The following is a 60,948-nucleotide window of genomic DNA, read 5'->3' as shown; positions in this document are numbered from 1 at the left end:
GCCCCACTTTTCCTTACTGAAAATTTCGCCCCGAAGGAAAGGGATTCTGGCCCCAAGATGGGGGGGGGGGGGGGAGGAGGACTCTTTCACTAGTTCCAGGCTTTTTTCTTTTTCTTCACATCCGCACCGCCCCCCTCCCCCTTTCTCTTTTTTTGAGACAGGGTTTCATGTGTATCACAGGCCAGCCTAGAACTCTCTTTGTAGACCAGGCTGAGAACGAAATCTCAAGGACCCTCCTGCCTCTCCCGTGCTAGGCCGGGATAAAAGGCTCGGCCCACAGGTCCGTCTGTGCCCCACCCACGTGACTGGTGACCGCTGAGGCCAGGAGAGGGCGACAGATCTTCGGGAGTGGAGACAGTTGTGAGCTGCCTTGTGGGTGCTGGGAACCGACTGCCGGGACCTCTGGCCGACTGGCCACTGCTCTTAACGGCTGAACCGTCGTCACTCCTCCGCAAGAAGTCACAGCATGCGTACAGCTTCTTCCACAACTTTTATTAGCGGCTCCTGAACTAAAAACTCCGGGGGCCTGGAGCCAAATGGCTGCCGGCTTCGTCTGAGCTGCCTTCCGTGGAACGTTGGGACATTGGGACAGGTAAGCAGGCCCTGCTGAGAGTGAGGCCCGTGGCACCCTGTTGTGTGCGCGGGTTCGATCCCTCAAAAAATAGACAACAAACCAAAAAAAAAAAAACCAAAAAAAAAAACAAAACCGATTTATTTTACTTTCTAAAAGCACATTTTCGTGAGCTGTCTCTGAGTTCACCAAGCGCTCAGAAGGCCAGACACTTGCTCCACTTATGGCTTCCTTCTTCAGAACACCCTCCCCAGACTCTCTGAGCGGATGCTTTTCTCTAGAGAAGTACAGGGCTATGAAAGCCCCCTCTGACTTCGGGTTTTCGTGGCTCGTCCAGCCGCCACCGGGCACGGGAGGGCGTGGGAAGGCCGCAAGAAACTCGGAGAGGCCGGGGCTGCTGGCAGGGGGGCGTGGCCGCCGCGGGCCGGCCGCCGCGCAGGCGCGCTGCCTCCTCCGCGTGAGTGCGCGCGTTCCGGCGCGTGTCCCCGCGCGGGCTCCGTAGCGCGTGTGCCGCCTGACGCAGCCCCGCGGGCCCTCCTCCCGCTCTGCGGCGGCCGCAGCCGAGAGGAGTTCGGGGCGGGCCGGCGGGCGGGCGCACGGGCGGGAGGGGGGGCGAGGCGGCGCGCCGCGAGAGGAGGCGGCGGCGAGAGGAGGCGGAGGAGCAGTAGGCACCGCCATGGCCGCGGCGCTCACCGACATGGCCGACCTGGAGGAGCTCTCCCGCCTCAGCCCGCTGCCCCCCGGCAGCCCCGGGTCCGCGGCGCGCGGCCGGGCCGATCCTCCGGAGGAAGAGGAGGAGGACGACGACGATGAGGCGGAGGCGGAGGCGGTGGCCGCGCTGCTGCTGAACGGCGGAGCGGGCGGTGCGGGGGGCGGCGAGGCGGAGACCATGTCGGAGCCGAGCCCCGAGAGCGCCAGCCAGGCGGGCGGGGACGAGGACGACGAAGAGGAGGACGACGAGGACGAGGGCAGCAGCAGCGGCGGCGCCGAGGAGGAGAGCAGCGCCGAGAGCCTGGTGGGCAGCAGCAGCGGCGGCTGCAGCGGCGACGAGACGCGCTCGCTGAGCCCGGGCGCGGCGAGCAGCAGCAGCGGCGATGGGGACGGGAAGGAGGGCCTGGAGGAGCCCAAGGGACCGAGGGGCGGCCCGGGCGGCCCGGGCAGTGGCGGCGGTAGTAGCAGCAGTAGCGTGGTGTCGAGCGGCGGCGACGAGGGCTACGGCACCGGGGGAGGCGGGAGCAGCGCGACCTCCGGGGGCCGGAGGGGCAGCCTGGAGATGTCGTCCGACGGGGAGCCACTGAGCCGCATGGACTCAGAGGACAGGTCAGTGCGCCGCCGAGGGGACTCTTACGGGACCCCGTCGTGGGGACTCGGGGAACTCCTTCCTGAATCTCTATCTCTCTCTCGGGGACTCTGCGTGGATCCCGTCTAGGGCACTCCTCCCGGACCCCACCGAGGGGGCTCAGGGAACTCCCCTTGGACCCTGTCTAGGGGACTCTTTGGACCCCATCGGGGCGGCCCCTTTGCCCTGGCCCAGCCAGCGGGCCCTCCTTGCAGCGATCCCCTCGCTGTAACTAGACTCCCCGGCTCTGCTAAGGGGTCCGAGGGGACTTTCGCCGCGGTCCTTTCCGTTTCTTGCCCCTCCTTTTCGACCCCGCCCGCTCGCTCGCCCTGGGAACGGTTTCATCGAGATCTCCCCTTGCCTCCGACTTTGGGACCCCAGACCCGGAATACTTTCCGCGATCTCCCGCCCCCTGAATTTTCGGCCCCTCCCCCGATCTCAACTCGGAAATCCCTGGCGGCCGCCGCGCCCCTCTCTCGCCACCGAGCGGCTTCCAACTCCTCACCATCCCCCTCAACTCTCCTTTCCCCACCCTCCTTCCCTCGGCGCGGCTCTCCCTTTGGACCGAAGGACGACTCTGTCCCGGAGACAGCCCAGACGCTCCAGCCGAGCTCCAAAGGCCCTTGATGTACACCTCGGTACACAAGGTTAGCTTCGTGCATCGGTGTTCGGGAACACTTGTCAGAACTGTAATTGACAAGTGTTTTCCAATATGGCTGATCTCCTGGATCTCACAGAACTAACTTGTGCAGGGAGGAGACCCCAACCCTGGCTTTTCTTTACTTTTGAAAAGACTGTTGATTTGTTATATGTAATCGCTGCTCCCCAAATCCCTCATGTAAGTCAGTTGTATCATCTCTTAGGGGATTTGAATCTTGGTCATCAAATCTGGGCGAAAGTTTAAAACAGAAAAACCATTGTGGAAAGGAACAGTGTGAACTGATGTCCTTTACAGTAACTTTGCCGAATCGGAAAGAATTGAAGTCACAAGATGCAGCCTCGAAGGTTTAAAAAAAATTAGGCTATGGCTTTAAAAACGACATTATATAGTGATACTTTGATGTGGGAGTCACGTCCCCCTTGGTGATTTTTTTTAAAGTCACGTATGGGGGAGGTGTCTGGAGGAATTAGCTCTTTTCCAGAGCTTGTTCGAAGTAACAATGCACTACCATTTTGCTAGATAGAACATTTAAGAAATGTAGCATGCTTCGGTTGTTACTCTAATTTCTTACTGCTTTGTAGGATTTCATAATCGAAGTGGTCGATTTTTTTTTTTTTAGATGTATTTTTAAAGGAATCTCGTGTTCATTATGCTCCTAAAGTGCATTAGCATTTACTTTTGGCCATCTGCTAGTGTTTTGATGAGGAATTTATAAGCCAATAGTGATTTCTCTCTTTGGATTGTATTTATTTATTGGTGGTGTTGGGGGGGATATCTGTGTAAACACATTAACCCAGTTGCTGTCACTTGACAATCCAATCTTTCTTATCTACTTTAGCCTCTGAATACTGTGTTCACACCCACCAGCATGCTTGGATTTTGATTTGATTTTAAGTTTATGCATTCTGGAATCTTCAGGAATTCTGGTTGCTAACTAATAAAGATGACCATGTTATATGGTTAATGATAGAGGAATTCTCTTTGACACTTTAAAACCTAGACAAGTGAGTACTTGTTCCCACTCCACCATTCTTTACAACAGGGTTTCTGTAGCTGAGGCTAGTCTGGGATTCACAGAAATCCTCAGCCTCCCAAATGCACGAAATGAATCTTGAATGGGTGTAAAACAGACTTCTCCTTAGAAAAACGTAGAAAAATTGTGCTGAACTGGGTAGATTGTAGTTGGAGATAGTATCTTTAAAAAGAATTAAAAGTTCATGTGGTACAGCTTATTTGGGGGTTGCTCTTTGCTGCAGGAAGCTGTTACTCAGTAAAAACCTGTCTGTCCTCAAGAAACACTAGTTGATTTCAAACTACACAATGAAGCATGTGCTATTCACGAAATGCAGCTCTTCTGTTTGCTCTTAGCGCACACATGTGCACGTTCATGTTTGCCATGTCTCCATTTCATCCTTACATTTATGATGCATAAAAGGGGTTATTTTAACTTCCATTTAGCAGATAGGGAAGCAAATTGAGTGTCTCACTGAGGATAGTGCTTGTGGAGGAGCAGCTGGATGTGAAACAAAGTTTGCGATTCTCCTACTTCTTCCTCACAAGAGCTGGAATAGTTCACTTTTTTTTAATTTTTAAGGAAGAAAGGGTTTATTATTTTGGCTTACAGTTCTGGGGGGTGGTAACACCCATCATGGCAGGAAATACATGGCAGCATGCAGGCAGGGGGGTATTGGGACAGGAGAGGAAGCTGGCTAGTCACACAGTATGTCCACACTACAAGATGGGTTCTGAGAAGAGCCTGTGGTTTGTTTTTAGATATGATCTCTGTGTAGTCCTGGCTGTCTTGGAACTCTTGTTTGTAGACCAGGCTGGCCTCAAACTCAGAGATCCTCCTGCCTCTTTCCATTGGACAACACATGGCTGAGAGAAGAAGCTTGGACTGGGTCACACCTGCACCTAGACACCCTAGGGAGCTGTCTCTAGCATGGTTTGTGGGAGGGAGGGATAAAGTCCCTCATGGCAAGGGAAGCTGTGGCCCAAACAAGCGGGGTGTGTGCCTTAGAGGTGTTGCTGCCCCCTCCCCCATTGCTTCCTTTCAATAGACATTGAGTTTCTGGTTAAGCAAGTTCAGTAATTTGGTTTCGTTTGGTATTAATTAAATGTCTTAATTTTGATACAACTTAGTGAAGAATAACATTGTCATCAAAATTTCAGGTAAAGTTAAAACAATAATCAACATGCTTCCTTTTTCCTTAAATTTTTAAACATTTTATGTCTTGGTAGGCGTGCACGTATACCATGGTGCACTTGTGGAGTTCAAGGACTTGCTAGTTCTCTCTTTCCATCTTGTATGGTCTGTGGGAATCAAACTCATGTCAGCTGGCTTTGCAGCAAATGCATTTACCTCCTGAACCACCTCATTGGCCCATTCTTACTTGCATAATGCTTTTAAACACTGAAGAAAAAGACTATCGTGGTGATCATTTCAAGGCAGTAGCTTTTTATCACCTGTGTGAAGAACCGTTACTAGTGAACTTGAATTGTAGCCTTGATGGTTTTGAAATACCCCCTGTTGGCTTTGAGTTTTATATGTCAGAGTTGGTTTAAGTTGGGAAAAGATCCAGTTTTTTTTGTTTGTTTGTTTTGTTTTTTGTTTTTTTCTGATGTAGAATGGCCTGATGCTCACTATGTAACCCAACCTAGTCTCAAACTCATGGCAGTCTTCCTGCTTCGACCTTAGTTTTCTGAATGTTGGGATTACAGGTGAGCTGTCATGCTGCCTAGTATCCAAAATTCTTGATTTCCTCTTTAGATTGGACCAATCTGTAGATTCATAGTTGATTTCCTGGAAGGGACTTGTAAGTTTTGTAATGGATGGAAAGATATAATAGACTAAAAGTCCTTTTAAAAGGTTGAGACTTGGGCTGGAGAGATGGCTCAGAGATTAAGAACATTGCCTGCTCTTCCAAAGGTCCTGAGTTCAATTCCCAGCAACCACATGGTGGCTCACAACCATCTGTACTGGGGTCTGGTGCCCTCTTCTGGCCTGTCGGCATACACACATAAAGAATATTGTATACATAATAAATAAATAAATATTAAAAAAAATAAAAGGTTGAGACATCTGTGAGAGCGAGTCCTACCACACCTAGCTCAGCAAACTTGATTAATCAAAAATGAAAAATGTTAGGTTTTATTCTTTGCCAGTCGTATTTGTTATTTGTTCAAGTTGCAGTGGAGAATTTAGTTATAGTGCAGTGGACTGTAAATGCCACTTCAGCAGAGACCACTTACGCAGTTTTTGGCAGGAGCTTCAGTAAGTTCAGTGCCTCAACACTTGCATAAGGCAGTTTGCAGCATCAATATGGACTAGGTGGTTTTACCTAGCGTGGACTAGGAAGGAGCAAAGGGAAAGCCACAGAGCTCTTTGAGCCAGATTAGACCTCTGATAAGTGTTTTATTTAGTTTGTGTATGGGTGTTTTGTCTGTGATTATGTCTGTACTACGTGTGTGCTTGGTGCCATTGGAAGCCCTGGGACTGGAGTTATGTATGATTCTGAGCCACCATGTGGTTTTGGGAATTCAACCCAGGTTATATGGAAGAGTAGCTAGTGTTCTTAACAACCCAGTGATCTGCATGCAGCTCCTCTAAGCCTTTTCTGTTTCTATTTTATTTAGTCTCTGATACAATGAGTGAAACAAGCTTTTAAACCCTCAAAACTCGCAGTTTCCCTGGGGAGTGTGGTGCACTCCTGTAATCTCATCAGTGATAGGCAGAGGCAGGGAGATTATGCAGCTAGTATGAGGTTGGATTAGCCAGGGCTTCTATCCAGATCCTGTCTCAAAACAGCCCCCCAACCCATCCTCCCCAAATGCAAAACTGCTTTTCTGGCCACTTTGGGGTGGCCTGGGACTTTAGCTCAGGCTAGCCTTGAACCCATGTTGATCCTCCTGCCTTGGCCTCCCTTGTGCTAGAATTGCAGGCATGAGCCACCATTCCCTTAAATTTTTTTCCACTACATTTATTTGTTTGTTTATTTATTTTGGAGTGTGTGTGTATATTCTGGTGTTGGAAGCAGAGAAGAACTTGTGGGAGTTGGGTTTTTCCTTCTATCATGTTGGTACTTGGTTGTCCTCATTGTCTAGATCCCCTGAAAGTGAAGTTAGAGACAGTTAGTTGCAAGACACCATGTGGGTGATGGGAATTGAACCTGCATCATCTTCTCTGCTGAGCCATCTCTCTAGTCCTCCCCCTCTTAAAAAAAATCTAGTCTAAGATAACCTGAAACTCACTTTGTAAACCAGACTGGCCTCAAACAAATAGGGTGCTGGGATTATAGACAGGGTCACCTATACCCGATGGCAGTTTTTAAAGAATTTTTTTTGTTTGTTTTTACTTTCTTATACATTTATTTGTATGTGGAGATCAGATGGCAACTTGTAGGAGTCAGTTCTCTCCGTTTATTTTCATGTGGATTTTGGGGATTGAACTCAGAGGTACCCAGACTTTGGCAGTAAGTGCCTTTACCCACCCGAACCACCTCACTGGCCAGGCAGATTTTGGTTTTTTGAGACAGGGTTTCTCTGTACCCTAGCTGTCCTGGAACTCGATTTGTAGATCAGGCTGGCCTCGAATTCACAGAGATTCACCTCACATTTTTTTAATGCCTATTTTTGATTACATTACGTTTTCTGCAATTTATAAAAATACTTTGTTTTTGTTGTTTGTGTGTTTGTCTGTGTTGGGTATGTGTGAGTGCAGGTGTCAGAGATGAGATCCCTTGGAGTTGCTTGTGAGAACAGAACTTGGGTCCTGTGCAAGAGCTGTCTTCAGCCCCCTGGAAATGTTTTTTAACAAAGTGAAAGGTCACACTTTAGAATTGTATTAAAGTCAGGTGTTTCCACTCTTAGTCTGAACACGGTTATGATTGCCCTGTCTCTGACGAGATGAGAACTGAGGATGGAGTCATGCTGAAGGGCTGTGTGCTTCAGAAACAAACTCTGAAGTGGGGAGTGAGTGGCCAGAGAGTAAAGCAGCTTGCTTGTTTTCCACAGACTGCATTTCATCATTGTTGCATAAAGTCCCTTTTGACCAATTTAGTGAATGCTGCTGGGTCTTGGGGAGAAAAATCCTTTGTCTTTCTCGAGAGAAGTCATTGTGAAGATAGACAGTAATCTTTTTTTATTTTGATTAGAAAAAACCCATTTTGACTGTTTGGTTTACAATGATAATGGGTTGTAATTAGTAATAATAGTAATGCTATCTTGGTTTTGGTTAATGATTTTTAATGTGCTTCTAATTTTTTTATGATCAGCTCAGTGTGACAGAGCCATATATTTTACTTACCTTAAGTGGTCTCTCCAGCCTCTCACCCTGAGTTTTTATTCATTTATTTTTCGAGACTGTGTCTTACTTTGTAACTCTGGCTGACTTGGAACTTACAAGGATCTACCTGCCTGTGTCTCCCAAAGGGCTGACATAAAAGGCTTGCACCACCATGCCTAGCTAGAGCAATCCTTCTAGTAAGTGGCAATATTATAGGTGAAAACAGAACCGCCTATTACCAAAATTGTGTTTTCCTTGCTAACAGTTAAATTCAGGATCTTTTGTATGATCTTAAGGCGATCTACAATTCGCTTAGTTGTAATTTGCTCTTCCTCACTCAGGAAGCTGCAAGTTTTCTAGACATGGCTCTTGCTTTATGACCTCAAAGCCAGCCTGGGCTACATAGCAAGACCATGAGTAAAAAACAACCCAACCCAACAAAGAAACCTAAGGTTATATTGTTCACTATGATCCTATTAAATTTGCTTAGATCTAAAATTTTCCTTTCCATTTTAAACAACTTATTCCATATGTACGGTCATCTGTTTATTTCCCTTCTCCCTTCTTGAGACACAGGGTCTCATTGTTTGCTCTGACTAGCGTGGAATTGACTGTTGATCAAGCTGCTTGTCCCCAATTAAGATTTCCCTCAGGTAACTTGAGGTTGTATGTATCTAGTAGGCAACGGAAGCTAAGTAGGAGACTACCCTTGAACTTTCTGCAATCTTCCTGCTGCCCTCTGAAACGCAGGTTTCCAGGTGTGAGTCACGCACCTGGCCTCTTGAGGCTGACCTCCTCCCCCGCTAGAGGGTTACAGACGTGTCACACTAGGTGGCTAGCCCATGGTCTGTCCTAAAAATGGGACTTTTGGAATACTTGTTTTATAGGCTATAGATGTGGTTCTGTCCCTCACTCCCTACAGCCACTAGGAGTTTGTGATAACTAGGTGAATTGGAGGAGTCCTAAAGATCATGTTTTTGTTAATAGGGGAAAAAAAGCTTGATCTGTTAGAGATTAGGGAAATTCTTACTGGGAGCCTCAAGTCAGAACTCATGTCTTGAAGGGTTTGGAGTGTGCATTCTCTTAACTTCATGGTACCTTAATCCTTTCCGGTCACGCTAAGAGCTCAGTGGTTTCTAGCCCTTTAATATAAAAGTGCTGTTATCACAGTAGTGGACATTTTGATGTCTGTTGTTGAGAAAATAGAATTTAAAAACAATTTACAGGGTACAGTGCTGCCGTTAGAATAAATTCTAGTGTTCTCTACTGCCCAGCAGGGCAATTATTGTAAATAACAGAATAGCTGGGAGAGAGTTTTGGGTGTACTACAAAAGAGGATAAGTGTTCAAGGTTATGGGATGTTTATTAGCCTAGTTTGCTTATCATCTTTTGTACAGTTATTGAAACATCTCTTTACCCTATAAATATATACAGCTATGTATCAATCAAAATTTTTTAAAAATTAAGAATTTCGGGGGGAAAGGGAGGGAAATGGGAGGTGGGGAGGAGGCGGAAATATATCAAAAAATTAAGAATTTCCAGTAATGGTTGAATTTTTTTTTCCTCAAATGAATTTGTATGGAACCCCAGTACATAAAAGTTAAAATGATATTTAATTACAATTGATTGGGGAGGCATATCTTTAACATTGTTATTTATGTTGCATTTTAATTTACTTCATGTGCATGTGTAAAGACATACATGCTGAAGCATGGGTGTGGCGGTCAGAACCGCTTTGCAGGAGTCTGTTCACTCCCTCATGTTAGGTCTTGAGCATGCTGAACAAGTGCTAGTCACTGAGTCCTGTCCCTCAGCTCTATCGATGTTACTTTGTTTTGAGACAGTCTCAGATTGTAACCCAGGTTGGCCATGGTGATCCTCTCCTCAGCCCCTTAGTGTGGGGATTACAAGTGTGAACTCCCAGTTTCAAAGTGAGTGTTTCTTTTTAATTTGTTTGTAGCTGAGGGGGATCTTGCATTTCATATTCTTCTATCTTCACCTACTAAGTAGTAGAATTATTGCCTGGTTTATGTGGTGTTAGAGATTGAACTCAGGAGGTCCATGCATGCTAGGTAAGCCATCCGAGCTATGTCCCTAGCTCATTTTTTTCTCCCCCCCTTTATGTTTTTTCTTTTCTTTTTCTTTCTCATTCTGTGGTGTGTGTGTGTGTTGTGTGTAAGTGTGTGTAATGGTTTGACTTGTAGGGTCTAGCTTACTAAGAAATGTTCTCCCATTGCCTACATGTCTGGACACTGTTCACTCCTTTAAGATTTATTCACAGTGGATCTCATTATTACTCTCTCCCAAGCTGTTCAAATTCTTGCAATCCTGCCTCAGCCTCCCAAGTACTAGGATTATAGTCAGTACCCATGGCACCCAGCTTTGTATTTAGTTTTTGAGGCCCTTATACTTCATTGCCAGCTAATTTTCTTTTTCTTTTTTTTTCCTTTTTTCGAGACAGGGTTTCTCTGTGGTTTTGGAGCCTGTCCTGGAACTAGCTCTTGTAGACCAGGCTGGTCTCGAACTCACAGAGATCCTCCTGCCTCTGCCTCCCAAGTGCTGGGATTAAAGGCGTGCGCCACTACCGCCCTGCCCATTGCCATCTAATTTCAAAGTGTTGCATTTGAATGGAGAATTTTAGTCACTGTGTTATTTGTATAGAGCAGAATGTTATATGTAATTCAATATTTGTAAGATTACATTTATGTTGTTGGTAAATTTCTAGGAGTAACAGCCTTTTTCTTCTCTTGTAGCATAAGCAGTACTCTAATGGACGTAGACAGCACAATTTCCAGTGGGCGTTCAACTCCAGCAATGATGAATGGACAAGGGAGCACGACTTCTTCAAGCAAACACATTGCCTATAATTGTTGTTGGGACCAGTGCCAGGCGTGCTTCAACTCTAGCCCAGACCTGGCAGACCACATCCGTTCCATACACGTAGATGGTCAGCGCGGAGGGGTTGGTTTTACCATTTTGTTTTTTATTCTGTTTCGATTATATTCACTTATAATTGCTAATAGAATTTTATTTTTCTCTTAATAAAGGAATTGGGAATTTTCCCCTCATTTTCTGTTACTTGCTAGGATTATATGAAAGTAGGATATGTAATTTTTTGGGTTTTGGTTTGCTCCTAGATAATGTTTTTTTTTGGTTTTTCGAGACAGGGTTTCTCTGTGGTTTTGGAGCCTGTCACAGAGATCCGCCTGCCTCTGCCTCCTAGATAATGTTTTGAAGAAATGAGCCCTTTAAAGTTGTAGTTCTTAGAAATGCATAAAAGGATGCAGTGTGTTCCCAGGTTCAGATACTGAAGGGAAAGCACCTGGAAATGGTGACTCTTGGGAGAACCTCAGTCAGCACATGGAGCTCATACTGCAGAGGGAGCTTCTCATTTGTGATCAGTGCCTGGACATCCCTCCTAGGTCAGGGGTTCATGTAAGAGGAGGTTCTGATTAGTCAGCTAACCTGGACCTTCTGGAGTATATTTAATTTTGTCATCTAATGTCATGGGATGGGCAGTGGATATAGAGCCAGTCAAGTTCAAAGTACATTAACTTTTTTGTTTTGTTTTCATGTAGGGTCTTACTCTGTAATCTAGGATAGCCTTGCCTGAGTAATTATTCTCAACTATGTCTAGTTGACCATAGTTAGTACATTTTTCAGAAACTGATATTACCTTGTAAATACAGATAATACTAGGCCATGTATCTTATTAGTCTGCCTTTACTGTTTTTGTTTGTTTGAGATAGGGTTCCATTTACTATGTAGTCCTGGTTGGCCTAGATCTCACTATTGTCTTCTTCACTGTGAGGTAGACTGATGCTGATATGGTTTAAATTGTTGTAGTTCAAGCGAGTGACTCTCTGGAGCCAGATCGATACTTAAAATATTGGGGTGGAGTGTGTAACTCCAAGAATGCTTGGGTGGCACACTTGGGACACTGCTGAGTCACTGGGACTAGACAAGGCTAACATTTTGTCATCAGTGCGGTTGCCTTTCAAGCTGGGTACTGTGGCACAGCACTTGGGAGACAGGCAGACTCATCTGAGTTGAGGCCAGCCTGGTCTACATAGTGTTCTAGGACAGCCAAGGCTACATAGTGAGATCCTGTCTCAGAAAAGTCAAAAACACCAACCAAAATTTCTTTTAAAAAATAATCATCTTTCTTATAATGAGGAACCCGAGGAGTAAATGGTTGTCTAAGTTTCATGTCTGAGTGACCCTCAAGTGGCATACTTCCACTTGGTCTACTGGTGAACTCTTCACCTTACCTCTTTGACTGGAGTGAAATCCAGTTCCCCACCTGGTCCAGCAAATATTAGTATTTTACCACATCTTAACCACTTTGGTTTCCTGTTACAGATAACGCCCTCAGGGTTTCTCTGTAGGTTTGGAACCTTTCCTGGAACTAGCTCTTGTAGACCAGGCTGATCTCGAACTCAAAAAGATCCGCCTGCCTCTGTCTCCCAAGTGCTGGGATTAAAGGAGTGCGCCACCACCGCCCGGCTAGATAACATCTTCTTACATATGCAGTCTCATGGTGTAGCTCACGCTGTCTGGCATTCACAGTCCTACCTTAGCTTTATGTCCCAAATGCAGCCGGTTACCACCATATTGCCTTTCGTGAGCACATGCCTGTTGGGTATTTGTTACTTCCTACTGTGGCATAAGCGGTTTTGGCGCTTGATTTATCTACTATATATAGACTTAGGATCACTATTTACATAGAGATCACTTGGCATTTCCTGGTAGGTTTGAGAGAATTGAATCTTGGATCCTATGAATTAAATTAGCACACAGCCTTTGTGAATATTCTCCATTATTTGAATCTCGTCAGAAAAATGAAGTGAGACTAAGTTTCCTTTTTGTGAAACAAAGTTAAAATTTATTATTAAAAAATGGCTGAGTGGGTAAAGGGGTTTGCTCAAAGTTGTCCTGTATCCTCCACATGAATGTTGTGTCACGAAAGCCTGCAGACTACGCAATAATTTACATAGTGCTAGAGAGATGACTCAGTGGTTAATACTGGCTGCTCTTGTGAAGGACCTGGATAATGCCTTCTTCTGACCTCTGAGGGTACATGGTGCACATACGTATATGAAGGTAAAACATTGAAGCACATAAAAGTAAATAAAATATAAAAAAAGTGAATAATAGTAATAATTTAAAGAGTTTGGGGGCTGAACAGTTGGCATAATAGTGTTTAAGAGTATTTGTTGCTTTTGGAATGAACCTTAGTTTACATTTATGCCCATCAGTAACTCCAGTGTCAGTCAAGTGGTAGTACATGTCTTTAATCACAGTACTCAGGAGGCAGAGGCAGGAGGATCTCTGTGAGTTTGAGGCCAACCTGGTCTACAAGAGCTAGTTCTAGGATAGACTCCAAAGCTACATAGAAACCTGTCTTGAAAAACCAAAAAAAAAAACAACAACTCACAACCATCTGTAATGGGGTCTGGTGTCCTCTTCTGGCCTTCAGGCATACACATAGACAGAATATTGTATACATAATAAATAAATAAATATTTGAAAAACCAAAAAAAAAAAAAAAACCCTCCAGGAACCAACTGGACATGCATCGAAGAGAGGTAGTGGCCAATCCTGAGCCTGACTACCTGTGCTCAAATCTGAAGATTTTAGGCAAAGGTCGAAGGGCTGATGCCACAGAATTATTCTCCTTGCATGAGCTGTGATACACGTCAAACACACACAGAAGCAGAGAGAGTTAAACCAGAAATAGAGGTGGAGTTCTTTAGGAAAGGGATGGACAGTATATATGTACTACTTGGGTGTGGGCTTCCCGAAAAGGAGGGGGGTGGGGTAAAGATAGATATGGGAGAATGCCCGAGTTTTAGCAATAGCCATATATATAATTTTAGTGGTTCAAGATATTTCATTTGTTTGAGGCAGGGTTTCTTTGTGTAGCATTGGCTGTCCTGGAACTTGCTCTGTATGTGAGGGTGGACTTGAATTCATAGAGATGCACCTGCCTCTGCCTCCTAAGTGCTAGGATTAAAAGCCAGTGCCACTGTTTCATGTCTGAGTGACCCTCAAGTGGCATACTTCCACTTGGTCTACTGGTGAACTCTGTTCACCTTACCTCTTTCACCACTGCCTGGCTTTTTTCCCCCCCTTTCGAGATAGGGTTTCTCTGTGTAACAGCCCTGGCTGTCCTGGAACTAGCTCTTGTAGATCAGGCTGGTCTTGAACCCACAGAGATCCGCCTGTCTCTGGCTTTTTTTTTTTTTTAAAGATTTATTTTATGTATGTATGAGTATTTTGCCTGAGTGTATGTGTATGTACCGTGTGTTGTGCACAGAATTCAGGTCTTTTGTAGGAGCAGAAAAATACTCTTAACCTCTTGAGCCATTTCTTTTTTATATATTTATTTATTATGTATGTAATATTCTTTCTGTGTGTATGCCTGCAGGCCAGAAGAGGGCACCAGACCTCATTACAGATGATTGTGAACCACCATGTGGTTGCTGGGAATTGAACTCAGGACCTTTGGAAGAGCAGGCAATGCTCTTAACTGCTGTGCCATCTCTCCAGCCCTTGAGCCATTTCTGTAGCCCTCTCATTAGATAAAACTTTCTAAAAATTCTGTCTCTTGATATGACATTTGATGACTGTTAGTACAGGTGTCTTAGTGGTATTACAGGGCCTGCCACAAAGCCTTAGAATTTCTATAATTTTGTTTGTTTTTCCAGACAGGGTTTCTCTGTGTTACCCTGGTTGTCCTGGAACTCACTCTGTAGTCCAGGCTGGCCTCAAACTCACAGATCTGCCTGCCTCTGCCTCCTAAGTACTAGAAATTTTTTTTTATTAGTTTTTCGAGACAGGGTTTCTCTGTAGCTTTGGAGCCTGTCCTGGAACTAGCTCTTGTAGACCAGGCTGGCCTCGAACTCACAGAGATCCGCCTGCCTCTGCCTCCCGAGTGCTGGGATTAAAGGCGTGCTCCACCACCGCCCGTCTCCTTAAGTACTAGGATTAAAGATGTGAACGGTAACTGCCTTTTCCCAGTTTTCTTAATTAGGGAGGCATCCCTCCAGCCTCAAGAAACTGTTTTAATTCTTTTTAAGTGTGTAATTCAGTGGCATACTGTGTAAGTTTATACCATTGTGTAGTTTTGATTATTTTTATGGCTTTTCCATTATCATCTTGATGAAATCTGGACCACTTAAGCTCATCCCCTTAAGTGGATAGATGTTTTGGTGACCACTTTCTGTCTCAATGTTGTCTCCATATCATCTACGAGGACTTGTATTTTCTCCCAGTGCTGGAGCTAGAACCTAGGTTCTTGAGCATGCTTGACAAGCAATTTAACACTGAGCCTAAGGCACAGCCTCTTTGTACCTCATGAGTAGGGAATATCTGACTTTGATTGCCTAGTGATGTTTTTAGATTTCTTTTTCCTTTAGAGGTTAAAGTGCCATCATGAAACAGACAGAAAAAGATGAGTTTTACTGGAACAGTAAGTGAGTACGATCTGAATATTATATTATCTCCTGCTCTGTTTTCCTCTTCCTCTGTTGATCTTTACCCTGGGAGATATAAGAGCTCACCTCTACCAGCTCCAAGTTGTCTGTGTTGCCATGTCCATATGAGCTTTAATTTTTGTTGGCTACTGAACTACTGAATAGTAGCTTTTTCTTAAGTTTTCATTAAATTTTTTTTTTTTTTAGGCTGGGCAGTGGTGACACTTGCCTTTGATGCCAGCATTTGAGAGGCAGAGGCAGGCTTGAGTTCAAGGGCAGTCTTTGTCTACAGAGAGAGTTCCAGGACAGCCTATCTTGTTAAAATAATAATAATAAATTTAGACTTTTTTTTTTTTTATTTTTGAGACAGGGTTTCTCCGTAGCTTTTGGTTCCTGTCCTGGAACTAGCTCTTGTAGTCCAGGCTGGTAGACATTTATTCTATTCGTGTGGATATTTTGCTTATATATCTATGTATATTTTGTGCTTGCCTGTGGATGGTTGTGAGCTACCATGTGGGTGCTGGGAACTAAAACCAGGTCCTCTGCAAGAATAGCAAGTGTTCTTAACTGCTGAACCATCTTTCCAACCCCCTTAAAATTTTTGTTCATTTTTAATGTGTGTGGGTGTTTTGGATGCATTCATGTCTGTTCTCTCTGTGCATGCCTGGTGCCTACAGACTGGGGGTATAGACAGCTGTGAGCTGCCATTTGATTGCGGAGAATTGAACTCAGGTCCTCTGGAAGAGAAGCCAGTGCTCTTAACTGCTGAGCCATCTGTTCAGTAGCCCTCCTGACTTTTTATATGTAAGTGTGGATGGGCATATGAGAGATTAAATTACTTAAGCAATAGTTTATGAATATACTTCAGAGAATTATGAGACAGCCTGGGTGTTATATAATCCTAGCACTCAGACTGAGGTAGGAATATCTAGGCTACACTGGATTAGTATCAAAGAATAACAAACAATAATAACAAAAACATGAGAATGTTTTGTATAATTAAAAAAGAGGGGTAAAAACAAAGCTTTTGTGTCACATGTAATAAATTGTGTCTGTACTTTGGATACTCCCATAATGGCGTGGGTGTGATTTGAGATTTGGGCCTGAAACTTTTTGGGTTTATCTTGTTGGCCTTGACTTTGGCACTTTTTGTCTTCTGAGTTCTGGAATATAGGTATGTACCACCACACTGGTTAATGTGTTACTGTTTTGCCCAGTATTCCCCAGTAATACACAAGATTCTCCATATCACAAGAGAATGGACTGTGGATTTATTAAAATAGCTAAACCTTAATTGATTTATAGGGCCTACTGCTGAGTATGGTGAGGCAAACCTTTAATTCCCTTCACTGGAGGCCATGAGAGTTGGATCTTCGGGAGTTTGAGGTCAGCCTTATTTACATAGCAAGTTCCAGTCAAGACTACATAGTGAAACCCTGCCTCAGAACAACGACAATAACAATAGCAACAGAAAAATAAAATCATTTTATATTAGAAGTATTTCTAAAAATCAAGTATAAAAGTACTTTTCAAGGCTGAGGCAGGATGATGCCTAGTTAGAGAGGTTCAGAGGTTACATGTGAGAATCTATCTCAAAACCAAATAACTGGGGCTAGAGAGGTGGTTCAGTGATTGAGAGCACAGGCTGATCTTCTGGGAGGACTCAGGTTCCGTCCTAGCATTTAATTTGGTGGCTAACTTCTGTCTGTCACTCCAGGTCCAAGGGCATCTGGTCTACCCTTCTGCCCTCCAAAGGCAATGTATGGGTGTGGTGCACAGATGTGGATTCAGGGAAAACATACACATTTTAAAAAAGAGTATTTAAAAAAATACCATAAAGCAAACCATAGCCACGCATGAACAACTACATTTGTGCATCTATGGCCTTAGGTTCTGCCTTCCCCTTCTGTATCTGATCCTTCTCTCTTCCCTTCCCCTCTCTGTTGATTCCTTGCTTTGAGAGACAGGGTTCCTTTTTAATTAAGAGTAGTTACTTGAAATTTTAGATTAATAGAGCAGATCTGTTAAATTCTTGGCAGGAGAGGTTCAGTCAGGAGGATCATAGAGGACAGCCTGGGCTACATTGAGGGTACCTATCTCAAAAAGCCAAGCCATCCAAACAATTTTGAGACAGAGTTTCACTATGTAGACCAGGCTGGCATTAAATTCACAGATCTACCTGCTTCTGCCACCTCAGTGATAGGTTTAAAGGCGTGTCACTCACTATACCCAGTAGATACATGTTTGTTACATTTATCCACTGTGAGTGAGTGAGTGTGAGAAGAGGGGGAGCGGGCAGAGATCAGAATGAAGCTTGCCGGAATTGGCTCTTCCACCATGTGGGTCTAGGGATTGAACTCAGGGCAGTAAATGCCTTTGTCTACCGAGCCACCTCACTGGTCTAAAAGTAATCTTGGAGATGTTTTTCTGGTGGGTCTATTGACCATGAGTCCTCTCTGATTTACCCTTTGAACTTCGCTTATAGCCCAAGCAGGCTTTGTACTCATCTTCCTGCTTCATCCTGTTAAGCAGCTGCAATTATATGCCTGCTCTGCCAGGCTTGTTTAAAGGAACTTTTAAAACTTGAACTGTGAAACATAGGATGAATATAGGAGGGCCAGAAATCGGTGAGAGGAGGAAGAGGAAGTGTTTTGAAATGCACTGTCTGCTTAATTGACATTTATGTGTAGTACCATGGGATCAGTCATCTAGGAGGGCAACAGTGATGCTTCCTTGTTAGAATACGTTCTGTTTTGAGATGAGTCTCATGTAGTCCAGGCTGGCCTCAGATTTGCTGTGTAGCTAAAGATTGACTTTGAATTTTGGATCCCCTTGCCTTCACCTCCCAGTTGCTAGGCAAGTACTTTACCAACTGCTGGGTCATACAGAAGTCCCAGATCTTGTAGTACCTGCTAAGGAACTGGGGTCAGGCCTGCATCACCAGGTCCAGCTTGTGTTAGAGTGGCACAGAGCTCTCTCTACCTGAGAAAACCAAAAGCCAGAGTAGATCAGCATCTACCTGACAACTGTTGTTAGTTCATAGACTGAGATGCTTGCTACACTTGGATGTGCAGATGTGTGCCTGATTCTCAAGGAAGGAGACCAAAAGAAAATGTCAGATTTCCTGGGACTGGAGGTAGATTGATGGGAGCCACCAAGTGGGTGCTGTGAATTTAACACAGGTCTCTGCAAGAGTGGCCAGTGCTCTCCAGCCCCGTGTTTTATGTTTTTAGTTTATTTTCTTGTTGCTTCCTGGGATTCAGCCCCAGGGTCTGTGCATGGTAGGCAAGCACTCTACTGCAGAGCTGCATTCTCAGCCCTTAAAATATTTTTCTGCAGTCTGTTTTTCTGTGTGTTTTATATGTAGTACTCTGTAGTGAGTATTGAAATGATTCTGTTTGTAATTATTCGTAGGAAGAAGATTCTCAAAAGTAGCTTTTTTGTTGTTTTTGTTTTGAGGCAGGGTCTCACTCTGCCAGTTCTTTCAGAGACTGCAGTGTATGGGACAGTTGCCAGTGTTTGGAATCCTTCGGAAATCTCAGAAGGGAAGACTAGGCTACTAGTGCTGGAATTTTCCAGACCTGTTCAGATTTGGTTTCCTGAGGCTGAGAATGTAGTTCTTCACAGTGAAAGATCAGTCTTTGTTCCCTAACTTTGTATATTTTCTACAGAATTAAGATAGCTAAAAATACTTCTTAATGGGAAGAACAGTACAGGAATGTAGAATGTTAGGCATGCCAGAATAGGAATCCATGAGTAGAAAAGCTTGACAGCAAAATTTTTATTTCTTTTAAAATTTGAATGTGACTTATGCAAAGTATTTTTTGACTCATTTCTTTGATGTTAAAAGCTTATCTACTAGTTAATGTTTATCTTTAGTTTTTATATTTTCTTAGTATTGAGAAGTAGCAAATCCTTTATAAAAACAAAAATAAGTTTGTCTTAGTGTGTGGAAGTTGTCATCTTTTATGTACCCTCATCCTGAGGGGTCTGCTAGTTTCTTACTGAGGGAAAAGGACCTAGCATTGAGAGTGGGGCAAAACTGTTCCCTATTGGTTAACTAGAGTATTTTGAGTGCAATTAGTAGTGGCTTTTTTATCAGTTGAAGATTTTCATCATATTTGAAATTTTGAGTGATCAGAGTCTTTATTGGGATAAGTGACAGCCATTGTTTTCCTTACAGGTGTTTGTTTGCTTGTGGAAAGGTTGTAAGGTGTATAACACCCCGTCCACCAGTCAGAGTTGGTTGCAGCGGCACATGCTGACACACAGTGGAGACAAACCTTTCAAGGTACGTATGTGTGGCTTTCCTAAAGTCGCTTCCTGAGCTCATCTCCTCCTTCTTAAGGTTAGCTCTCACTCTATTCTTAGCTCATGTGATCCTGAACTCCTAATGTAAGCCAAGCTGGCTTCAAAGTTGACAGCCTTGCTGCCTTGGCCTCCAGTTTTTTGGATTACAGGCTGAGCCATCATGCCTGGCTAACCTGTGTAACGAGCATGCTTTGACCCTTCTAAACATTTCTTTTCAGTGCTGAGGTGCAAACATAGGATTTTGAAGCATTTTCCCACAGACTTGTTCCCAGTGCCTTCTAAAAAATAAAAAAGACTCCTTTGTTTAAACATTTTTACTGGTGCTTAGATTTCAAAAGTAGTTGGAGATAAAGATTTAAAATTGAGTTTGAAGAATAGCAAATTCACTGTTAGGTCAGAGTCCCTTCCCTCCTTCCCCCCTCTACTTTTTGTGAGCGGGTCTTGCTATATAGCCCATTGACCTGAAACTCCCAGTATAGTCCAGGCTACTCTCAAAACGCCTCCCTCAGCCTGAGTGTCAAAAACAGGCACGTACCCCTGTGCCTTGCCCTTATTCAAGATCGAGTATGAGCTTTGTTTTGTTTTTGCTGAACTATTTTAAATAGTGTTCTAATTTATGTTTTAACAATCTTATTAATATCCTATATTATGTGAATGTATGCCCCTTTTGATTGGGAAACATTTACTTATGAGTTGGAATTTTTTTTTTTTTTTTAATATTCTCACTGTAACTGGATGGCTTGAAACTTGCTAAGTAGACCAAGCTGACCTTGAACTCATAACAGATCTGATTGTCTCTACCTCCTAAGAGCTGGAATTATAGGTATTCGCCACCATGCCCTGCTCCCACTGGACACAGGCAAGGCAGTATTTCTAAAGGTGTTAGGAGTGAGTTTTACAGAAACCTGTATTTTTGTTGTTATAATAATTCTCTCTGTTGGTTGAGTTCAGCTTGATAATTAAACACATGTATATAGCATGTACTCATCAAATCAAGCTCCCTTTTCTTGGTTGCCCCATAGGAATCATATAAATGAGTAAAACAGTGCTGTCTAGATAGTGCATATACCTTTGGAAGAGCAGGCAGTGCTCTTAACCTCTGAGCCATGTCTCCAGCGCCCCCCCCCATGTATCTTTAAGTGTGTCTGTGTCTCGATTTAGTGCATATGAATGCAGTTGCTTTGGAGACCAATGTCTGCAAGAAGGGGTTGGATTTCCCCAGGAGCTGTTAGCTACAAGCTGTACAGGTGTTGAGTACCAAATTCCATTCTTTTAACCAGCTTGTCTCTTGTCCTAGGTCACTCCTATTCTGCTATCTGCTATCTTGCTCTAGTTGAATAAACCCTTTGCTCTGCTTTTTCTTTCATTCAGTAAGTTATTGGTAAGATAAATCAAAATTGTATGAAGCAGCATTTTTTTCTTTCTATGAAATACCTGTGTTAGGTTCCACAGAAGCGTTAAACTACAGTGTCCTGTCAGTTTGTTCCTGTTTCTCACTGGCTATGGATTGTTTCTGATCTTTGCCTGCTATGCATTGAGCTGCCTATGAACATCTTCCACCCACCTGTAGATTGTACACACACATTTGGTTTTCTTTGCTACACAATGTCTTGATATTACCAGCATTTCTGATTTTGGCTAAGAAGTTTGAATAATCTTTCCTTATTATAGCTTTAAATTTTGATCTTTCCGAGATGTGACCCCATGGCCTGTTGACTTGTACATTCCAGGGTAGGAGCACGAGGATTAGAATTAGTAAGAAAAAGGAATAGTGATGTAAGAGAAAAAAGAGACAGGAACACAGAACATCATCAGGAGGGACATTCAGTTAATACTGATTTCGACTTGTTTATATTTCCAAAAGGGGAGGGGGATATAAGGAATAGACTTGAATTCTCCGACCTTTGGTCCAGGTGGAGCAGATTCATGTCTATATCCAAAATACTAATTAACCACACCGTAAGTCAGAATGTCTTGTTTGTAGCAACCTTTTGTCAACATCTTTGAGAGAGCAAAAATAAGCTCAAACTCTGACCTCCAGTTAAGATAGAACAGGCTCTCATCTGTGTGTGTTCCCACAATGGCCTTTGCACATTAGGTAAACACTCTTATTCAAAGCTCTGTCTGGCTCTCTGTTTCCACTTCCATGTTTCCCATGAGTGAGGCTGATTATTTTTTAATAATCATTAAATTATTAATAAATATCATTTAATTGATATTTATTGAGCTCTACATTTTTCTCTGCTCCCCTCCCTGCCTCTCCCCTCTCCCCTTCAACCCTCCCCCAAGGTCCCCATGCTCCCAATTTAATCAGGATATCTTGTCTTTTTCTACTTTTTACTTCCCATGTAGATTAGACCTATGTAAGTCTCTCTTAGTGTCGATATTGTTGTCTAAGTTCTCTGGAATTAGGGTTTGTAGGATGGCTTTCTTTATGTTTAAAAACCACCTATGAGTGAGTACATGTGATAATTGTCTTTCTGGGTCTGGGTTACCTCACTCAAAATAATGTTTTCTAGCTCCATCCATTTTCCTGCAGAATTCAAGCTGTCATTTTTTTTTCCTCTGCTGTACTGTAGTACTCCATTGTGTGAATGTACCACATTTTCCTTATCCATTCTTCAGTCAAGGGGCGTTTAGGTTGTTTCCAGGTTTTGCCTATGACAAATAATGCTACTGTGAGCATAGTTGAGTACGTATCCTTGCGGCACGATTGAGCATCCTTTGAATATATACCCAAAAGTACGATTACTGGGTCTTGAGGGAAGTTGTTTCCTAGTTTTCTGAGAAATCGCCACACTGACATCCAAAGGGGCTGTACCAGCTTGCATTCTCACCAGCAAATGTGGAAATGTTCCCTTTTCCCCACAACCTCTCCAGCATAAGTTGTCATCAGTGTTTTTGATCTTGGCCATTCTTTCAGGTGTAAGATGGAATCTCAGCGTTGTTTTGGTTTGCATTTCTCTGATGACTAAAGATTTTGAACATTTCCTTAAATATTTTTCAGCCATTTTAAATTCCTCTGTTGAGAGTTCTCTGTTTAGGTCTGTACTCCATTTTTTATTGTATATTTTGGAGATCAGACGTCTATCTGATGTGGGGTTAGTGAAGATCTTTTCCTATTCTGTAGGCTGTTGTTTTGTCTTGTTGTGTAGACTGCCTTGGCAGGTCAGTTAGTCTAGGGATTGTAACCCGTCTGGCTGGTCAGTTATTCCAGGGTCCCGGAGAGGCGCTATCTGAAAGACATGGGCGGGAGACAGGAAGGAGGCCAAGCAGGGTTTGTCAAAGCCTCCGTTTATTAGCGTCATGGTTGTGGCTTATATAGCCCCTGGATGAGGAATTTGGGAGGGGCAGGGGCATGACCAGGACAAAAAGGGATCTTGCAGCGAGATGGTCCAAGCCGGACACCTTGGCCAGGAGGTTACGATTGGTCAGGTCACAATTCCTTGGCCAGAAAGTCACAAGTTGACACACCTAGTTCTCTAGATAGTTAGAATGTGAGGCGGGTTCAGCTAACAGATAGCTCTCTGTTAACAGATAATTGGGTATGGGATAGGCTCTGCCAATAAAACAGTTCTAAATACTGTAGGGTGTGGGGCTCTCTACAAACTCCCCAGGGCAATGGTCCCTACAATAATTTTGGGAGAAAATGGCTCCTGACATTATTGACCGTATCCTTTGCTTTACAGAAGCTTTTCAGTTTCAGGAGGTCCCATTTATTAATTGTTTCTTAGTGTATCTGCTGCTGGGGTCATATTTTGTGTTCAAGTGTATTTTCCACTTTCTCTTCTATAAGGTTCAGTGTGGCTGGCTTCATGTCTTAGCTGCCGAGCCATATCCAGCTCCAGGCTATCTTTTCTCATTATATGTTGCAGACACCTTTAAAAATTGAAATTTACTGATTACATTTAACACAAAATTATTTGAGGATAGTCCCATTGATAAGATCATTCCAGTGTGTGTGTGTGTGTGTGTGTGTGTGTGTGTGTGTGTGTGTGTGTGTGTGTGTATATATATATATGTATTTCTTTTTTTAGTTTCTCGAGACAGGACCTTTCTTTGTGGCCCTGGCTGTCCTGGAACTAGTTGTGTTAGATTAGGCTGACCTTGAACTCACAAAAATTTGCCTGCCTGTCCCGAAGTGCTGGTATTAAAGGCACGCGCCACCATCACTCAATTTAATTTTGGTTTTTCAAGACAGGATTTCTCTGTATAACAGCCCTAACTGTCCTGGAACTCCTCTGTAGACCAGGGTGACCTTGAACTCAGATCTGCCTGCCCCTGCCTCCTGAGTGCTAGGATTAAAGGTGTGTGCAACCACTGCCAGGCTTGTTTTATTTTTCTCTCTGAAGTCTTGAAGACAGAACTCAAGGCTTTTGTGCTTGGACCTATTACTGACCTATAGACACGGCCCAATACATGAGTTTAGCTCTACTGCTGTTGCAGTTATTATCTTTCTGTGTCTTGCTGAATTTGTAGATGCCCTTTCTGGGCAGGAAGTTTGTTTTGTTCGGTCCTGTTCTTGTACCGTGCACACTAGTCGATATTGGGAAGTGTTTGCACTGATAGCTCACTCCAGTCATTCATCCTTCTCATTCACTGAGCTCCCATAAAGTGAGTGTAGAGTCTTCTTGTTTTTATTGAGCTGTACATTTTTCTCCGCTCTCCTCCTTTCCTCCCATCTCTCTTCCTGCCCTCTCCTGTGACCCCCACAGTCTTAATTTACTTAGGAGATTTTGTCTTTTTCTCCTTCCTGTGTAGATCCATGTGTGTCTCTCTTAGGGTCCTCTTTGTTGTCTAGGTTCTCTGGAGTTGTGGACTATAGGCTGTTTTTCTTCTCTTTTTCTTTTTTTGCTTTATGTCTAAAAGCCATTTATGATATGGTACATATTTATCTTTCTGGGTCTGGGTTACCTCACTCAATATGTTTTTTTTTCTAGATCATATCCATTTGCCTGCAAATTTCAAGATGTCATTATTTTTTACTGTTGTGTAAATGTCCCACATTTTTTTTAACCATTCTTCTGTTGAGGGACATCTAGGTTGTTTCCAGGTTCTGGCTATGACAAATAATGCTGCTATGAACAAGATTTTCAAAGAAGAACTAGTACCAACACTACTTAACACGAGTGTAGAGTCTTAATAACAACACTAGGTACCATTTTTATTAGCACTATATAAGTAGCTTGTTGAATGTTTGGGCTGTCCTTAATTTTAGAAGACTCTGTAAGCACACAACTGTTGATTTCCACTACTATACAAAAACATGTCTGTGATTCACAAGGTGTTCTGGGCTTAAAATATGCATAAGGGTGTTCATATTTTCAAGATACATTGGGGTTTGTATACACAGTGAATGTGCAATGGCAGACCCAGGTGAGGACACAGCTTGGTACTCACTGATAGCATAATGTGCTGATTTTTTTTCTGAAGTTAGGATTCGTAGTGTCTTGGATAGAAGAGCCGGGAAGCGTGGAGGATGGTATTGTGGACGGTTTAGTGTTGAACTTTACTAATTACATATTTGTAGTTTATTTTCTAAGTCAGAAACTGAGTAGATTGGATCTATGAGAATGTCCTCTAACATAACATTAAATCTAGAAGTCTAACAAATACATAAAGCTTTTCAAACTCTTTTCAGATTTCTTTCCTACTTGTTCTTTTTTTGTTTTGTTTTGTTTTTTGTTTTTTGAGACAGGGTTTCTCTGTGGTTTTGAGCCTGTCCTGGAACTAGCTCTTGAACTCACAGAGATCCGCCTGTCTCTGCCTCCCGAGTGCTGGGATTAAAGGCGTGCGCCACCACCGCCCGGCTCTTTCCTACTTGTTAAACGGCATAGAAAAAACAAGGAGGCATCTGAAAGGTTTTGTGGATACACACCACATGCTCACACTCAGAGGTCACTTCTTCTGCCTTCCAAGTGCTGGGGTTAAAGGCATGCCATCGCCACCCAGCTGGTTATGCTGCGTGGCTTTAATCCTAGTACTCTGGTAGGAGAGGCAGGAGGATCTCTGAATTGGAGGCCAATGTGGTCTAGAAATAAGTTTCAGGCTAGCTAGGGCTTCTAGGGAGATTTTTTAAATTTTTTATTTTTTATTTTTTTTATTTTTTTTTTTTTTTGGTTTTTCGAGACAGGGTTTCTCTGTAGCTTTTGGAGCCTGTCCTGGAACTCCCTTTGTAGACCAGGCTGGCCTCGAACTCACAGAGATCCGCCTGCCTCTGCCTCCCAAGTGCTGGGATTAAAGGCGTGTGCCACCACCGCCCGGCAAATTTTTTATTTTTTAATAAAAATCAACAGTATCTAGGAATTGGAGTAACCACTGGGTAGTAACCTTCCTATCCTGGTTATATAAACATGGTTTATTCAAAATCATCTCTTCTAGGAAACTGATCCTGTAGGTGTTGTACAGTGGGGAGAGCAGTGAAATTAAGTTTGGAAATAGCCGTGCCACTGCTAAGTGGTGTACTTGTTGGATAACTGTTTGTTTTTAAAGTAAGCTTGTAAAAAAAAAAAAGTGCTTCATGTTTCTTTTCTAGAACCAGTTTTGTTGTGCTGGAGTTTACCGCTAAAACCATCCTCAGCCTGCAGTTCTGCTCACGCTTCATGCGTAACCTTGACAGCCCCTTTCTTTCTTCTTTTTAGTGTGTAGTTGGTGGCTGCAATGCCAGCTTTGCTTCTCAGGGAGGGCTCGCTCGCCATGTACCCACACACTTCAGTCAACAGAATTCCTCAAAAGTTTCTAGCCAGCCAAAGGCCAAAGAAGAATCTCCTTCTAAAGCTGGAATGAACAAGAGAAGGAAACTAAAGAACAAAAGACGACGCTCATTACGTAAGTGTTCACCTAGAAAGCCTCTGTGTAGGAAAAAGGCTTTATGCGAGTCCAGTTTACTGGTATTGAGTTTGGCTTGTTGCTACCATGGGAAGTAATACATGGTACCTGCCTGTCAAAATGAGAACCTAGTGAGAAGTGTTTGTAGAAGCTAAGCTAAAAGAGTGTTAAGTGTATGTGATCTTAGAATATAAACTATATATATTTAGAGAATCAGATACCAAGAGATTTAATTTATTATAAATTGGGAAAATTTTAAACATGACAGTGTTTGCTTCCAGAATACTTTAGAAAAATACCGTGTGTCAGAAGTAAAAATTACATAAAAGTAAACCAAAATGTAGACTATATGTTTGCAATATGAACATGAAGATTTTGTTCTTAATTAGTGGGTTATAAAATACTCCTTTGATACTTAGGGTCAAAATAATTAGATAATTAGAGATCCCCAGTGCTGGGATTATAGCTGTGTGCCACTAATCTAGACCCCCCATTTTGGTTTCTTTTCCAGGCATTCTCAGCCTAGCCCAGTCTGGCCTCCAACTCTTTATGCCCTGATCCCACTTCTGCCTGTTGAGCATTCTTAGAAAGTGAAAGTGGGCATAGTTCAGTACCCAGTTGTGCTTAGGACTGGCATATGTGTTGCTTGAGGAGATGGTGCTCTTACCTGCAGTTTCTATTACGGCCAGCTGCTAAGGTGGGCCGAGTGCTAGTGACAGGTGTGGATGGAAGCACTTCTTACTGTTACGGGTTTTGTTTGGGGAGAATGAATGGATGTTGTTCTCAGCTTTAAAACATACAGAGCCTTTCAGTTTTGGGGACCACTGTTCAGACAGTGCTGTGGTTTGAATTCCATTTTTCCTCTAAAACACATAGCCATGATGGATTCTGAGAGTCAGTTTGTCAGCATTTTACTCAGGGAATTCATTGTAGCCAATTTACTTCATCCATCATAGGTCTTCAGTAGAACTAAAGCATTACTTCTTTCCTGTCTCCTCTCCGGTAAAGGCTGGATTAGAATCAGGATTATCAATACTTAACTCTTTGGAGATTACCTTTTCTGAGTGTCTGGAGAATGGATCTTGGTACAGGCCCCGAACTCCTGACCCTGCACTCATTCTTCCCAAGAGTTTAGAGTGAGCTGCTGAACCTGGCTTAATTGTGGTTTTATTTTTAATATACTAAAACAAGAGATTGCTGTGAGTTTGAGGCCAACCTTGGCTATCTGCATAAGGCATTTCAGACCAGCTTGGGTTATATAATGAAATCAAAGATTTTAAAGACAAAACAACAATCTATGAATGAAGGTTAAGGTTAAGCCATGTGCAGTTACACAGTTGAGAACTGGTTGAGACTTAGAAATGTATTGATGGGGTAGAGCGCCTGTCTTACATGTTGGAGCCCCTGGCCTCAGTCCCTAGGAGTTAGTTACATATTTGGCTGAGTGCAGTGGCTTGTGTCTGGCTAAAGTGAAAGGATTATTTATTTGAGCTCTCTAGTGTTCCAAGGCTCAGATTTTTATGTGCAATTTTTCTTAAATTGTTTTTACTTGGGACATTTATTTATTAAGAAAATACTGGTTGAAAGCTTGGAACTAATATTGCCTCATTGTCACAAATTTGGAAAGATTTTGATAGCATAAAATGAGTTCATGAAATTACAAGGTAAGTTTGAAACCTCCTTGTGTTGGTGATGGTGAAATAGTTATTGCTGAAAACCCAATTTGGTTTTGAGGATTTTTATGAAAAAATAAAGCTGCTGGAGTGTGGAATGGTGGAGTGTGAGGGTAAGAAGCTGGGGAATAAAGGAGTTGCTCTGTTCATTGATAATTGGAATTCTGCCTGTCCTCAACTTATCAGAGCTCTACCCTGAACACAAAGACACATGCAACTAGGCCATGGGCAGGACTTGCTTTTGCTTTTGCTAATCCCTCCAGTTAAAGCAGCGCTCTCCTGGGTTTGGTAAATACCTGAGCACTTAGCAGATTGTTGAAATTTAACTTTTTTTTGTGTGTTGACTTTCAGCACGACCACATGATTTCTTCGATGCACAAACACTGGATGCCATAAGACATCGAGCCATATGCTTTAACCTCTCGGCTCATATAGAAAGTTTAGGGAAGGGACACAGTGTTGTTTTTCATAGTACTGTAAGTATTCTGTTTTTCTTTCAAATTATATAGATTTGGGGGCAGGGAAAGCATGTGTTTTTCACGATTATATTTCTAAATTGCTCAATTTAGGGAATTTTGTTAACAGTAATAAAATATGTTAGATGTGGTGGTACATGCCTACGATCCCAGTACTGTGCAGGCTGAAGCAGGAGAATCTTATGTTAAAGACCCACCTGGACTACAGAATAAGTATCAGGCCAATCTAGGCAGCAGAGTTACTCAAAATGAAGAATAGGGATGTAGTTCAGTGGTAGAACACTTTCTAGCATACATATACATATATGTTCAATCCCCTGTCCCTGGTACCAAAAACCAAAGCCAGGCAGGACTGGGGGTGGAGGTGTAATTGAGGTCATCAAATCACAAGGCAGGAAGAGATATTTAGATGTGCTTTGTTTCATAGGTATAACCCTGTTTTCTAGATTGTGGCTGGCCAGCACACTGTGAAGAGTGACTGTTTCTAGGGGCTAGGCCTTCAACTCAGAATAAGGAGAATGCCGTTTTAAAAAGCAAAGCTGTAAGATCAGTTTAGTCTTTGGTTAGCTAGGAATTAATTTTATTGTCCATTCTTTTTTAAAAAATTAATGTTATGTGCATGTATATGTGCCTGGATGTACATCTGTGTACCATGTGTTTTTGGTGTCTGAGAAGATCGAATATCGTGAAACTGGATTCACAAACATTTGTTCGCTGCCGCATGGTTGCTAGTATCTGAACTCAAGTTCTCTTCAAGGGCAGCCAAAGAGACCTTTGTCTCTTTGCAGTCAATGGATGTAGTTTTGCAAAGGTTTTTTAGACTTCTGGCATTTCGAATTCTTGGAAAAATGAATGTGTTATTTTGTCTTTTTAAATTATTATTGGTGCTGTGGAGAGATGGCTCAGTAGTTAAGAGTGCTTGCTGCTCTTGCGGAGGACCTGGCACCGTGTCAGGTGACTCATAGCCATCTGTAACTCAACTCCATGGGAACCAACACCCTCTTGTGGTTTGTGGGCATTCTCTCTCTCTGGTAGAAATCTTGATTGTGCAGAGTTGTGATGTGTGTACGAGTGCACATACTGTGATGCATGTGAGGAGGGCAGAGTTCTTTCCTTCACCCTTAGTTTCTAAGGATGACATTCAGATCTCCAGGCTTATGCAGCAAGTGTCTTTACCAATTACCATTTCTCTAGCTTAGTTTCCATTATGAAACACATAAGCTACAATTGGGCAACTCTTGCTTTCTATTTCAGCAAAATGGAGATTTGAAATATTAATTGTTGGAGTAGATCATAGATTGGCATCTCACTTTATCTCCTATAATGACATTTCTTGCACTCAGGTTTTGGGGGGTGAATGTCATAGCTCCAGAGGTTAAGGAAAACACTTTGAGTTGTTGATAGTATTTCAGGTTTGACTATGCTTGAAAAACAAGATAGTGAGTATAAATGGAAGTCAGATACGTGAAAGACGTGGGAAAATGAGCAGAGCAATTCATCTGTGCTTCTGCGCCCATCCTATGGAACCTACTGGTTTTGTATTATTGTGTTTTTCTAGACAGGGTTTCTTTGTGTAGCCCTGGCTGTCCTGGAACTCTTGCTCTGTAGACCAGGCTGGCCTCACAGAGATCCACCTGCCTCTGTCTCTGCCTTCCTTGTGAGCTGCCACTGCCCCACTTAAATTTTTTCTGATGTATAGATCCCAGATTCTGGTTTGATAACAAGCTGATTGAAGTTTAATCTTGTTAAGCATGAGAGGAAAGGTGGATTTAAGACCTGAGTGAGACAAGCAGAATTCCTGGAGCTCAGTGAGCAACCAGTCTGCCAGTCAGTGAGTTCCAGGCTAAGTGAGAATCCCTATCTCAAAAGACAACATGCATACAACCCAACAACAACAAAACTAATGAAGTGGAAAGCTGGCAGGACAGCCTAGTGGTGAGAGCTCCAGCTGAACAGCCTGAGTTTGATCCCGGGAACCCATATGTTAGAAGAGAACTAAGTACACTAAGTTGTGGCCTGCATGTGCACACATGGCAAATAGAGAAAGAGAGACAGAGAAAGAGAGAAGGGAAGGAAGATAGTTGCTGGTACACACCTTTAATTCCTGCACTTGGGAGGCAGAAGCAGGAGGAACTCTTGAGTTTCTTGAGACCCAGCGTGGTCTACAGATCGAGTTCCAGGATAGCCAGGACTACAAAGAAATCCAGTCTTGAAAAAGAAAACAACAAGAATTAACAAGATACTTTTGAGACAGTTTTCCATTATTGCCTTTACCTCCCTAGTGTTGAGATTAAATTTGTGATTCACTCACTCAGGAGGCAGAGGCAGGTGGATATCTGTGAGCTCAAGACCATCCTGGTCTGCCAAGTGAGTACCAAGATAGTCAGGACTGTTACACAGAGAAACCCTGTTTTAAAAACAGGCAACAATAACAAAAAGCTTCACCAAACCTGACCTTAAAAAACTATTTAACATAAAGTAATATTATAAACAGTTGAGGAAGACACCTTATTGAGTGAGTGTGTGCGTGTGTGGGGGAGTTGTTGAACACATGCATGCCCCATAATTTTGTTTTTGATTGGTTGATTATTTTTTTTGTATGTATTGTGTGTGTAAATAACTCCAATTAAATTAAATATCCCTATCATTTTGATAATACTTAGGCTCATTAGGAGAAAATAGGGATCCTCCTTCTCCAAAAGAAAAGAAAAAAGTTAAGAATGACGGGAAATTAAATTCTAGTGTCTCTTGTATGCTTAGTAATTGAGCAACGAGTGCTGCAAACCTGTAAGTGCATGAGCATAAGGGCCCAGCCTGAGAAGAGAATGGACAGAGTATAAACTGAACCTTGCCTGGGAAAGCCAAGTGAAGGGCAGGACATCCTTGTGAGTTACTTCAGTGGATACCTGTGTGTTAAGTATAAGCCACCTTTAAATAAGAAAAAGTTTGGAACATAGTCTACACAGGCTGGCTTCAAACTTCAGACTTCAGCTTCCTGATAAAACACACACTGCACACACACATCTGCACACACCTTCACTGCACATGCACCCCTTGCCCTTGTAAGTTTTAATGAAGCACATATTTAATCACAGTCTACACAGGCTGGCTTCAAACTTGAGTCTTCAACTTCCTGCTAAAACACGCACTCACGCACATACACAAACCCTCACTGCATATGCGCGTCCCTCCCATGTCTGGTTTAGTGAATCACTTATTTAATCACAGTCTATACAGACTTTGACTTCCTGCTAAAATACAAAGACACACACACTCACCAGGAAGCAACACATTTAATCTGATCATTAGGGAGCCGGAGACAAATGAATCTTTTGAGTTCTAGGTCAGCCAGGTCTACACAAAACATCTTAAACATCTACTTTAAGTGGAAATGCTTAATACAAACTGCAAATGTAAATTTCCCTGTTACTGTCATAGGAAATAACTTTAGTGGTCATGAAACAGTTTAGACTGCTTTCGTGTGCTAATAATGTCTTAATTGAAGTTTTCTCCAGAAGAGGTCAGCAGAACCCTCATTTCCAGTTGGGTTACTGGGCTTGCTTGGTTTCTGTTCTGTCATTTGTAGGGTTCTGCTTTAGTACTTCCAAATCTACTTTTGAGCTCTATCATTAGTTGCCAAGTCTAAAATTAGGGATTTATTCGACCACCAGTTTTTATATAATGGAGGAAGTAACTTTTTTATTTAAAGTTCTCTTTTCAGTTTCTATATGTTTTCATAATAACATTGTAGTATGTATTTGGGTATTTGTAACTTGAATTGGTAAATGGTATTTGGTACATTGTAACAGGACACGCTAAATCACCAATTCAGAGTGGACACTGGGGACTTGTCCAGCACTGTCATCTTGGTTTTCAGAGTGCTAACGTGACAGTGGTTTAATACACTGTCTAGACCCGTAGGTTACTTAGGGGTAGACTTAAAGATGAATTGGCCCACCAAGAACATCAGTAAAAACCCAGCAGAAAAGATGTCTCAGTTGTAAAATAGATCTTTTTCTTTGCAGCAGTTTTGGGTTTCCTGTATCCCAGGTTATTTAGAAGTTAACCATGTAGCCAAGGTAGACTTGAACTCCTTGACCCTCCTGCCTGGGATTATAGGTGTGTGCCACTTAGCCTGGTTTCTGGCATTAATTATTGCTTCTTTGTTTTTTGTTCTGTTCATCTCCCCTTTTAGAGATCAGAAGACACTTGAAAGTGTGTTTACTTTCTCCCATGTAGATCAAGGGTCAAACTCGGCTTTTGTAGAAAGTGCTTTTAACTGCTGATCCATCTTGACAGCCGTTAGTTGCTTTAATGTTTTGTAGTTTTAAAAATTCATTTACTTATTTTAAAATCATGAGCATATGTTTCGGTGTTTTCATATTAGTGCAGACCCTGTGGTGATTTCAGTGTTGTGGGAAGAAGTTGGAGTGTACAAAGCAGCAATGACAAGAATTTTGTGGTGGCAGTGCCTTTGCTGCTGCATGGCCACTTCAAGTTCTTCCTAATAGTGTAGAAAAATGATGCCTCAGTTTTTGTCCTTTCTTTCTTTTTGTAATGTTACTAGGTAATAGCTAAGAGAAAGGAAGAATCTGGAAAGATAAAGCTCTTGCTTCATTGGACGCCTGAAGACATGTAAGTGTTTGCACTGTGTGTAAGAAATTTTATTTTGCCAGCTGGAGGTGACATACACCTTTAATCCCAGCACTTGAGAGGTAGACACAGGGAGGTCTCTGAGTTTGAGACCAGCATGGTCTACAACGTAAGTTCAGGACAACACAGAGAAACCCTGTCTCAAAATCTTGAATGTAAAAATTATTTAACTTATTAAAATAGAAGTCTTAAGAGAAATTGAATTGTGCAGTGCTTTGAGGTTGTCAAGTTGGCAATTGAATGTTCTAGGAGCTTTTTATACTTTTTTTTAGATCACTGTACCCACTTCATAAGGAAGCTTCTGATGAGGGCTAAGAGGAGCACTCATCAGTGTGTATAACTTCAGGTTAGCAGCAGGTTCTCCCTGGCACTTCTGACCCCTTCTGCCATGGCTGCATGGCCAGGTTAGGAGGCCAGCATTAACCATCTTTGTCGAGTGGGTCTTAACATTCATTCAGAAAGCTGCTACATGGGTAACATCCATGCAACTATTGGAGAAGTTTTCATTTAGCTAAGGTCTTTTCATATAACCCACTATCAGTGAACTCATGAACTTCCTGCCTCTGCCTTCTTAAGTGATGGGATTATAGATGTGAGCCACTATGTCTGTCTTGTCTTGTCTTCCTTCCTTCCTTCCTTCCTTCCTTCCTTCCTTCCTTCCTTCCTTCCTTCCTTCCTTCCTTCCTTCCTTCCTTCCTTCCTTTCTTTTTTTGAGGGAGGGAAGGGATTTTGAGACAAGGTTGTATGGAACCTAGGCAGTTTTTGAGTTCTTGCCTCTTCTGTTTTCTATTTCAAGGCTTGTACTACCATGCCTTCCTCGTTTGATACTGATTTTAAAAAATAACTCCAGACACCCTCTCGTAACCTCCCAGGGCACCAGGCACACGCATAGTACACAGATATACACACAGAACACCTATACATATAAAATAAAAACAAATCTTTAAAAACATGTCAAATTTAAAAATGCCTTTATAATCCTACTATTGTGGAAATTGAACAATATAGATATTAAAGTACATCTTCAAATTCAGAATTTGGTTACATATACATTTTATTTTCTTTCCTTTCATATGGGCTCAGTCTCATGAGGGTGCCTCTCTGTCCTTGGTACTCTTGGTATTTGCTGTACTGCTGAGCTCCAGGAATCATGGCGTTTTCCTTTGTTAGTGAAGAAATAGATTTTTCACTAACTTCTTTCAGTTAGAAGCCACATTATACAAATTTCTGGTCCACCCTACTGTGTGCCGTGGTCTGTGTCTGGCTCCTGAGTATAGATGGCCTGACACATTTGTCTTTGCAGAAGTACACAGGTGTCCCTGTCAAAGAAAGGGACAGGAAAGGCTAGAGAGTATGAAGACCAAAGGAAAATTAATCTGGGACAATTGCAAATTATTGATTTTTCTTTAATTCATAGTCTGCCAGATGTGTGGGTGAATGAAAGTGAACGACATCAGTTAAAAACTAAAGTAGTTCATTTATCAAAGCTGCCCAAAGATACTGCCTTGCTGTTGGACCCAAACATTTACAGGTAATTGACTTCATGACAATATGCTTTCCATTTTGAATTGCTATCTTGAAGTTTTCTAAATTTTGCATAAGTTGGGGTTGATTTTTCAGTACATATTGAGTACTCTTTATCCAAAATGCTGAGCTTTTGTTTTCATTCTACCTAGATATGGCTAATTTAGCATCCTTCATCAGAATGCTCAAAATCATGTTGATGATTCTGCCTTTAGAATCTACTTCCGGAGGGTAGATTTTTGGACTTGAAATGATCAACTTGGTTTCTCTGTCCAATAGACTTTGTAGAATTTTTTATTTACTTTTTCGAGGGGTGCAGGGTTTGTGGGGATCAGGGTCCCCACATAAGCTCAGGCTACCCAGACTTGTTATGTAGTCAGTGCTGCTTCACGGGGCATTTGTAGCACGTTGGCATTCCGTGCTTTTTAAAAGTGTGGGTGTGATATCACAAAGAGCTAAGAGTTTTAGAATCCAGAAACAGTATTTTGATAAAGTTTATATGCATGTTTAATTCTAAATTTATTTTGAGTGGCTTAGATTATGATACACAAATATTTTGAAATTATTTTGAAAATGTGATACTGAGGCTGGGAAAATGGCTGCTTTGGCAGAGGACCGCAGGTTAGTTCTAAGTACCCACATTAGCTCTGGCTCTAGGGGAATCTCACACCTCCTGGCCCCATGGACACCAGTGCACATACGATAGTCACTCACTCAGATATGCACACATACATGTTAATCAATGTAAACCTTAATTTAAACAGATGTGGTGATCTGTATTTAAATCAGAATTTTGTGGGCCAGAGAATAAAATGAATGTGTCCTAAATGCCATGTATTTCATTTCCTTTCTCCACAAACTTTTCCAAAGAACAGTTTAAGTAGCAGTGTGTTTCTTAAGTATTTCAGAGGCTCCTATTTCTAAGCGTAGTTGACCTGGCTATTCTAGATGGTGGCTCTAGGAAGAGAAGTGGCCAGGAGTGTTTCTTAGGTGAGAAGTCACTTTTGTAAGTGCTTAGTACTCACCACAGCAGCCTGTCTGGTATGAGTGTCTCCATATAGATTGGAAATGAAGTCCAAGATCACACATGAATGCTCTATCCAAATAACATAGACTGCTACTCAGGTTTTTAACCAGTGATTAAAAAGGCACTTGACTTCATATTTTTAGAACAAAGACACATTTAATGTTTTTCTCATGAGAATGGGTTGGCCAGAAGTCAGATGATACTGATAATTTCCTAATGTTTTCCTGTCCTGTAAATCAGGCTGGCCTTCAAATTCAGAGATCCGCCTGCCGCCTCCTCCCTGAGAGTAAAGGTGTGTGCCGCCACCACCTGGCATATTTTTTAACTGTCATAAATGAGCTGTTTTGGAGTAGTATAGGTTAGAGTAGTGGGGATTAAACTGCGGGACCCAGCATCCTACCATCTGGTTTATAGCCCCCGTCCCTAAGACAGTAATCAAAAATACCTTCAGAGGCTCTGCTCCTCCTGTGACTCTCCTGGTTGTGATGCTGTTCAATGTGTCAGGAAAAAAAAAAGATGATTGGGAGTTTATTTGCTGTTACATAACTTAGATTCGATTCTGCTGACTGGGGAGATAATTGAAACTGGCACCCTAGGAGAGCAGTGTTCTGGGAGAGCTCGTCTTTTAGAACTGGCTATAAACACCCTCAGAGTTGACAGTTGGGATGTGTCTCTGTGCTTCTAATCTGTGTTCTCTTCTTTTTTCACACATCAACTTATTTTTGTGCTATTGTGCTTTGTACAAAGCAGTTTAGATGTCTTAGTGAAGATTTAAGAATATTCTCCATGCTTGGAATTTATGTTCAGAAGTAGTTGATAGAAGCGAGGTTGGCTGGTTCAAGATATTTGATTCTTCTGTTTTTTAAAAGGTTTCTTGGGAAATGAGGATGTTCTTGAGACATTAGATGCTTTTGTGTAGCCCAGGCTATCCTGGAATTCCACATTCTCTTGCCTCAGTCTCCCAAGTAACTTGGTTTATAGGCATGCCTCATCACACCTGGCTTGTATGTTAGCTGTGAAAACAACCAGCCAAAATGAACCCCCCTCCCCCTCAAACCTTAGCACTGAATTTTGTCTTTGCTTCTCTTCCGGAAGTTGGAGCAGAGAGGGAACTTTAATGTAGTGCAGTCATAAAGGATTGGGTGTTTCTTGCTGTGGTTAGGGTTTGAGGGTCTGGAATTTGACTGGAAAAAACAATTATTTCAGCTTTTTGAGGAATGATTTCTTGCTAATATACATCTCAAAATGAAAGTATTACTGTTCCACTAAAAATACACACTTTATTTACAATGAAACTATAAGAGCATTTCTTTGAAATTTAAATATACATTTAAAGTAGTAGTTAAAATTGCATGTTAGATGTGGAACTCTTGATAAATAGAAACATCAGATTATAGAGATTTTTATTAAAAATTTGTAAATAAATTTATATTCATTATATCTGTACATTTTAGAAATGATTGCTTTTGTTTTCAATATATATGTTTGTTTCCTGGGATAGGGTTTTCCTATGCTGCCTCAGATATCCTTGAAATCCTGGGCTCAAGCACTCCCCTGCCTCAGTCTTGAGTAGTTGGGACTGAAGGCTTGTAGCAGCACTTGGAAATACCTGTCATCATCACTGCGTTCAGATCTACAAGGATTTTTAATGTTTCTGTAGTAGTACTCAGTGTTTTTTGATTCAACTGAATAAAGAATTTCTCTTTCTTTTTCTTTTTCTAGAACAATGCCACAGAAGAGGTTGAAGAGGTAAAACATACATAAATACATAAAAGCAAACAAGCGGGGCCACCTGCAGTCTTAGTCACTGACAATGGGCTTAGGGAAAGTTGCACATTAGAGTCAACCCCTTCCTCTTTTATTTTTAAGTCCAGTATTTAGAGTAATATTTATGCTTAGTGTGGACATTCTGTGAATGAAGTAGGTCTTCTGTGGAATATATTAATATATTACTGTAGTCCACATGTCATGGAATGGCGCTGTGGGAGACTGCACAGACACTCTCTGGCAACTCAGTTGAACAGCTTCTGAAAGGCTTTGCATGCTCGCTGCTTAAGCTGCTTTTTTTTCTTCCCCTTAGTGATGACAGTTTTATTGGAAAGACAAACAATTGACCTTAAAAATACCAAAAGCACTGTAAGATACTCATCTTGACAGTGTGTATCGATTTGAAGTCCTAATAGAAAATATTTAGACAGCGGAAATTATCGAGAGATAATTAACCTTTCAGTTATGATAAATAGATGTGATTGGTTGCCATTTGTGTTCTTTTGCAGAACTCTGATAAGAAAAATGTTCAATTTGTATTTAAGCAAACAGTGAACGACATTTGCAATCAACTAAAATTCGTCTATTGAATTAGGTCTGAGAATTACTGTTAGAGTGTTGCCATATGTCTGTTGGCTCCCTTTTCAGGACTAGGGTCTTTCATGGGGTACAGTGTGTTATATTTACCTACATAACTACTCTTGTTAATGGTTTTTGAAAAAAACCGCAATTTCAAATTATTTGAATAATCTTCATATTTTCATTTAACCTGTGACTCTAATTTTTTTTTCCTGAGGAAAGTGTTGGTTTTTTGAGTTTTTCTTTTCTTAATGTAAAAGAAAAAAAGTATTTTTTTTAAAGTATCTTCAAACCGAATCTTTTATGCACCAAAGTTGGTTTTGAAAAGGAAAATAAAATCACTTTCTTGCTTGGCAAGCAAGAAGCCATATGGAATTTTTTTAACTTTACAGAAATGGAAAATATGTGTAACTTGTCAGTACTGTATCAAACAAATGTCGCATAGAGATAATAGAGTGTTGCTTGTAAATAATTGAGCAGATTTGTAATATATTTTTCTATTATGAAATGTACTGTAGATGTTTTCTAGAGGCATGAAAGTCAATGTATATATTATGGTAGAAATAATATTGAAGGAAATTGTAACTCACTAGTGCTGCCAGAGGGATTGCTAACAAAGCACCTTTAACAAGAGATGTCTTTGCAGACTGAAGGGACTGTGTACTACTGTTAATGTCTAAGAACAAAGCATTGGACGTCCTTCCAGACCCTCTCCTGGAGGGTCGTGGCCCTCCCCTGACAGTGACTGAGACTGAGTGGTTGTTCCCACTGTGGGAGCACATCCTGTAAAGCTGTGCTGTGCAGTTAGACTGCAGAAGCGCTCCTCCTTGGGAGGTCCCACTCCTGCACTGACAGGAAAACCAGCAGTTTTTACGCTCAGTTTTTTAAAAGAAAGTAGACAACAATATAAAATTAAACCTTTGGTTCCAAAATGGGAAGGGTTCCATGATCATTTCTCATTTGCTTTTGAAAGAAAAACCGCACACAAAAGGTACTAAAAGTATTGGAGGCTTGAGCAGGACAGGGGTAAGAGGTAGACATGGAGAGAGTCATCGCCGCTGGGGGACCCACAGGAAAGCACTGCCAGTGAGGACACTCTGGAACGGCCGTCTAATGTGCTCTGTAGCAAACGGGAGGCTATTTTCAAAAGAAGAAGAGCAGTGTGTTCTTACTATTTTTTTTTCTTTCGCTTAAGCACTTCATCTGTTTTGTTCTATATCTGCGAAGTACTCTGCAATCTCTTTTGTTTCTTTTAAATTTTGGTTTGTTATATAACATTGCCAAATGGAAGTGTTTCGGACATAGTTTGTACCTGTATTTTTATTTTACTGTCTCATGTTCTTGTAAGTCATTCTTAATTGACCGATGATTGTAGACTTTGCTTGAGTATTTTTTCTAATAAAACAAAGCAAATCACATTTAGCTTCAAATTGTAACAATTCAATTTAATTTTCAGATGACATCTGGAAATACACATCCAACATTCTTTAGTGTATATAGAGCAGATTAGTTACTGTCATTGTATCGAAAAATTTAGATGTCAAAACCATATTGCTGGTTATTGATTAGCCTCTGAGTACTCAGTTATTCATGGTCCCTAGTGATGGGATGTGGGTTTGACACTGTTACTAGCACACCAAGAAGACTATGAAGTAAGCAAGCTAGTTGTATAACTTGTATGTATGCATACTTACACATTCAAGTCTGATTGGAAAGTGTGGACATTTTAGTCTGTAATGTTCATTAATGTTTCTTCCTCAGCTCTGTGTGCGCTTCCTGTGCCCACATGACACTTTGTGTTGGGCCTAGGATTGTGTTTCTGTTTACAAATCCATGTCTAGTCCACCCAGCATCGGATGTCTGTAGCCCAAAGGCACATTTATTTATTTTCATGTATGTTACTTGATTTTCCCCCTACATTTTGGAGTAATGAGACCTCAGGGGCCTGCAAGCCTGAGGTATTTAGTGTCTTCATCATAAAAAGATGTTTGTTCTTCCCTTTTGTAGCTGATAAATTTTGGAGCAGTAAATGTAGACCACACAATTTATTTGTACTTAATACGGCAGTGTTGTGACACTGGCAGTGTGCACAGTGCTAAGTTCCTGAGAAGGCATCTCATACGCTTTGCAGGAGGCACTCCCACGGGCACTGGAGACACATGGTGTTTGGGTGGAGCGTCCATGTTGGATTTCTTAATATTGTTGAGAACCCACCATTTTACCAACTGTGTTTTGTATTACAGGGATTAAGTGAGAATCTGTAAATCAGATTCTGTGTTTCAACCACAAGTAACATTGGTTTTATCTAAAAGAATCTTGAAATACGAAATATTGTAAAATTCTAAAGTTCTTTATTTTTCTATTAAACCTTTTCATACACTAATGTATTCATACACTAATGTATGAATTTCAGATGAAAGGAAAATAAAGTCGAAAATAATTAACCCTCAATTATTTTCAAATGTGTCTAACTCATTGACAGCACAAAGCTGGGTGCACTGACTAAGCCTGCAATTGGGAGGACAAAGCATGAGGATTACCAGGAGTTTGAGGCCGGAGTTCGACCTTGAGTCAGAAGAAACCAAAAAATGTTGATAGCTATAGTTTTTTCCCCTCTGTCTTACATATTAATAAAGTAGGGGCCATCAAAGTGGCTCAACAGTAAAGGTGCTTGGTGACAGGCCTAACGACCTGAGTTCCATCCTGGGATCCACATGGCATGGGGAGAGAACTGTCCTGTCTGCCCCACCCCCAAGTAAAGAGACATCAGTAAAATTTTAAACATGCAGATGGTAGAATTTGCCATAGTTTAAATGTGTTCTGTTTGCTTTTTGAGTTATTTTTCTTGATTCATGGTTAACAATAGATATGAGATAATATTTAATATTGAGTGAATATCAGAATGGGTAAATGTGGTTGAGCTAGTTTAAATACTTTGAGTGGCTGTGTAGTCACAGCTTTAATTTTTTTTATGTTTATAATCCTCGTATAAGTTCTAAAGGTAAACCAAATGTTAGCCTGCTTAGATTTGTAATGCAAAGCCTGACATGTTTATGTGTCTAAGGAGGCCTCAGGTTGCAGAAATAAACATATTAATATATATAGAGAGGTTATTTATAAAGAATAATTAAAACCATATATTATTTGAATTTTTTTTAGAGGAATGGCACTTTGTGGGGTTTTAATTTAAGATATTTTTCTATTCCATTTCATAAAATAATAAAAAAATTGGAAAAATCTTTGTACATAAATATTTTTCCTTAATTGTTGAATCTTGTGACCTGGTGTAAGGCATTTTGCAATCCTAACATTGCAACTTTAATATAAATACCATTTGCAGAGTTTTTATTTGTAATAAAAAGGTGAGAATATTTTGTAATTTCTAATGTTTCTTTTGAGCCTCAATAGCCTTAAAATATAGGCATGAAATGTTGTATTCTGATTTTTCGAAATTGTTAAAATTTACAAACAAAACTTACCTAGTGTGATCTCTTTCCCAAGCCAAGTTTGTGCAGTGCCACACGTGGCTTTGTTAATCTGGAAAAGGCTGTAAGCAGTTTAGTGCGGGAGTTATTTTCTAGGTCAGACCCTGCTGTACCAGATGGCTTTTCAGAGCGAGCAAGATGATGACAAATGTGTGTTCAGTATCGTTGTGAAGTTGTCTTCAGTGTTTGACCCGCACAGTCGGTGCCAGGATTATATTCAACAGAAAACAGTGTGTCACGTGGTGAGCTGTAAAGAGGAATGTGTGTTGTAGTAAGGTGCGGTGAACTACAGGCAGAAGACCCTGTAGGGCTGATGGTAGGGGCCGATGTCTGCCTTTACATACAGACTTAACAAAGGGACCTGTGCTTGGAAACCTAAACATCCTCAATGTGACAGATTACTGATGTTACATTTCATGAACTCAGTTGTAATGTAATTATTTTGATTTATTTAATCTCATTAAAAATACTTGTTTTTGGCAGAACCCTTTAAGAGTAGTAAGACCTTGATGAAATTGCTGTGAATGGCGTTTCCAGTAACCCTGTCCTGAGGACCTTCCTGGCCTGTGGTTTCTCTGATTTTTGTGGTTGCAGAGCCTTGCTGTCCTCTGTTGCAATGTTCCTTTTCTTTATTGTTTACGCTCTTTGGACTGAAGAAAACTTGTTTTTGAAATCCTACAACTTTATAATGACTTCTATGTTTCTCGTAAAGAAAAATTTCACAAATTTATATTTGGATGCCTGTGGTTCTTGATTACACTGGGGGAAGTCTTGAATCATGGTTGGGGAATTTATGTAGCTAGGGAATACTAATAGGGTAGAACACATGAGGGCTTGTGCTCTTGGCGCATGTGCACATGGAGCTTCTGTGTGACTAGGTCAGCCATCTCCCATTTAGTTCCCTCCAGCCTGCATCTGCAGGTAGTTATCTGGGACCACCTCTGATGTGCGGGAAAGTTTTAAGGTCCTCTATTTCCTTCAAATAACAGGAAACCACTGATGACCACTGGTGCAAGCATGGTGGCTGGCAGCTTGGAAATAGTCGCATGTCTCAGTTGTCTTTCACAGAATATGCCCTCTCCTAGGTCATCTTGGTGATCTGACTTCTGAACAAAAGGATATGGTTGGAATTGTAATTAAGGTGGATACACACACTTAATGAAGCGTGGATCTAAACAGTGAACATGCAGTCAGAAATAGATAAGTATCAAATCATAAGTGAAAATACAGAATGAGAGGGCTGGACAGTGGTTAAGTGTGTACTGTGCCAGTTGTGTATGCTAGCAGGATTTGCTGAAGGAGGTGGAGACAGGAGGATCACGAGTTTGAGGCTAGCCTGGGCTACACATTTAGGGAAAAAAGTGTGTTGCTTTTGCAGAAGCCCTTACTTCCTAGTGCCTATGATGGCTGCTCATAGGCATCTGTGACTACAGCCACACAGGATCCAGCACTCCATGGGCTTGCACTTAACCTACACAAACACATGCATTTTAAAAACAGAATTTGCTGTTGCTCATCATTAATGAAAACTAACTTGTAACCCATGTGTATGCTACAGTTAGAACTGAGAGAATGCTATCAGAAATCAACGTCATTTTAGGAAAAGAATGTCTTGGTTAATAAACAGAGGAAGGTTTGATGGTGACATTTGTTCATGTACATCATACTCCATTTGCCCTGCCTTCTGCTTTCATGACTTAGGTCTCATTTTCTTTTCAAATTCTAGATGGGAACTCTTAAAAGTTACCAGTATTTTTGTCACTCAAGTGTAATGACTAAATTAAGAAAAGTTGACAATAGAGAACTGGATTTTCCACTTTTCCCTCGTAGCCAATTGTAGTTGAAGTAGGTACCAGTCCAGTTAGGGACAATAGTTTTCTATGTTGGGACCCACGGGCCCTAACACAGAAGAGGTAAGAATTTGCTGACTTGTTTTGGATTGCTGGGACCAGGAGCCCTGTGCATTTAGGCTACTGCTACCGCTGTCCAAACCCCTGCTTCTGGCTGTAGCACCACTCTGCCTTGTCAGATTTTAGACAATGTGATTTGGGATGAATTTCCCTACACTCCAACATGGGAGCTACTGGGGCAAGTAGTTCTTAGAAACAAGCTTGTTGCCCTATCAATGCTACGAGACATTATATATAATGTCTCTATAGAATCCACAGAAGTAAAACGGTCCATTTTGTACGTTTGAGAAATAGATTTCAGCTGGGTTGTAGAGGCAGAGGTAAGCAAATCTCGGAGTTCCAGGCCAACCTGGTCTACAGAGCTAGTTCCAGGACAGCCATGGCTGTTACATAGAGGAAACCCTGTCTTAAAGGAGGGAAAGTATATGCAGTGAAAAACCTTTCAGTTGTGGGTTTAGTAGTGAATTCCTACCCCTTATCCCTCTGATAGTGGGAATTGAATTTGGGCCAAGAACTCCACTGAGCTGCGTTCCCAGTATGCCCCCAACACTCGGGCTGTCCTTGAACGTAGGTTTTTTGCCTTAGCCTCCTGAGTCCTGGGATAAAAGATAAACATTGCCACTTTTTAAGGCTCCAATAACTTCTTGATCTTTGGATGTATGTGGATGGGAATTGACAGACAGTATTCAAGTGAGTGAGATATGGCGTCGGGATGCAAATGCTATAAAGATGGAGCTAAGTGAATTTGTGGTGTGGTTTCTAAACAGGTAGACTTAAGCTCTTGTGAGCGAAGCCATAAAGGAGTTGAGAATCTGCAGACAGTAAGAGAAAACCACCAGCACGGGACATGCAAGAATAAAGACCAAGAGACTACACTTTGAATATTAAAGTGTGCATTGTTCTCATACCATTGGAGACATAATTCTAGGTGCTGGGGATGATAAAACTTTGGTGACACACGCCTTTAATCCCAGCACTTGGGAGGCAGAGGCAGGCGGATCTCTGTGAGTTCGAGACCAGCCTGGTCTACAGAGCTAGTTCCAGGAAAGGCTCCAAAGCTACAGAGAAACCCTGTCTCGAAAAACTTAAAAAAAAAAAAGGCAATGTCATCATGCTTGAAGTAAGGCTGAGTTCATAGGAAAGGACTTTGCTTAGCAGAGTAAAGCTAAAATCTGGCTGTGTGTGTGTGTGTGTGTGTGTGTGTGTATTTAAAGGACTATGGCAGGTCAGAGCAGGACTCAGCTGTACATCCATGAGGACCTGAGTTTGGCTCTCCATCACCCAGCCCACATGAAAAGCTGTCCATGGCACTATGTGCTTGTGATCTTTTTATTCAGGAGGCTGGAGCCTACCAGTCTATTTAAATTGGTGAGAAGTTTAGGGAGAAGACCCTGAACCAGTAAATAAGGGGGAATGGGATTGAGGAAGGCCCCTGATCATAGGCCTCCCACCCTCACATGCATGCATACATAAACATTCCAGCACCCATACACTCTCAGTCATGCTAACTGCTGCAGAATTATATTAGGCTAAGTGAGAATCATGAAATGCAGTTAGAAGACTATCTTTCAAAACCTAAGTAGAATAGAGATAGGAAATGGTTTTGTCATTAAACCAACAATGCGCACTGAAATTGTCTTATAGAAGTGGTTGTCTTGGGTGTTCATTTGAAGTTGGCTGTTGGGAATTGCTCCAGTGTTAAGAGTCTGATGACTCAAGGGCACTTTGCTTTAAACTGGAAAAACCAACTGGCTGGTGTTGGGAGCTCAGTGCACAGCTTGGGGGGGGGGGCGGGGACGGGCATTTCAGGAATTAGACTGGTGGTTCCATCTTAGTGCTGAGGAGACAGCCAGGTGTCAGGATTGAGTTCAATAGAAGGTGGAATTCCCTGCTCATTGACGTCTGTGAAGATTGTTGCACGTTGTTAAGAGTCTGGGTGAGTCTGGGCTTAAGCAGGACTTAGTAAGGACCTTGGACACCTAAACAACCAAGGAGCAGGTGGGATGCAACCTATGACCTAGTGCAACTTTGTGGTCCTTTTGTTTTGAGGCAAAGTCTTGTATCCTCGGCTAGCTTTGGACTCAGACTCTGCCTGCCTCTGCCTCCCTAGTGCTAGGATTAAAAAAAGATGTGTGCCACCACACCCAGCTTCTTCCCTTCCTACCCCCCATAAACTGGTACACTTACCAGCTGCCACATGATGAAAGAACAAACCATTCTATAGTTCAAGTCACACATCAATACTGCCTTGCCGTCCTGTGTATCCATGCTGAAGTCAGCATCCTGAATCCTGTGGAATAATGGGGATAAACTACCGTTAACATTGTTGTGTGGAAATAGGGAGTAGATGCCAAAAACCAAGTGCCAGGCAGTTCTGTGACCCTCTGAGGCCAGGGCTCTACCCTCCGCTTTGCAAGGTGTAAAAAGTGAATTCTGACATCACATTTGGGAACACTGGAAAAGTCATGAAGTCTCACCCCATAGAAAGAGATTTTCTATTTTCTCTCCCCCTTTATCCTTTCTTTGTTCCTCCTTCCCTTCCTTCCTTCTTTCCCTGTCCTTAGGACAGGCTCACTTGGAAATTAGCTGTGTTTCCCAGGCTCTTCTTGAAGTTGTCTGGCCCCGCCTCCCAGCATTTACAAGACACACGACACCATATCTGGTCAGCTTTTTACATAGGATATAAACATTCTAGGGTAAAGTAGGTTACAAGAAAATGTCCCTCTTAGCTTTGTGCAAAGATAAAAAAAAAGAAAAAGCATTCTTTCTTCCTTTCTTTCTTTCTTTATTTATTTTTTTGGTTTTTCGAGACAAGGTTTCTCTGTGGTTTTAGAGCCTGTCCTGGAACTAGCTCTTGTAGACCAGGCTGGTCTCGAACTCACAGAGATCCTCCTGCCTCTGCCTCCCGAGTGCTGGGATTAAAGGCGTGCGCCACCACCGCCCGGCAGGTCTTGCCTTGCTAGGTGGCATATTCAAACCTGGCAGAGAAATCCTACCTAAATATATGGATAGGCAGAAAATAAGCCTGAGCCGAACATTACCTTTTTGCCCTCTTAATAAGTTCGGCTAGCTTTTTTTTTTTTTTTTTCAAATTCCTTGGGGCTAAGTTTATCAAAATGACATTGCCTGAAATAGGAAACGATACTTGGTGTGGAGTGGTTGGTCGATAGTGGTCACAAGGAACTGCCAGACATTTAATGACCGCTAACTGAAAACCTTCAGGAACAATGAGGATAAAGTGAAACAAACAGACCCATGTCTTAAGTAACTCCTATGGCTGGAGAAAGGGACCAGCCCTTCTCCGTTGAGCTCGAGACCGAGGGCTCAGCCTCCTACACTTCAGACTCTACTGTCTAGGACTGTTTCACCCAACTTTTGGCAAAAATATTAAACCTAACGCTTTTATCCTTCACCCAGTTCGTAACAATTTCACGAAACGAGTAAGGTAACTTTTTGTTTTTTGTTGTTTTCTTTTTGAGACAGGGTTTCTCTGTAGCCTTGGCTGCCCTGGAACAGCTGTTGTGAGCATTCCAAGGGGAACTCAGGTAACTTGCCTGAATCCATCCCTAGCAAATGACTGAACCCGAAGATATAGCTAGGTATACCTGTAACCCCAACATTTGGGAGGCTTAGGCAGGTAAACTGAGCCAGCCTTCCTTGCAGACTGCTATCCCCAAACAAAGCCTGCCTGTTTGATGAGTGATCATGTACTTAAATGTATTTTTGTAAGGCTGCACTAAAGAGTGTCTCTGGGATGAAGTACATCCGTATCACAACCCTCTTAAGAAATTTTGCAACTGGACCTCTTGGCTCAGACCCGTAATCCCAGATACTCGGGAGGCTGAGACAGGAGGATCTCACGATCAAGCCATACCTGGCAACATAGACCCTTCTGTCACAGACAAGAAGTAGATAGGACTGGGGCAGAGCACCGTCAGAGAGTGATTTTGTGCCATGAGTGAGTCCCGAGGTTCAGTTCCGTTTCCTTGTAAAATACAGAACAGGCGAGAAATGCATGAGTCACAGAAAAGCACATTAGAGTTGCAGGCATCCCATATAACTTTAGAAAATGTGTTCCTATACATAGGAGTCCAGTGTGTGTGTTTTGGATGGAGGGGCCCTCTGGAAGCAAGTTAGTTCCAAACCAGAAAGATTTTATTTTAGAGCTTGTCAAATGTGTGTGTGTGTGTGTGTGTGTGTGTGTGTAATTTTGGGATAAAACCAGGATGATAGACAATTTTTAGTTTGGGTCCCCAGCGTCCCCAGGATGTTGCTCAGAACTGTCTGTTTAACTCCAGTCCAGGGGACCCACTGCCCTTTCCTGGCAGATGTGGGTGCTTGCCCCCACCCTCACACATACACATGATTAAATTTTTTTCAGAATCCTATAAATGATTTACATCAACTGATAGCACTTAAAATATTTCACAAATTCCATTTCTTTAAAAGCCCACTGAGAACACTCACAGAGACCTCCCTGCCTTTGCCGCCCATATGCTGGGACTGAAGGTGTGTATCCACCATGCCAGGCTCAACACTTTCGTGTTTTATGACTTCCTTTGTAACCAGTTTGATTTCCTTCACGTAGGAAGGAAGATGCAGAAGTCTGCAGGCCTCCATCACCTTTGCTTCCCTGTTGCAGCTAAAAACACCCAGAATTCTCTGGAGTACTTACTATAACCATTAAGCTTGTTTTGGTTTGGGTTTTGCTTTGAGACAGGGTTTCTCCAAATAGCCCCGATTTCCTGGGACTCCCTATGCAGCAGGCCTCCGCCTCCCGAGAGCTAAGGTTAAAGGCATACACCACCACACCCAGCCCTAACTGGCAGGTTTTCATGATGTAGAGTTTTTTGAAGCCACTCAATTTGTGTTTGTCCCATGCATATTTGCCTAATTTACCTGCTCTTAGCTTTGGTCTGAGTACTTATGGGAAATTGTAGGCATTGAACACGGTTGATGAGGCACTATTTCCGTTTGAGGGTAGCATGTGAGTGCTTTTGTTATTTTATGTTGCAGTCTGGGAATGGAATTTAAGACCTTGTGTGTACTAAGTAAGTATTCTAGCACTAGGCTCAGACATTTTTTTTTTTTTTTTTTTTTGGTTTTTCGAGACAGGGTTTCTCTGTGGTTTTGGAGTCTATCCTGGAACTAGCTCTTGTAGACCAGGCTGGTCTCGAACTCACAGAGATCCGCCTGTCTCTGCCTCCCGAGTGCTGGGATTAAAGGCGTGCGCCACCACCGCCCGGCAGCTCAGACATTTTTTGAACCAAAGTCTCAATAAGTCATCCAAGCTGGCTTCACACTTGTCATCCTCCTGCCTCAGCTTCTAGTGTACTTGGGATTATAATGTTGGAGGGAGGCCGCTTGTTTGTCCTGGCTGCCCAGAACCGAAATAATCACACAGAAACTATATTATTTAAAACACTACTTGACCAATTGCTTAAGTGTATTGCTAGCTAGCTCTTACATCTAGAATTAACTCATCTCCATATTTAATATTTTACCATGAGGCTCGTGGCCTACCGACAAGGTTCTGACATCTGTCTCTGGCAGAATTACATGGCTTCTCTTCCTGCCTTCCTTCTCCCAGCATTTCATTTAGTTTGCCCTGCCTACCTAAGTTCTGCCCTATCAACAGTCCAAGCCAGTTTCTTTATTCATTAATGGTAATCACAGCATACAGAGGGAAATTCCATATCATTATAACAGTCTAATTTTTGAACTTTTTTTTTAAACCTAAGAGCTTTAAAGCTGAAATGCATGGTTATTTTGTTAGTCAGATGGCAAAGGTACTTTCAATTTTTTTTTTAAAAAGACCTTATGTATAAATGTTTTTGCCTGCATGTATGTAAGCAGCACTTGTGTACAGGGGGCCTCAGGAGGGCAAATGATGGTGGAGACATCGAACGCTTAAAAGAAATCCCACACATAGCCGGGTGGTGGTGGCGCACGCCTTTAATCCCAGCACTGGGAGGCAGAGGCAGGTGTATCTCTGTGAGTTCGAGACCAGCCTGGTCTGCAAGAGCTAGTTCCAGGAAAGCTAGGGCTGTTTACACAGGGAAACCCTGTCTCGAAAAACCAAAAATAAATAAATAAATAAATAAATAAGGAAAGAAAGAAAGAAAGAAAAAAGAAAAGAAAGAAAGAAAGAAAGAAAGAAAGAAAGAAAGAAAGAAAATCCCATACTAGCAAATAGCCAGAAAATCCTGCTCTGGATTCTTCTCTGTGAAGCGGGAACAAAATGACCCTTTATTACCAATCTTAAGTCAGCTTCCTTCAGGTGAGCTGATTGCTGCCTGAGATCCTGTCTGTGTTTACTCCTTATTTGCCTGGAAAAGCTGCCATCTTCAGGAAACCATGCAAAGAATTGTTTTTGGATTTCTACTCGAGATTTATCAGGGCTCGAATGCTTCCTGCACACAACACACAGCTATCCTGACTGGACTCCCAGTTTCCAATGATGCAATAAAGACCATTTGCGATTTTAGCATTAAACATTTACAGAAGTGGGGCTGGAGAGATGGCTCAGCAGTTAAGCACACTGGTTGCTCTTCCAGAGGACCTGGGTTCAATTCCTAGCACCCACATGGCAGCTCACAACTGTTACTTTGGTTCCAGGGATCAGACACAGACTCACACAGGCAAAACACCAATGCATATGAAATAGAAATAAGTTTTAAAAAATTCACAAAGATTGTTTCCTCCTGAGAGAGCAGCAAAGAAGCTGCTGCTTTTAGTACTGTCCCGTTGAGAAAAAGTAGCAAAGATGTCTGAGGAAACTCCAGCTAAAGCGAGGACATCCTAAGGGAGCTCTGTAGAATTGCTGTTTGCTTGCTTGTGAGAGGGAATTCTGCCTTTAGAGAGATATGGGGTGCTGACTCATACATAATATGCGAGGAACAGCTTTCTTGTTTTGCCACGGGATCTTTTTAAAGCAATCTGCTGGCAAGAGGCATTAGTTCTCTTTCTGTTCCTGTGACAAATGACCCGAGACTCGGTAGCATAAATAAAAGTTTATCTTGCTCGTGAGAGTTCAAGAGCGTGGTAGTGGCGTCAGCATGGCATCTGTCCAGGGTGTCTCTGTCACGATAGCATGGCAGAGGGCCTCACAGGAAGAGAAAGCAGGCTGGGCAGGGTGCCTCCTGAAGCCTCTATTGTCATCGTGCCCCTTGGTCCTCGTCCAGTCACACCTCCCCAAAGCCTCACCTCCAAATTCTTGGACAACACAAATTACAAAATCAAGTTTTCAACACAGGCACTTTGAGAGCATAAATTCAAACCACAGCATTTTCTAAATCTCCGTCAAGAACAGAAGTGTGTTCCGGGGCCCTCGGCCTTTCCCTCGGTGCTTGTTGAGCTCTGTCCCCCACACCCCCATTTAAAAACTGCTCCACTACTGGGATGACTTCCGGGTGACAATGAGGAGTTAGAGGTTTACGCCCAGTTGCAGATCTGAAACTCAGCTCGTTTGAAAATCTGAGCTGCGAGCCAGTGCCTGCCGCGGTGCTGGTGGGCGGTGGTGGTGGGCGCTGTCGGAAGGGAGCAAGCCCCATTGGTGGCTTTGTGTGTTTGCTCTAAACTGCATTCGTTTTGTTGCTGTGACAAAAATGCTTGAAAACAAACAAAAACAACAACTAAGCAGAAGGGAGGGAGGGTTTATATTAGGCCGACAGTTGAAGATACAGTCCATCATTGTGAGGAAGGCAGGGTCATGAGGCAGCTGAACACATTGAGACCAGTCAGGAAACAGAGATGAATGCTGGTGCTCAATTCACTCCCCCTTTAATTAAGTGGAAGAGATTGCTCAGTGGTTAGGAGTCCTTGGTGCTCCAGAGGACAGGGGTTCAATTTCCAGTACCCACATAGGAACTAATCACTGGCTCCAACCCCCTCTCCTGGCCACTGCAGGCACTTCCTGTGCATGGTGCACAGGCATACACCAAGGCAAGACACCTATATACATAAAATTTAAAAATCTAAATTATTTAAAAAATATTTTATGTATGTATGTGTGTGTGTGCTCGGGTGCATGTATATGCATTATATTCACGTAGGAACGTGCAGAGGTCAGATCCCCTGGGACTGGAGTTCCAAGTCTCTGTGCTGGGAACCAAACAAGCCTGCTGCAAGAGCTTCCAATACAGCTGAGTTGTACCCCTAGCCCCCAGCTCTTTTTCCTTTTCATGCATTCCAGAACTGCAACCAATGGCATGATGTTACTTATACTCAGAGTAGGATTTCTCTCCTCTGAGTTCTCTGGAACTCCCTCACATGACTGTAAGGTATGTCTCTTAGGTGATTCTCAGTCCAGGTCAAATTAACAATGATTAACCTTCACAATTAACCAAGTACGCCCACACCAGAAAGCAAACCAGAACTCACCGGCAAAGGCAAGCCCACAGAGATCATATCAGCCCTTTCTTCAGCAGCCCTAGTAGCTGAGGCCATCCTGAGTGATCCATTTCAAGGGCTGAGAGAAAGGACTGCCAGAGAAGATGACCCCTGCAAAACTATCCTTTGACTGATAGAGAGAGGATGCTTCAAGACAAACACTCAGAATCCCAGCACATAGGAGGCAGAGGCAGGAGGATCTCTGAACTGGAGGTCAGCTGGGACCACATGGCAAGACCTGCTTTAAAAACAAGAATACCAATGAAGGCAGCTCATGACCAGTCAGCAAGAATTGCAGAAGATACTAAAAGGAACACATCATACTAAGGAGGAAGACAGTCTCTATCACAGGCACAGGAAAAGGTTAATTTTGTAGGAGGAAAGATGAATGAAGGATGTCCGCCATAGCCAGGAGACCTCTAATAGTACGGGAGAGAAAGAAAGGAATAAACAATAACCAAATCCACTGACTAAAACCAAACAAAATCACAGGAATTAGTGAAATATATAAAATTTCTCCGTCACTGGAATGCCCTCCCGATACTTTCTATGGTTTCTGTCTTATTATTTTTATGCATTTTCATATTCTTTACTTATATTTTTTTCAATTCCCACACTCCTACCCTGATAAGTATTTTTGCCAAGGCCAGTCCTTAACACATAGCTCCAGTTCCAGGGCATCCGATGCTGTCTTCTGACCTCCACAGGCACCAGGCACACTGGCAGTCACCATTCCCTGGGCAGAGGGCTCCTGGACCGTGTAAGACTGGAGAAAGTGAGCTGAGGGTTTCCATGCAAACATCCATCTCTGCTCTCTGGGTCTTGACTGTGGATGCAGTGTGACCAGTTGTCTTGAGCTCCTGCTGCTGTGACCTGCCCCACGAGGAACTATAACCTGGCACTGGAAGCCAGTATAACCCCGTTTCCCCCTAAGTTGCTTCGGTCAAGGTGTTTTATCACAGCAAAAGAAAAGCTAAGACGCCAGTGAACAGCCACCAAGTGACCAATACTCTGTGTGTGCCTTTGAAACTCCTTTTTCTTTCTCCTCCTGAGAGCTGTAGTGATATTTTTTCGTTGGGACCACCAGCCTGCACACAACCAAACAGAGGCTTATTGTTAATTATGAAAGCTTAGGCTTTTTTCTAACTAGCTCTTGTAACTAATTGTTTCTTCAATTTGTTCCTTTTCTTTCTTTCTTTGCTTTTTTTTTTTTCTCCTTTTTCGAGACAGGGTTTCTCAGTGTAGTCTTGGCTCTCCTGGAACTCACTCTGTAGACCAGGCTGGCACCAAACTAAGAGCTGCCTGCCTTTGCGCATGCGCTGCCACCACCACCACGTGCCTGTTTCTATGTTCTATCACGTGGCTTGGTTACCTTTCCTCTGTTCTGTGTGTCCAACTTGTTCCACTTCCCATTGGTGTCTCCTGTGCACCTAGATTCCTTCTCCTTTTGGTTTCTCTCCCCAGAAATCCCTATCAGTCTCTGGAGTGTTGGGATCACAGGTGTCCATCACACTGAGGTCAGGTCCTTTGTGGAACCTTGAGCTCACTGATTGGCTGAGCTTGCTGAACTTGGGATCCACCTGTTTCTGCCTCCCCAGTGCTGGGGTTACAGGTGTGTGTTGCCACCCTAGTTTTTCCTTTACATGGGTGCTGGGGATTCCAACCTAGGTAACAAGCATGTTACCAACTTCGCCATCTGGTGTGTATACACATGTACATATTTTAATCTAGGTTCTTGGGGCTGTAGAGACAGCTCAGGGGTTAAGAGCACTTGTTCTTGTAGATGACCCAAGTTCAATTCCCATCACCCACTTGGTGGCTCATAGCTGTCTGTAGTTCCAGATTTAGGGAATCTGACATCCTCTCTTGGTTTCTGTGGGTCCTGAATGAATATAATGCACAGGCACCCAGGCAGGCAACATCAATACACATAGAATTTGAATCTAGATTCTGCATATGAGAAAACATGATAGTTTGTTTCCTTTCTTCTTTCAACTAGGATGTACACACACACACACACACACACACACACGTTAGGAGATGGGGGCTGCAGAAATCAAGGCAGAAGTCATACCTTGAGAAAGAATGAGCGTTCTTTCATCTGCTGCCTTGGAGAGACTAGGGCAGGTGTCTGAAGCTCAGGGTTAGGGGGGGCTTGGTCCTCCTCTGGGGGAGAGAGGGCAAGCCTTGGGTCAACACTAGGATCCCCGTGAATTTCCTGGAGGCTGCTGAGTCTGTATAAGGGAAGGCAAAGCTAACGCTCTGAGACCACTCCTCACCTCTCAGGGCCCCAGCCATGCGCAGCCCATGCACTAAGATGCCCAAGTGTTCGCCAGGCTCATCTGCTTCTCTGCAGGAGAATCTTAGGATTCGGATCTTGTTTTACCTGAAGCGAGCAGTATTCTCAATACTGGCACTGGCCGTTCTTCCTCCATTACATGATGGGAATGTCCTGTTTCCAAATCCAGGTGAATTCAATTGCGGTAGCTCAGCATGTAGGATGAAAGAGCCCTTGCCTTCCCCCAGCTTTCGTTGAAAGATGAAGATTATGAATGTTGAAGGAAGAGAGGGAGCTCTGGGCCACACCCACACCTTCCCTGCTGGCAGGACCACGCTGGAGCCAGAGTCTCTCAGTTGAGCCTCATCTGTTTTGCGGCAGATTGGGCATATGAGAATTGATCAGTGTGAGAGAAGAGTGTGGAGTCTGGGAAAGTGAGATCTTAGGTACTCTAGTCCATCAAAACAATCAGCTGGGAAAGCAAGAATGTATTCAGCGACTTACATAGACTTTTCTGGAGTATTCCACGAATGCTGTGTTGAACAGGATTTTACAAACTCTACTGATTGTTCCTGTGGGAAAGTGTGTTCTGACTTCAACTCTGGATGTCTGGAAGATATCTCCACCTGTCATGATTCCAGAAGGATTCCCAGAATTTTGCTGTTTGATGTCAATGAGGGAGCAGTACTCTCTTTTCCCGGAGGCTCCACAGAGTAAGAACACATGGTGGGTGTGAGCATTGGTTTTTATCCCCACGGAGAAGGGGAATTTTCTAGTAATAAGATCAGTGTTTCTAGTGCCAGAGTTCTATCCATACACATCTTATGGAAAGACAAGAAGCTTGGAAGCTGCTGGAACAGAGCCCAGAGCTCAGGACATGAGGAAACAGCCAGAGTACTCTTGCCTGTACGTGAGGCTTGGCTTCTTCCCATGCTAGCCAGGACTCTGTATGACCGACAGCATCCCCGGATCTTGGCCTCTCTTCAAAGCCTATCTGGCACCGAGTGTGACGTTGATGCAGTACCTCATTTCCCTTTTCACTCTGGGGACAAATGAAATTGGCTCCACGCCTGGACATGCCTCGTGAACTCGTGGAAGGGGGTAAGACTCAGCGTGGCCAGCACCTGGCAGCCTCTGTCTGTGCTTTGAAGAAAACGTTATTTCTCAACGGCTTCATTGGTTAGAACTAGAAAAGAAATATTTAATCTATCTTGCACAGATTTGGTTTACAGAAAAATCTGAATAAAAATCTGAAATAGTGGCTGAAGTTTTCTTGATGCCACTCTCTGTGCACGGTGATTCACACACAGAGCTTGTGTTATATGTTCCAGAAGTATGTCTTACCGTGACACAGGGGTGAAGTTGCCTAACGATGCCTTTTGCAGCAAGCACCACAGTGGCCAAGTGATTGGTGACTGTGTATTCACACGCACACTGAAATAGTAGTGTTAGGGTTTCAGAGAAGTGAGTGATCAGCTCCCATGACTCCCATTTTCTCTTTAGAAATTTAATTTCCTAGGGGCTGGGCTCAAAGTTTGAGCACCGACTAACAGGTGTGAAGCCTTGCATCCAATCCATAGGACTGCTTAAGGCAAAACCAAAAGCACCACCTCCCAAATTCTCTCATCCTCTCAAAAAACAATAAATAAAGGGCAAAAAGTTAAGGGCTAAAAATGAATTGAATAGACCAGATATGTCTTTAGATGACTGTAAACTCGGTGGAGAGCTTCCCTGAATGAGCTGCCGTGTTGAAAGCACCTGTCTCATGGCCTGCATTGTTGATTTTACATTCAGAGGTCTGGGCACGAGGGAGCCATCTGCGGAAAATATCTCCGGTGACGACTTCTACAGTCGATAAAATACAGAAACCAAGGGTAAGAGGTCTTTCTCTCCGGCTGCACATGCTTTTCCTTTATTATCGTGGTCTCGGGCACTCATCGGCTACAGAAATGGAAGTTATGACATTAGATGAAGGGGTAAATATTCATTTTATCTCAGTGAGTGTATAGCAATTTTTTTTTTAATGGGCATGATGGCATCTAGCTGGAGTTGAGAATGCGGCTCAACACCAGACCATTTTCTTTTTCAAATTTATTTTTATTTTATGTGCATTGGTGTTTTGCCATGAGTGTCGGTTCCCCTGGAATTGGAATTGCAGACAGTTGTGAGCTGCCATGTGGATGCTGGGAATTGAACCCAGGTACTCTGGAAGACAGTCATTGCTTTTAAACACTGAGCTATCTCTCCAGCCTGATTTTTCTTTTTCTTTTTTTTTTTAATGAATTAGAATAGATAAGATATCACTTTTCTGGATCTTGGGAGATGGGAGCAGGAGGGTATGAAGTTTAACTGTGTAGTTAATTACTCTCGTTAAGTTCAAGGCCAGCTTAGCTTATATGAGAAACTGTCTCAAGAGGAGGGAAAAAAAAAAGATTTACAGAAATAAGGATATTTGCAGTGATTGCTTATGACTGAATTTTGGTGAGAAATGATCAAGACAGTTTTGCCTCCTTCCCCTTCCTTGGTCTCACTATATAGACCAGACTGGCTTTAAACTCGTGGAGACCCACCTAGCCTGTGTCTCCCAAGTGCTGTGATTAAAGATAATTTTGCCCCTTTGCTCTAAGAACTAATAATGGGCAGGAGGTGGTAGGGCACTCCATGAAACCTAGCACTTAGGAGGCAGAGACAGAAGCAGGATCGATGTGAGTTCAAGGGCAGAGGATAGGCTCTCCGAATACTCCCTGCCAGCACTATGTAGCAGGAGACTACAGTGTCTCTCTTCATTTTTATCTCTTTTGCCTTTTTATAAAATTTATTTCTTTTGAGACAAGGTTGCTATGTAGATCTGGCTGGCCTGGTACTCATTTGTGTGGCCTTCCTCCACCACACTGTTGGCCTTGAGTTTGTAGCAGTCTTCCTGAGGGCTGGGATTATGCCTGCCTCCTAATTTTTCTCTCTCCGCATCCCCTCTTCCCCTCAGTTCACCCTACTTCCTGAAGCTGTGGCTGAGGAGTCTCTGAAAATCTGAAGATTTTAAAAGATTGATTTCAATTTGTGTGTGTGCATGCATACATGCTCATAAATATAGGTGCCTACAGAGATCAAAAAGGACATCAGATCCCCTGGAACTGGAGCTACTGTTGATTGTGAGCTGCCTGATGTGGGTGCTGGGAACTGAACTTAGGTCCTCTGCAAAAAGTGAATAGGGTCTTAACCACTGGGCCATCTCTCCAGCCCCCAGCCATGAAAAGAACCACATGTTTCCAGATATGTATAATTCTAGCCCCATACCGAGTCACTCCCTCACCCTAAAACAAAACAAAACGTGGTAGTTGCCAGCACTTAAGCATTGAGGAATTTGACAGAAAAACCTGTATATTCTGCTGCTCTGGGAACAATAGCCTTCCGTTTTTTCATGAGAACAATTGGCTCTATTTGGAAGCACATGACTGTCCAGGTTCCCACAGCATCTGGACAAGCCCCACCTTTCATTTACATGCTTTCATTTTGCGAATGTTTATGCGACCCAATCGTTGTTTACAGGTGGTATAGAATGCTGTCCTCCCAGTGGTGTCAGAACAGCTGTGGCTACTCAAGAGACTCTGGAGATGGGGTCTGCGGACTGTTGATGCTCCTTCACAGTCGCGGGTGCGGGTCACTGAAGCCCCACCTGAGAGTCCAGCCACTGCCTCCTGCATCTCCCGGCCAGTTGTGCGCAACCTTGCCTTAATTGCACGTGGCTCGCGGGAGGTGCTGGGGGGCGGGGGGAGCAGAAAGTTAACGGAAGAGGCAGGGGAAGTCATCAACCATGTAGGACTGAGACTTTCCTGTGTTGCGGCTGCTTCCCTGTCTCCGTGCTCTGTAAGGAGTCCTTCATCTCTAAGTAAGCCCAGTAAGCTCCTTGGTTCCCCAGTAGGATTTTGTGGAACTGAACTTTGGTTTGTCATTGGTCCCTATAAGGGGGGGCACAGATGTTTGCTTATACCAAACCCCACCGCAGAGGGAAAGAATTCTGGAGACAACGCGCATTTAAAATTCCATCTTTTGGACTATGGGCTGGAGGCTAGTTCCTTCCCTTCATATCTAAAGACTGTTTTCTTACTAATATTTTGGGGTTATTTCTCTCATTATCTCCTTTATTTTTATTTTATTTGATTGCTGTTTTGCTACATGTATGTCCATGTGAGGATGTCAGATCTTGGAGTTACAGACAGTTGTCAGCAGCCATGTGGGTGCTAGGACTTGAACCTAGGTCCTCTAGGAAGAGCAGTCAGTGCTCTTAACCACTGAGCCGTCTCTCCAGACCCTCATTTTCTCTTTTTGAAGCTTATGTCTGGAAAGTAGTTTCTCCCAAGATCCTCCCTGTGTCATTCCCAGGACTTCGGATACACTGGCAACCCATCTCCGTTCACCAGTTCTTCCTTCTGGAGTGTGCGCCTTGATATTTGCAGCTTTGGCTGAAGAAAAGCCTCGGGGATTAATAAGGCTCATTTTAGGCGTGCCTGTGAGGGCTTGACCCACTGTGGGTGGCACCATATCAAGAACTGGAGGCCTAGGATGAGCAAAATGGAAAACAGTAGAAAGAAAGTGGGGTGCTGAACCCCTTTCCTTTCCCGACCCACTCAGATGTTTTGTCAGGAAGCATCCTAACATACCAGTGACCACATCTTCCTCTCACCATTGACCTTATCCCTTCCGTCAAAGTGACCAACGCAGACATCTTCCAAAAGGGAATCCAACTTGTTTCTGGGTTGTCCTTTGTGTTGTTGTTTTAATAACCTTCCCCCCGTGTGTGTTTGTGCGTGGGTGTATGTGCACACATGTGAGTGCATACAGTGAGTTGTATGTTGTATGCAACAGTCAGGTCTCTCCTTCTACTGCATGTGCCCTGGGGATTAAACTCAGTAAACTCAGGTTTTTAGGCTTGGCAAAAGTTTCGTTAAGCTGCAGAACCATCTCAGCCCCCCACCCCCTGCTGCCACCCCATTTTCAGGCACCATAGCCCAACAGCCCAACTTTGAACTATTTTTCTCGAACTTGTTTGACCTCAGTTCTAATCATAGAGTCTTATCAGTTTATTGCTCAGGGTCTCAGGGTCTCCGGGTGCTTGTAGCAGAGCCCTGGTCCTCTGCAGCAGCAGTAAGTGCTATTGACTACCGAGCCATCTCTTCGGTCCCAGCTAAGGGTGACCTAGCACCATCCTTCTCCTAAATTGCCTTTTGCTCTTCCCTCCATCACACCTGACTGTGTTTTCTGCAGGCGTTGCCATGACCTCCTAGTTATCTCCTGCTCTCATTCCATCTTTCTGCTGATCAGTAGGACAATTTTTAAAATTCCATGAAGTTTATCGCCTCATGTGTCAATGTTCATCCTCAAGTGGACAGAGATTGTGTAAGTCTGTAGGAGCAGTCTCGAGAGGAGATGGGGAAGCTTTGTCCAGCCCAGTTCAGTGACTGACAGAAGGTAAATCAGAGACTGACTGGGCCTGTGCGTATGTTTGAAGTTGTTGCATTCCCAGTGTGTGCAAGGGTTAAAGGGTGACCTTGGGAACTGTGGGGGGTGCAGGGGGTTCAGGGAGATTGATCTTGATCCTCAGGATGGAGAAAGAAAAAGTGGGATGAAAGGAGCATACGGTAAAGATTGGAGTGAGAAAAGAGAGAGCAAAATTAGGATCATAACTTTTGTTTCTAATGAGTTGGCAAGCAAGGGGGCTTTTTTTTTTCACTAATGCAAAGGAAATGATTTTTTTATAAATCCCAGCAGTGTCTGTAACCATCCACCAAAAAGATGTGAAGAAAAGGACCCTTGCAGAGATGGTAAGGGAGGAGGGCAATCTAAAACAGGGCGTAGGCTTATGCTTCCTTTTGAAACTGGGGAGAAGAGCACAGAAACTTACAAAACGTGTGATCATTCATATTCTCTCTCTCTCTCTCTCTCTCTCTCTCTCTCTCTCTCGCACGCGCGCACGCGCTCTCTCTGTGTGTATCTCTAAGCAATAATTACTATAATTTTCACAAGCTTGGGATGGTTATTTCTCACATCTGCACAATTATTTCAAGGTAAGTGTGTCAAGTGTCAGAGCAGACCTGGGCTGGGCTGGCGAGTGGTTCAGCCAGAGCCTGAGGTACTGTGTTTGATGACTTGGACCCCCACGGTGTAGCAAGAGAAACAACTTCTGCAAGCCATCTTCTGACCATGGCACCTGCATGTGCATAGGTGCACACAGACACACACACAGTAATTTTATTTTCTTTTTAAAAAAAAGGTGTAGACCTGACTAGAGGCACAGTATGTGGACTGTGGGTCACTTTGCCTCCTTAATGGTTAAATCTGCTTGTTCTGTATTAAAAGCCAAGAGAATTAAAAGTACAGGGTGGAGGCTGACAACAGACAAAAGGCGGAGGTGTCCCAGCTCACTCTATTAGGCACAAAGACAGATGAACTCGTTAAGAACCAAATCCAGCAAGAGGCAATGTCCCATTTCCTGAGCTGGGACGTCTACCTGCTAGGGAGGCGGAGGATTTATGGGAAAGAGGCTGTGCATCTATTAAAACACATCTGGCTCCATCTGAAATATAAGCATCTGAAGCTGAAGGCGGCAGAAGAGCGAGAAAATGACTTTCATGATATAGTGGTTTCATTGCGATGTGGCTAAACACACCGCCATCCAAAGCCTAATCAGAAGTGCCTTGGAGTTACATACACTATAA

General features: G+C 42.8%; 1 protein-coding gene across 1 annotated transcript; it reads left to right on the top strand.

Moving 5' to 3' along the window:
* Window positions 1-1,184: 1,184 nt before the first annotated feature.
* Aebp2 (AE binding protein 2) lies at window positions 1,185-42,329 on the top strand. Its single transcript, XM_057772601.1, has 9 exons — window positions 1,185-1,891; window positions 10,609-10,816; window positions 19,517-19,624; window positions 26,286-26,472; window positions 28,497-28,621; window positions 33,189-33,256; window positions 34,692-34,805; window positions 37,548-37,574; window positions 42,140-42,329. The coding sequence occupies exons 1-9, from the start codon at window positions 1,248-1,250 to the stop codon at window positions 42,147-42,149; spliced, it is 1,491 nt and encodes a 496-aa protein (XP_057628584.1). The 5' UTR covers window positions 1,185-1,247; the 3' UTR covers window positions 42,150-42,329.
* Window positions 42,330-60,948: the final 18,619 nt, after the last annotated feature.

This window comes from Chionomys nivalis, chromosome 1 (assembly GCF_950005125.1).
Source record: "Chionomys nivalis chromosome 1, mChiNiv1.1, whole genome shotgun sequence".
NCBI classification, from domain to species: domain Eukaryota; kingdom Metazoa; phylum Chordata; class Mammalia; order Rodentia; family Cricetidae; genus Chionomys; species Chionomys nivalis.
Note: the sequence above shows the minus strand (reverse complement) of the source record. Positions and strands in the feature narration are given on the sequence as shown.

What these genes read in the sequence shown, in the direction of transcription:
- Aebp2 (XM_057772601.1), top strand. Translation starts at nt 1,248, where the DNA reads ATGGCCGCGGCGCTCACCGACATGGCCGACCTGGAGGAGCTCTCCCGC. An exon ending in TAGATGGTCAGCGCGGAGGG is followed by an intron (nt 10,817 to 19,516) that starts GTTGGTTTTACC and finishes TTTTCCTTACAG; the next exon opens with GTGTTTGTTTGCTTGTGGAA. An exon ending in GTGGAGACAAACCTTTCAAG is followed by an intron (nt 19,625 to 26,285) that starts GTACGTATGTGT and finishes TCTTCTTTTTAG; the next exon opens with TGTGTAGTTGGTGGCTGCAA.